The 72,089-nt window shown below is 39.8% G+C and overlaps 1 protein-coding gene across 1 annotated transcript; it reads right to left on the minus strand.

Moving 5' to 3' along the window:
- Window positions 1–5,408: 5,408 nt before the first annotated feature.
- LRIG3 (leucine rich repeats and immunoglobulin like domains 3) lies at window positions 5,409–54,368 on the minus strand. The gene is made up of 19 exons (XM_047067055.1): window positions 54,124–54,368; window positions 48,420–48,491; window positions 48,134–48,208; window positions 24,222–24,353; window positions 23,288–23,431; window positions 22,094–22,237; window positions 21,649–21,792; window positions 21,112–21,255; window positions 20,106–20,186; window positions 19,132–19,203; window positions 16,666–16,737; window positions 16,000–16,163; window positions 13,411–13,731; window positions 11,595–11,876; window positions 10,169–10,621; window positions 9,251–9,409; window positions 7,262–7,405; window positions 6,893–7,168; window positions 5,409–5,653 (listed from the first exon to the last, which is right to left on the minus strand). Exons 1-19 carry the CDS (start codon window positions 54,366–54,368, stop codon window positions 5,409–5,411), a joined length of 3,369 nt encoding a protein of 1,122 aa, XP_046923011.1.
- Between the last annotated feature and the right edge of the window lie 17,721 nt (window positions 54,369–72,089).

Raw genomic sequence — 72,089 nt, forward strand, 5'->3', positions numbered from 1 at the left:
AAGCACTTTTTCCTCACTTATGTTGCTAGTCTTCAAAGCAAATATCCCAGGTTGGTGGGGAGACCGTATTCCATTCAGCCATTCAGAGACCCAGTCTCTCCTACAGGTGAAGTCAAGGAAGAGCAGCTCTCGGCTATGGCTTTCCAATCAGACAGCTGCAGGAAAAGGACATGGATGGGTGCTTGTAAGTAAAGGTTATGTGTCCAGGCTTTCTACTTCTGTTCACATTCCACTGGGGGGAAAAGTCACACAGCGATAGACACACCTAAATGCAAGGTGACTGAGAAATATATAGTAGCTGGGCGGCTATATGTGCAGTTCCTACCCAAATAAAAATCTGTTGACACACCTGGCCACCTGTTTACTTTTAGTAAACTGAACAGGAAATTATTTTCCTGCTGACTGCTGGACCAAATCATCTGGTGATTGTTTGAAAAAGAAACAAAGATCTTTTGACCTCCTTTAGTTCTTTCTAGAAGGCATCCTACTGACACACAGGTTAACCGTTCTTAGTATTTTTCATACAATGACATCACAGCTGGCTTTGTAACTAACAGCTTCCTGTGCTACTCTCATGACAGTTCATATGAAGTTCTATGGGAAAACATTGCTACGTGTGGGGCAAAAAGGAAAAGCTTGCTTTTCAAGGAGCCTCTGGATTCTAACAGAAGAAAAATAAACATTTCAGGACAATAATTTTTTCGTATGTCTAGGAGTTTCTTTGGGGAAAAATATTTATGAGTATTTAAAATATTTAATTTTAATATTTAATAGCCCAAGCATCTAAGATAGCACCTAAGAGTACTCAAAAAAAAGTTTGCAAAAACAAAAATGAGAAAATACACACAAGGACAAGAGTGTTGTTGCCAAATTTCAACTTTAGGCTGTACATGTGTCAATATAAACCACAGAGGTGCAGAGGGGCTGGTCAGGGGTACTGTACTGTTCTCTGAAAAGCTGGGAGTAGGGGGTTGCAAAGCAGGTACGGTTTGAAGGGTGGGCTGGATCTATGAGTGAAAGATCTTATACACCATAAATGGGATTTAAAGCTCAGCCATCAATGGTTTTTAAACAGGAAAGTGACCGATTCAGATCTAGTTTAGGAAACTAATTTTGTGAAACAATGAATTGGGTAGGAGAGAGACAAAGGACAAAAGACAGATGAGGGTCTGAACTTGGCAGTGGCAATGGGCTAAGAGGGAAGGCATAAACCATCCTGAGGACATTCAGGTGCAAAATCAATAGGAGTGGTGATTACTGATGATTAAACATGGAAGGGAGTACCAGAAATGAAATTGTTCTGGGATGCAGGTGGGAAACCTGGATAATCAACTTGTTCTAGGACACGCTGAGTGAAGTGCATTTAACACTTGTACATAGTTCCATTAAAATTACAAAGTTAGTTCAAAAATAGCTACAGGGGCCAAAGCTATAGCATTTAATGCAAGGTATTATAAGTATTTATGAACCTGCTTCCTGTCCCTCTGATTAATTAGGACAAGGATTTTACTCATTTCTCTATCACTGATTGAAAATATACATACAACTAAGTATATAAGAAATGTCTGACAGCTGAGAGTGTGTTATCGAATTTCCACTCTGAGCTGTAGATAGATCAAAACCATATGCAGAAATATCACAATAACTACCAAAACAATGACAATAATCTCATGAAGGCATTAGGTGTTATGTTTAAACAGGATTAAAAAAAAAGTTTACTTGTTAAAAGCCAAAATCAACCATAAAACCCAACAGAGATACATGAAAATTATAGAAATCCAAGAGTGAAATTGTAACAATTGTGGATTGCTTTGCCTTATTAAGATGTATTCTTAAAAATTCTTTAACTAAAACATGTAATTCTAATAAAAGGCTACATGCAAACACTGATTATAATTTCTTATGCTCATGGATATCAATCATCATATGGGAGGATACAGAATTCGGACCCTAGACACTAAAACCGGTAGAAATGATAAATTATCTTGAAATTTTTACAATAGAGAGATTTGGGGAAACTGTATACATTTCAATCTATAATATAGATTTTCATGTTTTTTTAATCTCAGTAATAATCTCAAGTTAAATCAAACATCTTTATTAAAAGACACCAATTATCAGATTTCTCAAAAAAAAACAAAAACAAACCAAATGGTCCCAAATATTGGGATCAGTATTTCTCTGTTAAAAGACTTTCATTTTATACATTAGTTTAAAAAGTGCCTCATGGAAAAAGGTAAGTTCTGGTAACTGGATATTTCTCAAATATTGAAATAATTCAATTCATGAAGAAACCGTACCCCTCTTTGAAGACTCTAATAGTTTTTTTGGCAGGACGCTGAGCTATTCAATGTGTTCATGGAATGCCGTCTTAAAAAATAGTGAGTTCTAAATTATCCTATTACACAAGTCCAACCACTGCAGATTCCGAGAGTGGGAGGCACACAGCAGGCTCTCTGTGGTGACATTTGGTTCTCCTTCTTGAAAAATACCCCTGTAGCACATCTATTGTAATGTTGGTTATAAATTACTTCCTATCACATTAAATCAAAAGGACTAACACCCTTCAGGTGTGTACAAATAGCAATTCACTTTCCTTTTTGACATCAAGTTTTTAAAAATAGTACCATTGGCTTTATTCTGAGAAGTAATTTCTGGCTTCTGTTAAGAGGACTGTGAAAGTGAGTTGTAAACGTTCCACAGACTAGACATTACAAAATATTGCTGGGGCACCTGGGTGGCTGTCGGGTAAGTGTCCGACTTTGGCTCAGGTCATGATCTCACGGTTCCTGGGTTTGAGCCCCGAGTCAGGCTCTGTGCTGACAGCTCAGGGCCTGGAGCCTGCTTCGGATTCTGTGTCTCCCTCTTTCTCTGCTCCTCCCCTGCTCGTACTCGGTCTCTCACAAAAATAAACATTAAAAAAATTTTTTTAATGTTGCCTGCCACAATTATATAACCTGTATCTCCGAATATCTTAAAAAACAGGTTGAGATTACACACAGTAACGATGTTATCATTAGCACTGGTAATGAAGAAAACACTATGAAAGTGGCGTGAACATCTATTAAGATATGTTGTATGTGAATTAGTCTTTATCAGAAAGCACAGAAAGATTACATTGAAAAATTTTAGGCATTATTTTTCATAAACTAAATGATTTGGTATTTATCTTTTTCTGAAGTCTGTATTATTCTAGGATATATTAATACTTACTAGATTCATTTTGTGATTATATACGTTCTTTTCCTGCAAATGTCAAAGAGAAATTGAGCTCCTGTTTTTCCACACAGCTAAAATTATCTGTAATCCATATATACACACAGAGTAAAAGGGAAAAATCATATTAAAGTAGAATGAATATAATTTTTGAATTTCAAGTGTTAATGATTTAAACCTTTGTGGCTAAGTCCGGAAAAATGAAATCCTTTAAAAGAAGTTCTTAATCATTGAATAGGCCCCCATCAATGCTTGCAACACATCTGGCAATAATGAAGACAAGTTAATAAGATTTTGAAAGTCTGGCAATATGATAAAGCCAAAGCATACAAAATCACTTCTCTGCACGTAGTCACTGGTGGTCCAAGGAAGGATCAACTTCCTGTCCTAGACTCTGGTGTCTACATTAAAGGAAGAAAATCTTACTACAGTCTGGGGTCGTTTCTGGCTCACAGACGACAAAACTGGACATTCCCTAAGCAGGAAAACGTCACCCCCCCAATATATCCTCCGAGAAGAATCTGCTTTTCTAACAACTGCTTTCACTTTAGTTCAAAGGACTGAAAATGGCATAAATTCACACCTTCATCAGGTTGGATTTTAAAGCTTAATGTGCTATGCATTAACTCTTCCCATATATATTTAACTATTCTTGGGCAAGAGGATTGGTCTTTAAACTATAGACGTAAACAAGAATTGCCTTTAAAAAATCCAATTTCATCACCTGAATTAGTAGACTTAAGTTTATTTCAAGTAATTGAAATAATGTCACTTAATTTTAAAGATGACTATATTCATGTTTTGTGTGTATATACGCACCATGTAATGACATTTTCACTTAAATACTATTTAAAACAAATATTTTAAATAGTTTAAGTAACAGATTTGATACTCAGTTTTTACCAAAAGCAGGATAACCAAATTAGGAAAATATTTTAATTCTTTAGAATAGCTTAAAAGTACCTTTTTTATAAGAACTGCTCATCCAACACAAAATCAGTAAAAAATAGCCAAGATTTCTATCAGCATCCCACTATAACCTGGAACAGTAAATGAAAATCACCTCTGTTATAGCCACTTTAACTACAGAAATGTGCAGTAAACCATGCTCTTGTTATAATTAAAGGGATGGTAAATGTGAAACTATTTGGAAAAGCACAAGGCATCAGGCCACATAAGGCATTATTATAATTAAAGAAACATGGCTTGGGCAGTGATTTAAGTAATGGTGGTTGCACTACATTATACCAGACTATACCAACAAATCTTTGTTTGTAAAGTTAGAAATAAATTAATACACCTCAAATCTTTGTAGCTCTTTTTTGTTTACAATGTGCTTTTATATACACTAATCTGATTTGAGTTTGCATTACCTCAACTCTGTGTGATAGGCAGAATGGTCAGTTTTGGCTCATATTTTAATGTGCCAAGTAGAATTTCCTTCAATTTGGACATGATAATATGAAATTATTAAGCCTAGGGGCGCCTGGGTGGCGCAGTCGGTTGAGCGTCCGACTTCAGCCAGGTCACCATCTCGCGGTCCGTGAGTTCGAGCCCCGCGTCGGGCTCTGGGCTGATGGCTCAGAGCCTGGAGCCTGTTTCCGGTTCTGTGTCTCCCTCTCTCTCTGCCCCTCCCCCATTCATGCTCTGTCTCTCTCTGTCCCAAAAATAAATAAACGTTGAAAAAAAAAAATTAAAAAAAAAAAAAAAAAAGAAATTATTAAGCCTAAAATGTGTTGAGAACAACAAAAACTGTAATTGTATAGATGGGGCTTGGGATCAAAATGACACATTTTATTAAATGCAATGTGCAAAATAAAATGAAGTGACCTCTATTCAAAAAAGGTACAAGACAGGTATTAATTAAAATGTTTTAGTACTCATTTTCAATAAAAAGAAATCTGGCATTATAAAAATACATAAAATAGTCATGGATTCATACCATTAATTTACATTAAGATTTTTTTTCACATAAAACAAAGTTAAAATAGTTTAAAAAGGTATCCTTATATGAAAGTTACTCCCAGTATAAAATTTTTTATAACTTTTTGTAATTTTGGTCCATCTGTATAAATAAGACATTTTATCCTTTTAAAATTCATAACTCCATTTAAAAACATAGGATTCTCTCTCTTTTAAATAAAAGTCTGCTTGAGGTAGTATGTTAGAGCTCTTCTTTGCTCCTACTCAGTCTAGGTGTCCAAGTCATAAGACTGAAAATTTGGAGTCCTATGGTTTTCTAAGGTCTGTTGATAGGTACACGTGTGATTTTCTTGCTGAAAATCTGTCCTTTCTTTCCCATATTCCTCTGACTCAGAGTCCAAGTCTGGGGAAGAACGAGCTTTTAGGTGAAACGCTCTTGGCTGACAATCTGATGGCTGTCCAAAGCTTGAAAAAGCATCCAGGTGAGCTCTCTTCAGAGGCTTTCCAAATGTTCCTGAAGAAAACAAACTGAGTATCAAACAAATGTTCCAAACAAAACAAAAAACACCCCTTAACATACGGGTCCTTTGGCTAGTATGGATATCAAAACACATTTTAAATGAAGGAGCATCTTACCCAGTGAGCACAAATAAGTGTTTTGTACAAGTCACTTATGGTTTCAGGTATATGTATATCTGTGTTATGGAGAGAGAACTTACGGAACGGAGCTGAGGAATGAACACATATGTCCAATTGTTGCATTTCATAACCTACAGTAATATTAATCACTGTGCAATGAACTTCCCCAATATAAGTTCTTCCAAATCCTAGCTTTGTTACTGAAGGGTCCACAATTTTCCATGAAGGAGATGTGGATTGTTGGTTACAAGTAAATTGTGTCTAGATACAGAAACCTCTCAAAATCATCCTTATGCCTTGCCCTTTCTTCTTCACTAACAAAATATTATTTGACTCAAATTCTTGTTGCAGTCATATAAAAGATATTTTCATTGTTAAAAGAAGGAATATAAGTAGTTACACTGTGACAAAACAAAATTTCTTAAAAGCTGGTAAACGGTTTTAAAATCCCATTTTTTAAAAACAAGATAATCTGTGGTTCATTTTCCCATACCCTCACTCAGTGAAAAGATGGCCTCAGTTCTATCCGTTGCCTGTCTGAAGCACTAGACCAAAAAACTCACAAATGAGTCTTGGCACTAGCCAGTGTCTACCACCACCAACTTGGGCTTTAAGGCTCTGACGGGCTCCTCTGCCAAAGCAGTCCGGCTTGGCAGACGGGCAGATGTTGCCAGGCGGGACGCTGTCCACCCTCCGACCGTGGTCCAAGTGTGAGCGCCACCAGACAGCCCAAACCACAATCAGGCAGCGCGCACAACTCCACCCCAAAAGCTGCCATAGCCCAAAACCACTTTTTCCACATGGCTGACAAATGGAGCTCCTAAGTCACTCCCCAAATTCTTGTCTTCTAGATGATGCCACACACAGTGTTAACCAGAAAGCTCCTAGGGCTTACTTACGGATTACATATATAATCAAGGAAAATCCCCCGTGGCTGACTCCGCCTTTAGAAACACGTGTACTAACTCACAGGATGTCATGACAACACCATTTCAACAACAACAACGACAAAACACTCTTCACAAGTTTGGCATCTGAGGCGCTCACTGCTCTCCCACATACAACATGGAATGTGAGTCCTGAGTTAAGGGGTCTACTAAGTTAATAAACTCACCCATGAAAGAATTACTTGAAGCAACTGATGCTGGCTCTGGACTTAGACTGAAATCTAAAGAGGACTTGTTTAGACACAAACTTTTCATTCCGGGTCCTTCATTTTGAGAGTAAGTGGAGTTGATTAATTTCCTCACATGTGAAGGCCATCCTACATCACTGCCATTCTGTTCACAGGATTCTTCTGAAGGATAAGGACATGGGTAGCACTCCTTTTTCTTTATGTGACTGGGCTCACAGTGGTCCATTAAAGCTGTTCTCAGGTCAGGGCCACAGCCTTTCGAATTTGGGGACATTATCAGAAAGAGCCAGAGTTAGTGCTTCTGAAAATCTCTCCAGAAAACAGAACTCAGATAAGAAAACCACATACCTGTATGATAGGCTTCAAAAGGATCGGAGCCACATACATTCCCCTTCAAATACACAGGGCCTGAGGATCCCAAAAAGGGACAAAGGAATGGATCCGTGGAAACTTCCACATCGGCTTCACTGCTATTGTCGATATTGCACGTTCCTTTAAAACAGACATCTCGGTCACCAAATGAATTTGATTCAAGTATCCTGCAACACTGTCTCCACTTTTGGTGTTTTCCATTATTTAGAGATAAAAATTTTGGATAGAATGACATATAAAAGAAATAGATTGCAGAAATTTATAGCAGGAAATTTACTGAGGCCTATGGATTAGTAACTAACTAAATCCGTGCCATCTTACAGAAAGAGCACTTGATTAACCATCATACGGACGTGTTCACCTGGATGAGCCTCCCCTCCCGGCTTACGAGAGAAACTGATCTGTGTCTGCGTACAGCACCTAAAGCAGCCATGGTCTGAAACACATGATGGCATCAGCACTGCCCCCTTCCTCCATAATGTCACAGGTGAGCAGGATGAGGAAGGGGCCTTCAGCAAATGATCTCTGAATGCCCAGGTCAAAGATGAGCTCAGCCAAAAAAAAAAAAAAAAAAAAAAAAAAAAAAAAAAAAAGAAAAAAAGAAAAAAAGAAAAAAAGAAAAAAAAAAAATCCCTACTGTGAGTATCTGAGCCAAAAAACCCAGAAATGATATGCCAGTTAGCAGTGGCCACAGTAGAAGGAGGACAAGAGATGTGGTGCAGGTGAGAGATGCCATGATAGGCCATGTGCCTGAGAAGTAGGAACCGGGCAGTCTTCGAGAGAAGAGACTGTGCAGAATGTGATCAGTGATGCTGGTGGCCTCTGGAGCTGCTGACAGCACCGATCTCCAGCCCCAGCACCCACGTGACTGCATTATTGCATTCCAGTTCTGTTGCTTTAAACTTTCATAAATGTCTCCGGTAAACCCTGCTACATTTGAACAAGCTTGGGCTTCTGCCCTTTGCAACCAAATGAGCCCAACCAGAACACCCACTTGGGTGTGCAAATCTTCTATCTCTACACCGCTGCCTTGCCAAGCACTTTGTGATTATTTGTTGAAATTTTTGTCTCATCACTGACTACACTATGAGACTGAAAACAAGTATCTTCCCTCTTGACTACAGAGTCCACCACAGAGCAGATATTCCGTAAATGCTTGTGGGACAAGATGGTAAAATGTTTGAAAAGAATGTCAATAGCTTTCACTTTTTGAGCCCTTTAGTATGTGCCGAGCACTATGCAGTTTTCCAGTATCATTTTAATTTCACAACAACCTAATAAGTACTATAGAAATGCCCAAGGATACACAGGGAGTAAGTGTCAGAAGTGGGTCTTGAACCAAGCCTGCGTGCTTGTCTTATGCTGCCTCCATGGTTATTCTTAAAATCACACAGTTCTTTTTTTAATGCTTATTTTTGAAAGAAAGACAGAATGTGAGTGGGGAAGGGGCAGAGAGAGAGGAGACACAGAATCCAAAGCAGGTTCCAAGCTCTGAGCTGCCACCACAGAACCCAATGCAGGGCTCAAACCCAGGAACTGTGAGATCATGACCTGAGCTGAAGTTGGAAGCCAACTGAGCCACCCAGGTGCCCCAAAACCATACAGTTCTTAAAGAGTCAGAATTTGATTCCTCTCATTTGACTTTTAAGACCATACATGAAACCAGTTAACGTCATTTAAAAAAGGAGAACGTTCAGGGCCAAAGAGCATTTACGGTGTAAAGAAAATACCGCGTTGCATGGGGAAATTAAACTTTAGTTCTTCTATTGGTCTTCTATTATTATCAGAAACAAAGATTTTTCCAGTATTTAAGAGAACAGCATAAAAGTATTTAATTTAAAGCTTTGCTAGTGATGCTAGGCCAGTTCCTGAATATATGAGTGTATCGATTTCTTGAACTGTACTTCAGCCTTCCATCAAATTATTTCAAAACAACTACAGCCCGTGTTCATTTTAAACACTTACCGTTACTGTCGTGTTGCGGTAAGAAAAATCCGCCTCCTGAAGAAGTGACGAACTGGTGGTGGCTTCCACTTTCTGAGGAGATGTACCCATCCTGCCTGTCGGCTAAGGTTCCCTGAGATGACAAATAACTAGGGATATCTGCTGGCAAGTTGGTCTCATCTACAATCCAACAACAGCACTCTGTTAACCCAGGATGACCGTACATACCCCACAGCCTTCCTTGATGAACAGTAAATACTGTTTGGGTTTCTGTACAAATCAAGTAAACCTACTCCTGAAAACCCATCTTGATTGTATAGTATTTAGGTAAGGAAGATTAGGGCTTTCTGTCTGCTGCTCGGCGAGCACAAGCCCATTTTCTACTGATCTTTACCAGAATACCCCTCCCAAATTTCAAAAAATAAAGGCTTAGGAATTTTCATGGGATGTATCTAAGCTCTTGAATTAAGCTTGATTTCTGCCATTTTTCCAACTTAATATTTACCAGCAGAGGAGTCTGCACATATTAGTCAAGTGACAGCCCCCTCCCACTAACAGGATCCTCCCCAGATGGCTGCACGCACATGACAAGACAAAGAACTACGTCAGCGTGTAAAGCTCACAGCTGAAGGGCTGCTCCTGTTCTCCATCAACACCGTGTGAAAGAGTGAGTCTGTTTTACTCTGTGATTTGGGCTGTATCTCACAGCCAACAGGATATTCTGATGAGGTTTTAACAAAAAGGATTAATCTTTAAACGTCAGCTTTCTTTGGGGCTGAGGTGTTATTTTTAGCTAACCATATTTCTGCAGCTTGCAACAAGTGAGTCACCCCTCTGCCATGGCCTCAGGATGTGAGACACACATTCTAGACGAAAATTACCACGGGACCACAAACACACATGACGACGGCCCGCTGTGCCAAGCTTCTGTTTACACACCTGTGTTGGTAATGCTGCAATCTTCGTTCCTACGCCTTGTGTGGTATATGATGACCACCCACACGAGCGATGTGCCCACCACACAGCAAACCACTGCTATGATCACGACGCCCACGGTGGCCCATCCGTCGTCGTCTAACGACGAAGCGGTCATCTGAGGGGAGTCGCAGGTGGGAGTGGGGATCACACTGAGGCGCACGTTGCCTCTCTCAGTGCCAAGGGTATTAGACATTTCACACGTGTACTTCCCAGCATCGCTGACATCAGAGTCCACAATGATCAGCAGCTGATTGCCTGCTGCAAAAAAGTGCCTTTCGGTGACCACCAAGGGGCTGTCATCCTTGGTCCAGTTCAGTCTGGGAGGAGGGCTACCTCCAGCAATGCACTGCAGGACGGCCGTTTCTCCCTTGGTTACAGTTCGGTCCAACAGGGGCCGCAGAAAGGATGGTGTCTCTGAAATGACAAGTTATGCTTTTAATCTAAATGAAATTATGTTTTGCATATCATAAGACCCACTAGTTCAATTTACTAAAATTGGCACCTAACAATGTATTCTTCCACATCTTAATGTGTACACTTCTTTAAGAGCCTAAATGTGTATACAACATTTGGGATTTCATTTCATTATTTGGCTGTCATTTATTGTGACACCTGTTAAGGATAATATTTACTATTTTTCAAATCTCAGCCTCTCTCACTCTTGGCAAGATTGGGAATTGTGGAAGAGGGGCAATGTGAAACATTTTAGACATTTCTTAGAAACAGAAGATATATAAAAATAATTTTAAGCAGGGGGATGTGTTGATGGAGGAAAGATTTCAGAATGTTTAAATGTTTTAAAGGGAAACTTTGTAGTGCTAGATGTCCAAACCTATATTTAAATTATGAAAGTATTTTTATTTTCTGGTATTCATAGGTTACTTTGCTCAACTCTTTCAAAGATACACAGATGATTAACATATTCAAATGCTTAAAAAGCTCCCGTTTAGGCAAAAGGTAAAAGACAAACTCCTGATTTCCAGAATGGCAGGGCAGGCCACGAAAAGAGAACAGGTCCTTCCCAATCTGCTCACATGTTTTTTTTTTCCTTAAATATTTTTTATAGTGTTAGGATTATTGGTAGAGACTGGGCAATGGGAAGAGGAGGGCAGAGGAAAAGGTGACTCCAAAAAGGGGAAGCTTCAAAGCATTTACTTTTCTCCTGCCCTCGGAACAGAAGAAGCAGATTCATCTCACTGGCCTCAGGCTAGAAGATGTAACGCACTCCCCACGTCGAGCTCCCAAGAAGCCATCTGCCCTCTCCAAGGGAAGGCAGTGTCTTATGGATTACCTCTCACCCTCACAACTTGGGACACTTAGGGCCTCTGGGGGAGCTAGTTATCTTTAAGGTTAACTTACATCACGGAACCTGACAACAGCCACTTACCTAGGACAGTCAGAGTCGCATTTGCAGAAATGCTTCCTGCACTGTTCTGAGCTGTGCAGCTATAAACCCCGATGTCCTCTATCTTCACATCCACAATAAAGAACACATCGTCCTCAGGCATAACATGCATGCGTCTCTCCCTCGCAGCAGGGAAGTCTGTGCCCCCGTCCTTCTGCCAGGCTATCTGTGGGGCTGGATGCCCCAGGGCGGCACACTCCAGACGCGCCATTGCCCCGGCTCGGATGGTAAGGTCCATGGGGGTCTTGGTGAAGGAAGGAAGCACTGAAATCAGATAAAGAATATGGGCATTAGTGCTATGGAGTTTTAGGGGTTCATTTCCATTCTGGTTTTTTTTTTAAGTACATACCTACCAATGCCCCTGACATAGTTAAGGCTGGTGTTATTTCTGATTGCAAGATAAGGAATGTAAAGCTGAGATGAAGAGGTGCCCTCAAGGTTACACAGACACAGAAATGATGAAGTCAGGCTGAAACAACACAGGTCACCTGATGTTCAGAGTGAAGGTCTTTCTGCTATTTTCAAGATACTTCTCAGTTCCCTCAGTAATCATCTGTGAGATCTTGGGCAAATCAATTAATCTCTTTGTACGCTGACCACTCTCTCCTGGCTCCAACATTCTATGACTTTAGATATGTGTTTTGTCCTACAATTTTAAACTCAAAATTGTTGTATGTGTCAGGCCTCAGCAATCATTTGTAGAATGGATACATTAATGTATCATACAAGAAAATCTCCTACCACGGAAAGTACAAATGATTAAAGATAAAGTGGTAAGACTCCAGTCATAAAAATGTATACCAGCCACACAAAGTAATTACATATTTTTACTAACACTAGCTAATACTTACTGCCTTTAGTGAGCACTCACCATATGCTAGGTATTCTGCTAAGTTCTCTGTACCAATTATTTTATTTAATGAAGATCACACCTCTCTGTAAGGTAGGTACCATTATTCCTAATTGAAAGATGTGGGGCGGGGGAGGGGGGGAAGATGTGGAAATGGAGGCACAGAAAGGTTAAGTAACTTGCTAAGGGTTACACAGCTATAAGCACGAGTTGCAGGATTCCAACCCAGACCTCAGAATTAAAGGCGGTGTGCTCTAACAGCATACATCATGGCCTCCCCACATCAGACTAATACATCGTTGGGGTGTCTGAGTGGCTCAGGTGGTTGAGTGTCTGACTCTTGATTTTGGCTCAGGCCATGATCCCAGGGTCGTAGGATTGAGATCCACATCAGGGTCGGCATGGAGCCTGCTTGGGATTCTCTCTCTCCCTCTGCCCCTCCTCTGCTTTCACGCACACTCTCCAAAAATTAAAAATGAAAAAAAATGGGGTGCCTGGGTGGCTCAGTTAAGCATCGAACTTTGGCTCAGGCCATGATGTCATGGTTTGTGAGTTCAGGCCCTGTATTGGGCTCTGTGCTGACAGCTTAGAGCCTGGAGCCTGCTTCAGATTCTGTGTCTCCCTCTCTCCCTGCCCCTCCCCCACTCGCACTCTGTGTCTCTCTTTCAAAAATAAATAAACATTGCAAAAAATTAAAAAAAAAAAGACTAATACATTGTGAACTCCCAGGAGAGCAAAGAGTGTCTGATTCAGTCCTGTGTTACCCACCACGATGGGGTCCTCGACACAATAACTGCTTGCATAGATGCCAAGACTCTTAATTTTGCAGAGAGGCAGAGAAGGGAAGGGTTAGGTGGGAAACTCTGAGCAGAAGACAGGGTCAGGATTAAGAGAAAACCAAATCTAAAAGGTGTCTTTAAATGCAAAAGGAAAAGTCAGACCACATACTATTTACTGTGAGCTTGGCTTTGACAGAGTAGGATGAGCCAAAGTGATTGGAGATGACACACTGATATCTCCCCTCACTGGTGAATTCCACGCTGCGCAGCCGGAGAATGGTGGTGTACTCCATCACCTCGCCGCCTTGGGCCCGCAGGTGTGCGTAATTTTCCATTTCAGCATCATGCAGTAGTTCATTGTCTTTTTTCCAAGCAAAAGTCATCGGGGAATCACTGCTGCTGGCAGCCGAGCAGATAAAACTCAAATTGGAACCTTTTATTGCCGACTGTGTTTCTGGCTGAACCGTGATCTGGGGTTTAGGAAAATCATCTGTTCAAAATGGAGGGGAGAAAACAAAACAATTTTAAGGCTCGAGAGTCCAAAAGCTACTCACTTTTTAATACCAAGAAACCCAAAACAAATGAGGGCTCAGGTTTTACCCTTTGTGTATGTTTCACAGATGGACTAACAGTCTTAGTGTTGAAATGATGGCCTGGGAGAGTGTTTATCAACTAATTTGTTCACTTCAAAGAGAGACTGAAACTTATTTATCAGTCACTAACTGAGAGGAGACTGCTATTTTGGAAGATAGGTTATCCTAGGCCCCTTATGCTTTTTTCATACAGGTACAAGAAGAAATCAGTTATGGAACTTCCAGGCTCAGAGATCATACTTAAATGCTACTTGTTTTGGGGAAGTGCGATTTTTTTCCATGTTACCCATGAGTAAGCAGCAGGGAAATTAAGAAATCACTATCACTAAAGACAGCAATTAACACCCCATTTACCAAAGACAGAACCCATATTAAAAAGCAGTAATTTTTAGATACAGCGGAAAAAGATAATCCTGCAGTGAAAGAAAAAGCATCTTTCAAACTTCCTGTGAGACCCTGGCTTCAGCCTGGGGTTTCGGGTGGACAATCAATCAGGCCGCTGTGCTACACTGTTGGAGCTACATTATAATTAGAGCTAAGCAACTCTTTCATTCCAAACAGCTATTTTTAGTTCTCTGTTACTTTTTGGAAAAGTTACCTTCTTGAACTGCAGTTTCTTGGAGATGGTCTAAACCCAGAAGGAAAACAGCTTAGAAATACTGAAATGTATTATTTGGGTGCTCTAGAAAAACAACTCGTGAGTGTGTGTGAGTGTGTGTGTGTGTGTGTGTGTGTGTGTGTGAGAGAGAGAGAGAGAGAATGATTATGTATACCTCTGTGTCTGCACATGCGTGAATGGGGCATGGGAATGTTCTGATAACTCCAATGCTGCACACTTCCAATACCATGCTGTAATCAGGATGGTTTCTTCTTCCGTGGAATTATTCTAAAATTCTCATCTGGTATATCAATGTTTAGATCCACAATGGAAGGAGTGACAGAAAAATCTAAGGACACCATATGTACGTCTCAAAGTAATCGCGTTCCTATCTTGAGACTAGAGAACTGTGAAATAAGCACCATGGGAAAGGCATGGCTCAGGCCCTTCTAGATGAGTGCCAAAAGCTTATTTAGATCCAAAAGCTACATCAGACATTTTATTTCCAGAAACCGTTGGCACTGTTTAATGCTGCAACCTAAAAAAATATATTTTTCTTGTACTTGACTAAACAATCGCAGGCAAAGCAGTTTCAAATAAATTTTTAAAGGCCAATGTAAAATTAGGTTCTGTAATATCTTAACACACACGCTAAAATTTAAGCACAAGTCGATTTTGTGTTCTATGTGCACATTTATTTTTACAAAGGTCTCCATGGTGGTGAATAGTAAACAGCAGTGTGGTGTGGTAGACAGAAGCCTGCACCAGGGAGATGAGAACCTGGGTTTTGATCCGATCTGCTGACTAGCAATGTGAAGTGTGAGATTTCTGACACTGAGATTCTTAGATGCTATGACAATGGACCTTACATTTATTTATAATAAATTCAAACTTTCTACTCCTTATAGTGCTTTGCCCACCGGGAGCAAAATTGTTAGCGGCCCATCAATCATAAGCAGATAATTTTTCTCTTTCTACTCTTAATACACAGCATTTACACAGGGGTTAGTTCAGCCTCTCAACAACCCCACGGTTGGGAAGGGAAGTCCACAGAGTTCCCATTTCACAGACACAGAGATTGAGATTTAGGGAAGCAGGAGGGCTGCCCCTGTCCTTCAATTCTCCCAAGATCCAATGTCCTACTCTTTCCATCAAACCACCCTGATGTCAAAACAATGACATTTTGGAAAACTCTCATCTGTAACATTAAAATCTTCACGATAGATCCATTTACATCTACCTCAGCAGACACGGAAGCTTCATTAAGAGAACAGAAGCTTAGGGGGCGCCATTAGGGATGGCCCAGTCTGTTAAGCATCTGACTTCAGCTCAGGTCATGATCTCACAGTTCATGAGTTTGAGCCCTGCGTCGGGCTCTGTGCTGACAGCTCAGAGCCTAGAGTCTGCTTCAGATTCAGTGTCTCCCTCTTTCTCTCTGCCCCTCCCCCACTTGCACTCTTTCTTAAAATAAATAAACATTAAAAAAAAGAGACAGGGAACATAAGCTTATTCAAAACCATTAGCTGGAGGGAAAAAGAAGGAATGCAGAGGCAACAGGTACACTCACCACACACAAAGCCATCTGGGCTAACAGCAAAAATACTTCTTCCTTTTAGCAGCTGAGGATGGGCACAACTGGCATTTACAAAGCTCTGAAAGTTGTTTTCTGCCACCCACTGTGGGAGCCATTTTAGCTGGCAATCGCACAAAAGGCTTGATGTATTTAAATGCCTGAGGAGAGTAATTATGTTCAATTTGTTTTATATGAAATGCAGATTCTACAAGTAAACTAACTCAAGTAAATATTAACAAAGCAATGAACGTGGAAACCAAATACACACACCCTATGAAATAAATATTCTCTAGTCCACCTTAAAATGTAAGAAGTGTATTAGCACCACGTTGTTTGTTCTTACCGACCTGCTGAGGGAGAGGGACTGATGATATATCAAAAATCTCTCACTACTGAAGACCTGTTACTGGGATATTCATTGCCCTGCATTAGGTCCCAAAAATGTAAATTGCAAATTCCTAACAGAAACAAAAAGATACTCCTCTTTTTGACCAAAGGAACAAATAACCAATTCCCTTTGCTTTCTGGTATAAAAATTAAGTAATGCTAAGGACATGCTAGACACTTTTCAAAGACACGTGATCTAGGATGACATACCTCATAAGAGCTCCCCCCACCATGTTTTATTTGAAACCCTTGGAAAGAAAAAGAAAAGCTTACAATTGCTGAAGTTTCTTCATCTGTGAAAATGCATTGCCTTGTAATGACATGATTGCGTTGTCACTCAAATCTCTGAAAACAAAATACATTAGAGCGAATTATGGTCACTGCATGCCTCAGGGAAAGGCTGGGCCCACACTCCTCACCCCATTCACCGAACTACTCCATGCGCTAAAATATATAAACCATGCAACTCCAGAAGAACACAAGAAACTTAGATCAAAGAACAAGAATATCTATTTGTATCAGAGGTAGGTTCTGTTATAGTAAAAGAGATTTGCTTTGTATCATTATGTACAGGTTATTTGACTCCTAAGGGCCTAAGCTGTTCTGCTGTATTTTTTTAAATAGTTATATGGCTTGTTCTGCTGTGATACTTTATTGTTTCTCATTATTCAAGTTAGTAACTTGAGAAGTTAGAACTTCAGAAGTTACTGAGAGTAACTTTTAAATACACAACTAAAATTCTTCATAGTTATCCTTTTTAAAAAACCCATCATGCATCAAATCCTTTCTATGACATGCACTGGGTTAAATGACTTAACATTTACTCCTCACAGCAACCCAAAAGAAGATGGTTTTACTACCTTGTTCAGCATGACAGGCACAGCTAAGATGCAAACTCCATTAGTTTCAATTTCAAAACCTATGCTCTTAGTAGCCCATTCTGCAACACACATGTATGTCACTGCTAAAGACAGTACGGTGTTCAGACGAGATGTACTTGCCATAACACACTCTGGGAAGCGCATTAGTAAAACCAGAGAATATTCTAGGCTGACTTTATTTGTAACTAGTACCTACAAGCAGTTTGAATTAAAGCACTCTCCACAATGATTACTACTCTGGTTTTCTTTACAGGTCAGAGTGTACAAAAAGGATTTTGAATGAGATGAGGGGCAAGAGAGGACAGAGTGAAGGTACCAAACATGGGCAGAGAAAGAGGCTGGGAGAGTCAAGAAAGTTTAGAAAGCTAAAGCCGAGGTCAATACTCCACTGATCCACTAATTCCACTTTCCCAGAAATGGAATGGGTCAGATGACAAACCCTTTTGGCTAGTTTCCCTCTGAAAGCAATTTGTTTCAAGAAGTCCAGCAACACTGGCCCGCCCTTCCAAATTCTGCAATGCAGAATCACCCTCCTCCAGCCCGAACTGTTTTTGTCGGTGTGGCTAGCCATCCAAACCTCCCTCAAACTAACAAGTGAGTCAGAAGACAACAAGGTGGTCGTGGATAATGGTGAAATCTTCCCTCTTGATACGCAGTGCAAACACGGGTACAACCAAATGTGTATTGTAAATCAGAACATCTTTTGTCGAAGTTAATAGTTATTAAAACTTTTGGCTACAAACATTCCCTAACAGAGTGGAGACATTTAGTATCACTTTGTACTTTTGCTGGACAAGTATAAAACACAGATCCAGTTGGAAGAAGCTGGTCGGTTCAAGCTCATGCAGGTTTCGACTCCTACCAAGGTTGGCTAGCTTGCCTTCCTAGTGGCTGGAAATATCTGAGTCCCTGAATGTCATTTCAAAACTGTGTGCCAGGAGTTGCTAAGAGGGGGTGGTGCAGAGCTCGTGGAGGTGAGAGCTGCTCGGCACAGGGACGCCTACGGCAGAGGCAGCCCCGGTTTGAGTCCTACTTCTGTCAATTGCTAGCCGATGGACTGGTAGCAAAATGGAAAAAGAGAAAGAACAAAGGTGGAAAATGGACTGTCTGCTTTACAATTAATCACAACAACAAACTACTAAAAGCCTCCCAGTAGTGCTACTAGTCTCCTAATGTCATGCCTGACGACCGCGGGGAGTGGTCTTTGTATCTTTAAAATTCAAGTCACCATCTTAACTGTTCGATGGAATCAATGGACACTCTGGACTTCCATTTCTTCACTTCAAAATAAAGGTAGTAATAGCTATTGAATAGTTTTTCCTTTTTTAGACACGGAGTGCAAGCAAGGGAGAGGGGCAGAGGCAGAGACAGAATGTTAAAGCAGGCTCCACGCTCAGCGCTGAGCCCCATGTGGGGCTCGATCCCATGACCCAGGGATCACCTGAGCCAAAATCAAGAGTCAGACACTCAACCAACTGGGCCACCCAGGTGTCCCTGAATAGTTTTCTCATGAGGATTAAATGAGACTGTATATAAATACCTGGCATAATGCCTGACATGTATATACAATAAATGGTAGGTTTTTGAAAACTAAATATGTCACCGCTTGAGAAAAATAACTAAAAGAAAACCCAATAATGTGCAGCAATGTCCTCAAATGCAAAGGAAAATATATACCTATATATTGCCATGAAGATATAGATAGGTAGACAAATAGGTACAGGATAAGCAGATGTGTAAATATACTTTATGGTACAGAAAGGATGCCAACAAAATTACATTCTACTTTATCTTTCATGACACATAAGTAGATAACCATCTCAGATTCCTTTAGGGTAACTAAATTCCAGTCACTCACAGATGTTCTAATGCGTCCAAACCAGTAAAGGCTTTTTTGGTAATAGATCGAATCCGGTTCCCTTGGAGTATTCTGGGAAAAAAAAAAAATTACATTGGAACAGTTAAAGCCATTTGGGGATGGAATTCTCATGAAAAGAATTGCTTTTAAAATCATTTGTGAATAATTCTATTTTCTTCAATTAAATAATGTATCCTGTAAAAATGTTATCCATGCCATCTATTTCAGTAATACAGTTCAGCAGGGTCTCAAAGCATTCAGCAGAGAACTCAGCAAAAGTAGGTATTCAGTAAGTTACTCTGGCAGTTAAATTAAAGCAGTGATTTTGAAAGTCTTTTTAGGAAGTGGTAGAAACTTTCTTCCAAGTAAATGGTCTCAAAAACTATACTCAGTAAAGAAGATATAGTGGAGATCTTCTCTTTATCCTTCCTCCCCATGGACACTTTCACCATCCACAGAAGCTTAGGGCTATATGAAACCCAACCCGAAAACTTAAAACCCAGAATCTGGCCATCTACAAGGCCACTTTAAGGCTAAATAGAAGCAGGTTTTCCTCCTCTACTGCTTGGAACCTACTGCAGTACTATCAGTGGACACTGGGTCACTCCACTTAAAAACTCCTGTGAGCAGAATACAACTCTGAAAGGTTCAAAATGGCGGACTTAGTAAGCATATTAATTTTTATACAATGATAATCCCAAGAGCCTAAGCACTCAAAACAATTTAACACTCTTATCTAGATATTAAAATAAGTTACAACTCACCAAAGTGTTGAACAAAACCACCATCCCAAGGAAGAAAAGCTAATTAATACCCATCTTGTGTAACAATACTCATTTGGGAAAATGTCCAAGGGCAACAACCAGATATAAAGCCTCTAGTTCTAAACTCTTCCAAATGTGAACCTGTAGACTGGACCTTCAGTGAACGTGCAGGTCAGAGAGTGAGACAAACATGAAGCAAATCCCACTCACAGCCGCCTCAGTTTGTCAAGCCCAGAGAAAGCACCGTTCATGTCTTCAATAGTCCAGGAAATTTCATTGTTCTTCAGATCCCTAATTATTGAAAGAAACGTTACTGAAACCGGTACCAGATACTTAACACAAGATACAAACACTCCCCTTAGAGATATTCTCAAAAAGCTAAGATCACCGCCCAGGTGGCATATAATTTGTAACAAATTCTTCATGATCCCTCACATCATCTCTACCCCTTTCAAAACAATACAAAATTTTCTCTCTCCCTGCCCTCCTCCCTCAACAACATTTTAAGTATTGCTGCCCAAAAATCAAGACAGTTGAACCTGTCCTATTAATTCCTCTATCAAGATGACTCAATTCTGAAAGACCTGAACAGTCTGAAAAATACATTAAACTTTAAAACCACAGCTCCAACCACATTAGCAGGAGTTGGCCAAAGCACACAGCATGTCTTTCAATTATGTCATGCTTCAAATAGTGAATGGAGCAAAAATTTCTGACAGTGCAAAAACCAAAAACCCACTGCACAACATTAAAATGAACATTTCAGAGATATTTCAAAGGTCAATTAATCCAAAATTTTCTCTTCTCTTAGGAGATGGATTAAATCTGGATATAACTTGTATGATAAACAGGCATCTTCCTTTGCTGCCCTTTGTAGATCTTTTCGCTCTGGGTAATTTCTAATCTGCATTTTTATAAAGAAAAATCAGTGGATTTACAATCGTTTCCCCTTTGAGCAGTTACCAACTTCCTGGAGATCTTGAGAAGGCTAAGTGTAATCACCAAACCAATCTGATCATTGTCCTTTTTAATCCCTCTAAGAAACACATATGGATGAAATGGACCTATTTTAATCAAACTGATCTGGGAAAGATTAAGACACTACTTCTGAGGCTGTAGATATTTCCTTCACAACAAAGGAAATCTGCTTGGAGAAAAGTGGGCACATTTAGGAACCAATTAGGTTCATGTACGGAGAGCAAAATGTGTAACTTACAAAGTCTTTAAACTGGAAAGCCCCCGGAAGGCACAATCAGCAATGTAGCTGACTTTGTTATTCCCAATGTGCAGTGTATTTAGTAAGCTTAGGCCCAGGAAGCTTGAATCATCCAACCTCGATAAGTGATTGAAAGTTAGGTCCCTGTAAAAACAAAAAACAAACAACAGCTTTTATTTTCCAATTCAACACAACGATTTGTTTTCTAAACAACAGGTGATATATGTAACCACAATAATTCTTATTTTGACACTCTGCCTTCTTAATAATACTCAGGTAAACATTGTTTCTAATCCTAGTAATTAAAAAAATTCTCTTTATTTGAAAATAACCGTCACTGATTTAGCCCATGTGCCCCAGAAGTCAAATGGCAGAGTTGGCTTCAACTTATCACAACAAAAATATGACTAGGTTGCATGTGAAAAAAGCTGTCACCTTGGAAACTTTGTTATGAAAATTTCACAGATCAGTGGTAAGAAGCTCAAGCTCTGGCATGATCCCTGCTCTCAAACCTGGGGAGAATAAAAGGCAACTCACAGCTCACTGAGTTTCTGGCAGAACTCCCAGGCATCAGGGCTGATCCTGTTGATGGCATTTTGGCTGAGATGAAGTTCCTGCAGCATCAGCAAGCCGTAAAGCCAGCCTTTGGTAATCTCTGTTAGGTTGTTATGGTCCAGCTGCCTACATTTACAATAAGAATCAAAAGCAGGATCAAAAGTTCATTATCTAGTCTTTTCAAAGGAGACATATGATTACAACCTATTACATATTCCTATTGTTACAAGATGTTTAGCTTTTGTGATATAAAGGCATCAGCCAAAAGTACCATGTGCTTCTAAATTTCAGTCACATTACCTGAAACAAAACTGGGTATTAAATGAGGAGACTGTAACACAGGATTTCAAATAAAGCTACTGCATGTTCACTGCGTGGTCCATGGTCGTACTACCTAAGCAGGAACTGTAGGATAAGCCATACTTACAAGATTTCCATGTTGCTCAGCCCCCAAAAAGCTCCATCCATAAGTTTTGTTACTCCATTTCTTTGCATTTTCAGAGACTTCAGAGCACCAAGCCCTTGGAATGTGAGCCCATCTACATTTCTAATCTTGTTTCGGTTCAGTTCACTGCATTGGATATAACAGTTAAACGGTTAGCTTATATGACAAATTCTGGAGTTAGTAATAAAATGCAACATTACTATAATATAGTTAAACCAGCCGGTGTTAAATTACATGGAATGTTTTAAATTACTAAACATTTTTAGTGAGAAGAAGTTTGATTTATTAGCAGTGAGGGCATTTCCTTCTGAAACGTGTGATGTATTTTTAGAATGAAATACTGAAACTAGACTACACTTTAATTTCTAAATGGTCATCTACTCAGTATATTTGTCTCTAAATTATCCAGAGTGAGAATACCGAATATAATGTTAAAGCATGAGGTCTATTTCGGGGGAAGGGCCGTCAAGCTTAGCTTGCTTACAAAAGTTGGTTGGTTACTCTCTTTGACGATTCTTTTTATGTTTAATGCTTTCTCTTTAAGGCAGTCCTTTTCAACCTTGGTTGCACACTGGAATCACCCGGAGAGTTTTAAAAATTACCGAAGCCTGGATCTTACCCCCAGAGGTTCTAATATAATTGGTCTAGGGTGTGGCCTGGACATTGGGATTTTTAAAAGCTCCCCAGTGTCTATAATGTGCAGCCAAGGTTGAAAACCACTGTGTTGCAGGAGCCTGTTCACAGATCATTCCACTGCTATTAACGAGACAGTTCTCTGCAGCCACTTAAGCTATCAGAGCCTCCTGGAGTTGTCGGTATTATTCTCATAAACCACAGCTGTTGAGAGTCACCCACGATGTCTTCTGTGCCACAATGACGCCTTTGTGTGGAGATTGTTCAATGATTACACTGTGCATTCCTTCAGTAACAATCTAACCTGCCCTGTCAGGCAGGAGTCTGCACTAGGTGACTGTGAAGGCTCTTTCCAATTCAGAAATTCTACCACTCCAGCTCTCGATGGAAAGACAGCCACATCCTTGCTTCTCCAGCTCTCGATGGAAAGACAGCCACATCCTTGCTTCTAAACTCCTTTGGCCATGTTGTGGATTTTGGGCAACAGATGCCAAGGGTTAGGAGGAGCTGAGGAAACAATATCTAAGAGAACATTTTACTTACAGGTGTTGTAGTTGGGACAGTTTAAACATCTTGGGGGGGATAGCCGGGATTCGGTTCCTGTTCAGCTTCAACACCAGGAGCGTGTTGGCCAAGCTGTCAAAATACCCAGGTTCCATCGAAGTGACCCGGTTGCTGTTGATATACCTGTTAAAAGTTTGAAGATGAGCTGCTCTTTCCGGTTCTTTGGAAAGTTAAAGCACAAACATTCTCTGTGTTATAATGTCTAGAGAACCTAACTATCATCTGTAACAATGGACACTTTAAAAATTAAGTATTCAGGTCCTTGTGGACCAACGCTAAACTAGGGTTCACACGTACTGCTCAGGAAAGAGTGACTGGAATATATGAAGGTTATACAAGTTTGTTAGAGATGCTTATCCAATTTTTACAAAATTCACTTACTAATGAAACAAGCAAGTGGTTTACTTTTTTCAAAGGAGCACTTTTAACTCCACCTATTTTTTCTAACACTCAGAGGAGGTCTAATTTTTTTTGTTTACTTTTTTTAAAATGTTGATTTCTATGAGAGCGAGCGAGCATGGGGGCACACAAGTGGGGGAGGGGCAGAGAGAGCGGGAGACAGAATCCAAAGTAGACTCCAGGCTCCGAGCTGTCAGCACAGACCCTGCCGCGGGGCTCGAACTCACGAGCTGTGAGAGCATGACCTGAGCTGAAGTCAGACACCCCACCGACTGAGCCACCCAGGTGCCCTGGATGTCTAAATTTTTTGTAATCCAAAAGTACAACAACAAAATAAAGATTGTGGTTATTTGGGCTTACAGCAAATTACACATCAATAAAAGTTAAATGGCTGATACACCAGCAATTTAAAAAAAAGGCAGGTTTTATTATATCCTAAAGTTGATTTTTTGTTATTATTACAATGATATTTTCATCATAGGTGAATATTTTTGTTAAAGAAGAACTGACTTACAGATATTTGAGTTGTAGGGGTGGAAGGGGAATTTTAAGCTCTGAAATATTATTGCTGCTCAGGTCCAAAGTTTCGAGGGATTGAAACTGTTTCAGATGTTCAGGTAATACTTCAACAATCCTGTTTCCAGCTCTGGAATTTAAGGATAACACAGATGACAAGGTTAATAGTACAACAATCTGAAAGGCCATTCCTAATTTGTTCTTCAGAATTATGGAAAATTGATTGCTCTAAACTGTACTTTTAAAAGTTAAACAGCAACTCTTAAGTCACTTCAGTTTTGCCTTAAACAGTAAATCATAATATTAGAATGTATGAAAAACATTACTATGTAAATCTGAATGTATTTACCAGTTGTGGTTACCTAGGTGCTATGCACTTAAACTGATTTTTCTTTATGTTATTTTATTACCAGTCCTTCTTCCTTACCATTTTATTATATGTTATGTAAAATGACTAGCACCGAGTTGGCATTCTAGGTACCGGTGTGTTAGTTCCCTATTCTTTTTCTTGATTCCTAATCTATTTCTAATTCTTCTCCTGGAGAGTACCCACACTATAGGTACCAATAACCTTAAAATAATCATCAGGTTGGGGTTATTTTTTAAAGCCACGCTAGAGAGCTCTCTTTTTCTTTAAGAGACAGCAAGTTTCAATGTATTGCTATACAGTCTTCAAAAGCAGTGGATGTGCTCCAGGGCTTTGAATATTATAGAAGTATTACATAAAAAGCACACCAGTCTAAAGAATTCCTAGAGAACTAGATTAATAAAGTTTGACATTAACAGCCTTAAACACCTGACCATGATGACCAATATGGTAGGTAGCCATATGTAGCACTTTAAATTAAATTTAAATGTTAAAACTCAGTTCCTTAGTCACAGTAGCCACATTTCAGGTCCTCGACAGCCACATGTGCTTGGTGGCTGTCAAATGGGTCAGTGCACATACAGAATATTTCATCACTGAAAGTTCCACTGGTGCGCCCTACATAGATCACAAATGAAAAACAAAACAAAAAAAGAGGCCAACTCAATCTCTTAAAAGGTCATTAACACAACAGCTTTCAAGGGGAAAGTCAGCATTAAATGACAATCTTGCTAGAGAACAGGAATCAAACTGATGTGCGAGCCATCTTATTTGTCATATTAGATCAGGAAGTGTGGACTTCTTAAACCATCATTTGGCGGGGGAAAACAACATGTCAAGGTAGGAAGCTAGGAAGGCCAGGATGAAAACAGAGTCCACCTGCAAAAAAAGTCTCTTTACAATCCAAGGAACAGTGAAACAATCTGAAGGCTCTGGGCAGAACTCAGAAACAGGATGAAAACAGAGTCCACCTGTAAAAAAAAGTCTCTTTACAATCCAAGGAACAGGGAAACAATCTGAAGGCTCTGGGCAGAACTCTGTGAATGTCACATGCTGACGTTTTAATACATAGTCTACGGTTAAGCCTCATTTAATGAGAAAACTTAGGAAATACAGCTCATATGTGTATCTTTCTACCAATAACTTATTTCTAGAGTGCTTTCAGTTTATTCAGCTCTTTTGCATTATTATAACTCACAGGCCTCTCACCATCTCAGAAGGTCCCTGAGTTAGGAGCACCTCGTATGTATTTTCACAAGATCCTACACTGTGTTCTGACATTGCACTTTTACACTGCTGATCTTCTCTGCCAAACTGTAGCGAAAGTAGGGATAGGTCTCTACCCATGTCTTGGATTGTATATGAAATCTAATAATGTTGAGAACGTCTCACATGTCAAGCCGAGGCTAAGCATTTTTCATATGTCGTGCCATTTAATCCTAATAGCATTTCTCTAGTGTAGATATTATAGATAACTGCAAAATTAAGAAACTAGAGCTTTTAACCTAACAAAGCCATATTGGTCCCAAAGCAAGGCTTATTTCATAAAACACAGTGTCAGATTTATTTTGGCAATTCAATTCTTACATGGAGATGCACGTCCAGAAAGGGCCACTACTTCCCACTCTTGCAGACATGTTTAACTTCTGGTTTCAAACTAATGTGGGAATCAACACCGGCTCACAGAGCCATCACCATGCCAACAATAAGGATGCCCTGGAAACAGGGTCTCCCCAGTCTTGCTTGTACCCCAGGAAGATAACCCAGGGGTTTGCACGTATTTGCCATACGCCAGAGCTTCTAGAAGACCGACACTCTGAATAGGCGCCAATGTCGTGTGCTGATTTCCCTGCCAGAAAGGACAATAAGGGGAGAAAACAGGTTGGATGCTTTCTATTTAAATGACAAACTAGGGGCGCCTGGGTGGCTCAGTCGGCTGGGAGTCCGACTTCGGCTCAGGTCATGATCTCACGGTTAGTGAGTTCGAGCCTGCAATGGGCTCTGTGCTGACAGCTCGGAGCCTGGAGCCAGCTTGGGATTCTGTGTCTCCCTCTCTCTCTGCCCCTCCCCCACTCACGTTCTGTCTCTTTCTCTCTCTCTCAAGAATAAACAGTAAGAAAATTTAAAAATAAATAAAAATAAAAATAAACAAACTAACAAAACTTGTCAAAATACTGTTAAAACCCTCCATATGTTACTTTTAAGGACTGCAGGGATTCATGTCTTGATCCAAGTCATCTGGGAATCTATGTTTTGAAATAATCCTATACAAGGTAACAGGCATAGGTGATGTGTATCTTAAGAACTGAATTTGTCTGAGATAATAGTAAGGTTAAAAAAAAATAAAGGATTAACAGTTCTATTTACAAGTAACAAATATCAAGCCCCTTAGACTCCCATAAAGTCTTACAGACTTTGTTTAGAGTCAAGTCAGCCATGACCTCTGATTTTGACCATTTCCCACATCTGGATTTGCCAGTGTTTAAACTCCTTGATCTAGTTGTGAGGTATAGGGTAATGCAACAGAGACAATTAGTCAATTTCTAGGTCCCGGAGATGGATTTAGTCCAAGAGAAAAGCCACAGGGCCTTAGGGTCAGGGTGTGTGGGTTAAACAAAACCACACTTTAGGGGACAAAAATGTTCTCTTAAACACATAACCCAAATGTTTGCATTACCAGGATGTCCTCCCACAAACAGTAGAGTAACCCTGAAATGCCCCTCTGTCTCCACCCCCCTCCCTGTCCCTAGTCGCTACCTCCCATCAAATTCTGCATCTGGTTTTGGCCCCCAGGCTGTCTGACGCTGGTACAGCTACACTTAACATTTAACAACACAAAGAAAACGCTCAGCTATAGATTTTTGCAATAAACGGAACAACCTGGTTTTTTGTGGGAAGGAGAGGGAGACCTACAGGTGTCTATCACGTTGGTCAAATAAGGCTACAGGTTAGATAACAGGCCATACAATCTTTGGTTTATATGTTCGTTTGTTTATTAAGTAATTATGAACAAGGTATTAAAACTGCCAATTACTTGAGTGACGAATAAAATTTTCCTTGCAGTTAAAGTATGCTCCAGCCAAAGCCAGCAATTTCCTGAACTGCACACTTCCTAAATTGCAGTGTGAAAGTGCTCAGTTACAGACGGAGTGTGCACAGTGCCCTCTTTGTCAGCCCTGCTTCCTCGCACAAAAATCCCTTACAACTGCCAGGATAATAGTCCCTGTATCACAGAATTTTAACTCTGTTCTAATGGAACTGAATTAAATCCAAATACCAGTTTCGTATTAGCTCTCAGACTAACTGACAAATAACCACCTGATATGTACCAGTTTAAACAAAACAAACTTGCTTTATATCATGCAAGAGTTTTTAAAAAAGGAGACAGCTCCATTAAAAACCAGATTGAAAAACCTTTCTAATCACCTAAAACCCTCAAAATAAACATAATTCTAATAGAGTTGGTCACAAATAGCCGCTTCTAAAAGACAAAGATTCAATTCAACTCCAGCTTTAATTTTTCTCCAAATATGGATAAATGCCAAAATTGATGAACACACTGAAAGCACTGCAGTTAATATTTTTGGCAGGATATGTGCAATGCTTTAACGAAAACAAAACAGTGTGAATGCCTTTTTCCACGACTTGATGTGGAAATGCCATCTCTGCATTGTTCAAAATAGACAACATGTATGTCGTGTAAGTACTAGAAGGCATTTTAACCTTGTGCAAATCCACCTAAAAAGGACCGTGAACATTTTGGTCATCTGTGTCTGTTGACAGTACAAGGTGTTCCATGGTCAAATCACTGCTGAGGTCAAGTATAATTAGTCCCTTGTGGACACACACAGATCTGGGGGCTTGGGCTGTCGGAACGCAGATGGTTCCCTGAGGCTTCCAAGAAGCCACAGGAAAAACAGGAGTCCTAGGTATAGCCTTGGCTTCTCAGGACCAACCATGCTGGTTTCACTTTGTTGCTAATTTCCCACTTCCGGCCCACTTTACCCAATACCTTTAGAATGCCGAGGCAAATAAAGCTCACCATTTTCTTATGGGATATTTGTCTGTGAGTGCTGAAGATCTAACAAGGAACAAGATGGATATGGTCCCTGACCTCACGGAGCTTATGTTCTGGTGGGGCAAAGACGCAGGCAGATGAAACCAGTCACCAGAGTGATAACTGCTGTGATAAGACTGCAGTGGGAGAAGAACGACCAGCTTTTTACTTTTTAGGAGTAAAAGGTGGGGGGGGCAATGGTCAGCAGAACTTCCCAGAGCAAGGAGATGGGGCTAGCACTCCAAGCAGAACCAAGTATGAGTAAGGCAGGGCTTCCCTTGGAAGAAATGAAAGAAAGCAAGCCTTGATGGCTGGAGTAGGGAGTTCCTGGGTCAAGACTGGGGAGAGATGAATCCAAGAGTGAGGTAGCTGGGAGAAGAGGAGTGCAAGCCAAGTGGGACCCTGTAAACCACTGTAGGCACTGGACCTTTGTCTCAATCAGCTGGGGGAGGAGGGCAGAGGACTTCGAACGTGGGGTGGCAGTATCAGGTGTGCATTCTAGAAAGGCTGCTCTGGCAGTGGTGGGTAGAAACACTGGTGAGGGCAGGTAAGACCAGGTGCAGGAGCACCAGCGGGTGCAGAGGACCAATGGCGGTGTGTTGGGATAACAATGACCTCTGCCTAGCGATCAACTTTGGGGGTGAAGCACCATTCTTCATCTGGTTCCCCAGGACACAGGCTGTGCTTTTCTCCTCCCCTGACATACAGGCTCAGGTTTCCAGTTCTGCAGCCTCTGAACACTGGAACCCAATTCAGCACCACTCGCCACTACCACTCGTGTGTTGTGCCACTGACATGGAAGGCCTTGTAAAGCATGGGACACAGACTAGGATTGCGTCTCGTTCAGGTCTGAGATGCTACTGAGCAGAACAGTCCTGTACTGGCATTTTAATGTCTGTAACCGCTTGGAAAATGGACAAATGTGTTATTCCCATCTATAAGAATGTCCGAATTTGTTCCGATACTCTCAACACCTGCACTGAATGTAAACCCAGACTAAATTATTAACAGTAAAATATAACTTTCGAGGCTAGTGACATGATCACTTGGTATGATGATTTACCTTCTGACTCACTACTATCTCCACAAAGTGTAAGAGTCTCAAAAGAATTTCATGGACTCTTAAGTGGATATAAATGGTATCTGTTTATTTCCAGAGTCTGAGAGTGGAATATTCTTTGTGAGGAACCAGAGTATCAGTTTTTTTTTCACACTGGAATTCCTGAACTAATTAAACTGTAGCGTCTTGATGAATAAGAAATATCTGTCAATAGTTTCAACTGTCTCCTACATACTGCACAAGGTAACAGGCAGCTTAAAGTTTCTCAACTGTGATGTGTAAAGACGTGCAATCTTGGCTATTCAGAGAACGTTACATGCATGTGGCATTTACCTTTTAGAGAAGGTGTGAGCAGTAAAGTTCACTCTGAACCATATATGTTGCAATGCCCCCTTTTCTTAGAATGCATTACCCTAACTACATCACTTATGTCCAATTCAGTGACAGCAGCTAACAAATTGCCGAATCTGTGGTCCTTCTATACAACCACAGGACAAGCGTATTAACTGTATTGATGGGGACCAATACAGTGGGGGTCGGCCTGGCCCCAAGGAAATACTGATTTCTATATATAATTTGCAAACAACCAGTTTAGCACCCATTTATGAAAGAATTACAAGTTGTTAAAGAAAACGTTACATTTTGCAAATACATTAAAGGTCACTTACACTTCCAATGATGACCTTCTCTCCTCAAGAAAATGCTTCCTTGAAAACTACCTTGGCTGAAATAACTAACACCCCATAATATTAGGCTTCTTTTAACAGAGAGACTTGGCAAGCAGAGAGCCTCTCCCAAGCAGATAAAAATAAACTGTCTCTGCTCATCTTTTTTTCTAAAAAGATAATTAAGAAGTTTCATTAAAAGAACACATGTTCAGACTGGTCCGCTGGTACTGTGGCATCAAAGAATACAGCCAATTGAAGAAACTTTTGCAAGGAGAAAGATTCTTGATTAAGAACTAATGATACTAAGCAGCAAATGAACTACTGTAAGGAGCAAAGAGTTCTTTCAGCTAAAAGCCAGATCAACATAAAATATAATTGTCTTTTGGATCAAAACATGAATGAAGATGGCCATATTTTAATATAGAGGTTCTACAATAATCAGGGCCTTCTTCATGTGCCAATATAATACATGTTATTTGCCAATATAAATACATGTATTTATAATACATGTTAAAAATGAAAAAAAGAAATAGGGGTCAAAAACCCATTTTCACTACATATGAAACCACCTGTTTTGATCCCCAAGTGTGAATTCAACTTAAGAATCTTTTTTAAGTTTATTTATTTTGAGAGAGACAGAGACAGCGTGAGTGGGGGAGGGGCAGAGAGTGGGGGTGGGGGGGAGAGAATCCCAAGCAGGCTCCACACTGCAAGAACAGAGCCCGATGCAGGGCTCGAACTCAAAAACCGTGAGACCATGACCTGACCTGAAACCAAGAGACAGACGCTTAACCAACTGAGCGACCTGGGTGACCGATGTGTGAATTCCATTTAGTCCTTTATGTAAACAGAGATTTCAGGGTGAACCCGCTAATGTTAAATGTCAAAGATACTTACTGAACAATTATCTGAATCTCAAACAATTTAATTACGTACAAAAAAATTTAATTTCTAAAATTTAACAATTTTCTCTACCTCTCTTGTGAGGCAGAGGCTTTCCATAAGAGAGTTTCATATGCCAGACCACTGTTAGAGTTCAGCTGTGAGTTTGAGTTTCCCCTTACCTTGGGACTTACTTGTGAGTAGAGAGGCTAACTCATCTTTGGTTCCCCAGAACTTAGGATTAAATGAATGGGTTTGAGACCAAGAGTGACCAGTGCTTCACCTAGAAATTCTAGATCAAGCTTCAGATTGGTTGGTAAGGATTTATCTCAACTATGGTTCAAGACGCATATGTACATCAGAAAATACTATGACCATTACAGCTACCAGCCAAAAAAAGTAAAACTGCCATTCCATATGCTAACCAACCTGTTAAAAGTAAGATCTCCTTGACACAGTAATTGAAATCACAGTTCCCTAGCAAGATTTTGATTCTCTTCCTGGCTCTGTTTTGATTTACTACACTTTGTGGACCTTGATTTTCTCACCTGTTAATCAAGAGGACATTGAATGGACCGATTTCATCCATGTCTAAGAGGCTGTGATTCTGGATTTGGATGATGAACTCTGCAGAAGATCAGATTTGCCACAAAGTCTTCACAGAACCATTATTAGAAAATGAAGCCTGGCTCTGGAGGGATTTCACCTCCTTCCTCTGCGGGGGAATCTCACTGCCTGGCTGCCCAGTCTTCATCCTCAGTTTATTTGTTCATTTTCCTGGGGCATATCCTCCACCAGCTTTACAAGAAACCATGCACAGAGGTGCTTTCCTCAGCCCCCATGTTTGGAGATGACTTAACAGGATTAATAGTTTAGGTGTTCACAGAATTTAGAAGTCATTCTCCCTTGGGATTTTGAAGACATTGTTTTACTCTATATCCACAGCACTCATGCAAGTACTCAGAGGAGCTGGAGGCCATTCTGATTCTCTATCCCAGGGTTTCTCAAACTTTGGCAGGCATCAGAACTGGGGGGTGGGGGTGGGGGCATGGCTTCTCCTCCAGCAGGTCTAGGTGGGACCTGAGAATCTGCATTTCTACCAAGTTCCCAGGTGATGCTGATGCTGCTGGCAGCACACTAGAAGAGCCACTGTCAACCCTTATAGGTGACCTGTTCTGTGTTTCCTCCCCTCCTCTCAGAGCTTCTTTACTCCTGGCATATGGAAACTGCACAGTAATGTCTCTAGCATAGGTCTTTTTTCAATTGCTGGCGCTCAGTAGGGCCTTTCAACCTAGAAATGTGTGTTTCTCAGTTCTGGGAAATGTTTTTGTATCTCTGATAATTTCACCCCTTCTATGTCCACAGATGTCTCTGTGGAATTCTGATTAGACAGGTTTTAGATTTCGGTCTGATATTCCTATTTTCTCATTTTTTCCTCTCCTATTTTCCATCCCTTGTCTTTTGGTTCTTCCTTTTGAGAGAGTTTTCAGCTTACTTCCAATACTTCTATTGCCTTTTTAAAGTGTCTGTTATCTTTTTAATTTCTAAGACTTCTTCCTTATTGTCCCAATATTCTCTATTGTCATGTACTGATTATTTACCATTCTTTACTTATTTTGTGGATGCAACACCTCTTTTCTTTCCACACATATTAGGTTGTTTTGAGATTCCCTTTTCCTTCCACTGTCTCTGGCTCTCTTTTTCCATTTATTTCAGTCAAACACTGATTTTATTATTAGAAACTTCTACAAAAGTCTGGCAACCACTGGGCTATCCATTTATATTTAACAAAAAACAAAAGTCTGGCAACCACTGGGCTATCCATTTATATTTAACAAAAAACACTCAAAAGCTTACTGAGGGTGGGGCACCCGAGTGGCTCAATCGGTTAAGCGAAGGACTCTTGATTTCAGTTCAGGTCATGATCTCATGATTTGTGAGATTGAGCCCCACACTGGGCTACGTGCTGACAGTGTGCACAGCCTGCTTCTGATTTTCTTTCTCCTTCCCTCTCTCTCTCTGCTTGCTCTCCCTCAAAACAAACAAACAAAAAACCAAACCAAAACAAAACAACAAAAACAACTTACTGAGGGCTGTGGGTGGAACAGACTTGTTGCCTGGTGAGTCCCAGCCACAGGTGGCAGGCAGAGTGGCGACCTATTTCATGATGGGATCTCTTACATGTCTTACTGCTCTGATCCTCCAACCTCCAGTCTGGTAAGTCTAAGCATGATTGCTAGCCTCTGGAAGGGCTAACAGGTACATAAGCTGAGGTGAGGCAGTGTCCTCCTCAGTGTTCAGATTAGATTTAACTGCCCTGATGCTGCCCTGAATCCCCACTCCTTCTCTGCCCAGTAGGTCTTGCCTCCTAAATTCTAGAGACTCACTGTTTCAACTCTCCAGAGGGTAACTTCCGGTCTTCTGTCCATGTCAATCACCAGGCTTTGAGTTTGGAGGCGGAAGCTGGAGGTCTCACTCCTTCTTATAAAAGAGTTTTAGCCTTTCCCCCATTTTCAGTCCTCCTCTGCACCCGAACCCTTATAGTCTTTGAATTTCTGAACTCAGAATGGTTCTGCAGAAAAGAAGTCTGCTGCTTTTGGACTCCACTACATTTTCTCTAAGTCAGTTACAATTTGTCCATTTGCGTGCAAAATTTTTATGACATCTCTCATGTGGATGGTTTCCTTTCCTGTTTTATCTTTGTTCCTATCTGTGTGCATTTTCTTTTTAGACCTTTACTTCCCTTTTAAGGGAGTTTTAAGGTGCAGGGTGAAATGAATTCAGTTAGTCCACCATGCTTGATAGGAAGTCTTCAACAGAACTCTAATGAAGAAAAATGGATTTTCTCTAAAAACCCCAAAATAAATCACAAAACCTTCCCTCAAAAAAGCTACTGTAATTTTTTGCTGGAAAAAAATCATCCAACTTAGATTTGTATATTTTAATGAAAAGTTAGCCTATATAAAGGATTTTCATTTAAGATGATGCTACAAAGCAGAAAACACATTATTTTGAACCTCAAATTAAACAGTTCTCATATAGAAAATTAATTCCGTACAAAAACATCAGGCTAAATTAATGTTATTTTATTTACTGATATGGTTCACAGACGAACGGACTAAGAACATCTCAGACACCAAATATCTTGATTTAACCAAGTATTTAAACTGTCCTTGTGGGGCACGGCACCTGATTGGCTTGGTCGGCAGAGCATGTGACTCTTGATCTTGGGGTCATGAGTTTGAGCCCCATGTTCAGTCTAGAGTTTACTTAAATAATTTAAAAATAAACAAACTGTCCTTGTGAATAAGACACAGAAAATGTGGTGATGATGATCATACAGGCAATTGAGCTCACATCCCTTAACTTTTGTTCACAGACTGACATGAACCTTTAAAGGAAGCTGCTAGATACAAAATCAATGTACCTAAATCTGGTGGATTTCTATACACTAATAATGAAGGAGCAGAAAGAGAAATTCAGAGAACAATCCCATTTACAAATGCACCAAAAATAATAAAATAGTTAGGAATAAACTTAACCAAAGAGGTGAAAGAGCTATACTCTGAAAACAATAGAACACTGATGAAAGCAACTGGAGACAACTCAAAGAAATGTAAAAACATTCCATGCTCATGGACTGGAAAAACAAATATTGTTAAAATATCTATACTACTGAAAGCAATCCATAGGTTTAATACAAACCCTATCAAAACACCAACAGCATATTTCATAGAACTAGAACAAACAATCCTAAAATTTGTATGGAACCCCAAACTGCCAAAGCAATCTTAAAAAAGAAAAACAAAACTGGGGGATCACAAGCCCAGAATTCAAAATATACTACAAAGCTGTAGTAATAAAAACAATATAGTACTGGCTGCAAAAAACACACAAAGATCAAAGAAAAGAAAGCCCAGAAATAAAATCCCAATTATATGGTCAACTGATCTTTAACAAGTATATGCAATGGGGAAAAGACAGTCTCTTCAACAAATGGTGTTGGGAAAACTGGACAGCTACATGCAAAACAAGGAAACTGGACCACATTCTTACACCATACAAAAAATAAGTTCAAAATGTAATTAAGACCTAAATGTGACATCTGAAACCATAAAAATTCTAGAAGAGAGCACAGGAAGTTATTTCTCTGACACTGCCTGTAACAACACCTTCTAGATATGCCTTCTGAGGCATGGGAAGCAATAGCAAAAATAAACTTATTGGATCTACATCAAAGTAAAAACCTTCTACACAGGGAAGGAAACAATCAACAAAACTAAAAGACAACCTACCAAATGAGAGAAGATATTTGCGAATGACATATCTTATAAAGGGTTAGTATCTAAAATACATTAACAACTTCTACAGTTCAACGCCTAAAACCTAAATAATCCAATTAAAAATGGGCAGAAGGCATGAACAGACATTTCTTGAAGGAGACATCCAGATGGCCAGCACACATGAAAAGATGCCCAACATCACTCATTATCAGGGAAATGCAAATCAAAACCACAAGGGAGATATCACCTCACACCTGGCTAAAAGCAAAAACACGAGAAACGAAAAGTGTTGGCGAGGATGTGGAGAAAAAGAAACCCTCTTATACTGTTGGTGGGAATGCAAACCAGTGCAGTTACTCTGGAAAACTGTATGGAAGTTCTTAAAAAGTTAAAAATAGAACTACCCTACAATCCAATAATTAATTATGCTACTGAACGTTTACCCAAAGAATATGAAAACACCCCTATGTTTATTGCAGTAGTATTTACAATAGCCAAATTAAGGAAGCAGTTCAGGGTCCATTGATAGATGAATGGATAAAAAGAGCTGACACACATATACACACAATGGAATATTACCCCGCTATAAATAAGAATGAAATATTGCCATTTGCAATGAATGACATGGATGGAGCTAGAGAGTGTAATGCTAAGCAATATAAGCCAATCAGAGAAAGAAAAATACCTCATGATTTCACTCATATATAGTATTTAAGAAGTGAAACAAATAGGGGAAAAAAGAGAGACAAACCAAGGACTCTTTAGAGTACAAATTGATGGTCACCAGAGGGGAGATGGGTGGGGGGTTGGGTGAAATAGGTCACGGGAATTATGAGTACAGTTAACTTGATGAGAACTGCGGAATACATGGAACTGCTGAATCACTGTATTATACACCTGAAGCTAATATAACACTGTACTTAACTACAATGGAATCAAAATTAACAACGAAACAGGGAAGCTGCCAGTGGCTGCAATTGGGTCTGTGGCCCTTGTGCTCTCAACATTCGTATGAGCATGGACAGAGGTAGGAATGATCAAATGCGAATGTCCTAGAATTAAACGTATACGTCATCTATTAGATGAATCATGATGCCACAACTCTCAATGTACTAAAATGATGGTCTAGAAGCAATTAGAGAAATTAAGTTGGGGTAAGTGTTTTGAATTTTTAATTAATCATTTTTAAAAGGCCTATGTGAAAGAAATTCTCATGAAAATGACAATAGACCTGGGGAGCTTGGATGACCACAACTCAATATGAGCCAAAAATACAACACTGTCCTTAAAAAGTCAACACAATTTTAAGCTTCATTAATGTCCAGTAATCTGGTCAATGGGCATGATCCCACCGTATTTTGTGGTGGACTTACCTCAAATATCTTGTCTGGGCACATTTTACACTGTCACAGTTAATGACGTATGAATAGGGCAACTTTAAGAATCTAGACCTGTACTGTCCTGGACAACAGCCACCGGCCATGTGTAGCTATTTAATTTTAAATTAAATAAAATTAAAAATGGAACTTTTCAGTATACTAGCCACATTTCAAGTGTTCAATATGCATGTGTCTAGTAGCTACCACAGGCAACAGCACAGATACAGAGCATTTCCATCAATGCAGAAAGGGCCACTGAATACCACTGGTCTAGACTCCATGTCATATAGGAAAGGATAATTGGAATTTGAGCCAGCAAAAGAGAAGGCTTTAAGAAAACCTCATGTTTTATGACCTGTAGGTATTATTATGCAGAAAATAGAACAAAGTTGTTTTTCCCAATACAGAGAACTAAGGCTATAGGTAAAGGCAGGGGAAGAGCTCAGCTTAACAAATAAAACATCCTAGTAACTACGACTATTCACAGTGGAATGGCTTGTCACCAAGAAGTGAGGCTTTGTCCCTAGAAGTGCTCAAAGGGAGGCTGGATAACCTCTTTTTCCAGAGATCTCTCCATAGAGAGAAATGTGTCTTCCCATTCTAAGTTACTAGGATTGCACGCAGATAGTCAAAACCAAGAAAAAATGGGTTGTGACCAGTTATACAATCTACCGAACTGTTTTTAATTCCCCTCATCCTTTAGTGGACACTTAAATGGGCATGATGGTGAGGAACTGAAAGCAAAAAAGACAGGAGGAAGAGAAAAAAAGAAGGATTTATACATTTGACTACTTTCCTGATTCTGCAAACATCTATTCATCTTTAAAGAGTACTGCCTCGGGGCGCCTGGGTGGCGCAGTCGGTTAAGCGTCCGACTTCAGCCAGGTCACGATCTCGCGGTCCGGGAGTTCGAGCCCCGCGTCGGGCTCTGGGCTGATGGCTCGGAGCCTGGAGCCTGTTTCCGATTCTGTGTCTCCCTCTCTCTCTGCCCCTCCCCCGTTCATGCTCTGTCTCTCTCTGTCCCAAAATAAATAAAAAACGTTGAAAAAAAATTTAAAAGAGTACTGCCTCTATTCCTAGGCCAGTACCTTGTTCAGGATTACATGGCAATTAGTGACTAACTTCAAAAAGCGTCTTTTTTTTTTTTCTAAAAAAAAATGTTCATTTTGATTCCATTCCAATGTTTGTTTTGGAATAAAAACATTTAAAATCGCTCATGCACAGTAAAACTGACCAAGAATATACACCATGTTTATCCTGTGTTGTAGGGTACCTGCAGCATGAATGTTACCTTGATATTTCATTTTGCCTTCAATCTCATTCTAGAGACTGGTCTATCTACTGGCTAAAGCTTCAGAGGGAGGAAGGGAGACTCTCAGGCAGGTGATTTTACATTTATAATTGCCTCTCCTTTCATGTTTCGAATTTAGTACTTATGCAACTTTCAGCCAAGGGAAGAAGCAGTGGTACAGGTTAGAGGCCTGTTTCACTGTTTTGGTCTCTCTATCCAACTAGAGCCTTGAGCCTCTCATCTGTGGAAGATGGCAGCGATACTGAAATGAGGATGAGAAGGAGGAAAAGCAACTAGGCCAGGAGAGAGACATGTTCACTCTTGCCACCCCATCATGAAAAGCAACTGGCTGTGACTTTATTGTCTTGTCTGTCTTGGCAGCACAAGCCTCATTCAGCACAGAAACATCTCTGGCAGAAGTCGCACTTGATACTTCAAAGCAGCAATCGAAATGGCTAGCATGAAGTTGAGGGGAGATGAGAAAATGCTGCAGGTTCAGGTAAACATCAGTAATACACGAGCTTTGGGGGCAAGCTATGCTGGAAGGACAAGTTCAAGGGAGTGGGGAGTCATTTCTATGGGGTCCGAGTACCACCACTCAAGAAAGATGTCCACTGGGTCACTACATCAAATCTGAGACTGTTGTTACCTTGGAAAAAGCAAGTGTTAATAGTGAAAACAGCTCTAAGTGTATATGGAGAGGCATGAACAGAAAGGTTAACTGAACAGTGTCCTCTATAATTAACTGTATACGATATTAATTAGGGCTATCCATTTGGTCGTTCATTCAACAACCATGCACTGTCTACCAGGGGCCAGGCACTCACGCTAGAGTTATAATTGGGATGAAAACACACACACTCTCAGCTTTTATGAAGTTCCATTCTGGTGGGGAAAATGGACATTAAAAAAATCACACATACAGGGTGCCTGAGTGACTCAGTGGGTTGAGCGTCTGACTTAGGCTCAGGTCATGATCTCACGGTCTGTGAGTTCAAGCCCTGCGTCGGGCTCTGTGCTGATGGCTCAGAGCCTGGAGCCTGCTTTGGATTCTGTGTCTCCCTCTCTCTCTCTGCCCCTCCCCTGCTCGTGCTCTGTCTCTGTCTCTCAAAAATAAATAAATGTAAAAAAAAATCACAAATACACAACTGACAAATGTGACTGCAGGTATGACAGCATCATAGACACTGTAAATAAAGGTGATAGGAAAATGTGTCACGTGAAACCTAAGTCTGACTTAGCAAGAGTTAGGAAAAGGGTGAGTACTGTGGGCAGAAAGTGTGCAAAGGGAAGTGACGCAGAACAAACTGGCACGCTCCTAAAAGCAAGAGCTGAGTCTGGAGAGGGCTCAGCAGGGGAAGATTCAGATCGGGCAAGCGCCTTGTAGGTCTTGTGAAAGATTCTGCTCTTGACCTAAGAGGAGTGGGGAATTCCTGAAGGGTTTAAAGAGCCACGGCATGATCACAAATGTTTCATATCTAAATTGAGAATTCAAACACCTAGCAAACCTGTATTGTGGGGACTGGTTTATGATTAATTGTAAAGATAAATGTAGAGTGTAACAAACACATCTTTGTGTACAATAAACTCTTTTATGTGCAAATCACATATAAACATTTAAAAATCCAATAAAAGAATACAACTTATCATATTAAGATGTTTATGTGTTTATTTTGTAAGACTTCAGCTTTATGAGCTTATTTCCATTAAACACAATAACGTCTGGGTTATTTACACTGGTAAAGGCTATAGCCTTCAGATGCAATGTCCTTTAAATACAAAGACAGTAGTCCATTCATCCACATCACTAGAGCAGACATTTAAGGATGAGTTCTTCAGTTAAGGTGGTCAAATTCTATGAGCTCATCTACACCCACAAACGGGTAAAGATGATATGGTTTATGTCCACTTAATCAGAACAAAGCTCCCAGATTCCCCAGAAACTTAAGATTCTAATTTTGGCTAAAGCTTCTTCCCATTTCCCTAATTAACATGACACATTGGTAACCTTCTTTCAGACGCTGACTTATATAGGTTTGGTTTAAAAACAAACTATTTGAGCTTTACCACAGTTACACAGTTGCTTAGTTACATCATCACTTGAAATTACATCAATCATCGTATGTGAAAATGTATGTAATGCTTGCCTTCCTTTTATGCAGCTTTATCTGAGTTATAAACTATTCAAATATCAACATGCTTTAAAATCACAAACTGAGTTTGAGGAATTATTTAAATCAACTCTGTGCCATACAACCAAGCAATGGTCTCTTGAGTCACCATCTCCCAAAGATGATTTTATTAGTCTGTAACAAAAAATGCATGCTTATGGATGAAATTCCCACTCAGTATGGTGTTGGCTTCTAGATCTATCTATATATTCTGATATATATATATATATATATGTATTCTGATATGTGTATATACATATCGTGATATATATATTCTGATATGTATGTATATATATTGGTACATATATTCTGATATGTATATATATATAGTATGTGTATATATATTCTGATATGTATATATATATTTTGATATGTATATACATATACACATATCAGAATACTGCAAATCTGATTTTTAATTTTTTTTATTTTTGAGAAAGAGAGAGAGAGAGAGCGTGCACGGGGGAAGGGCAGAAAGAGAAGGTGACACAATCCAAAGTAGACTCCAGACTCTGAGCTGTCAGCACAGAGCCCGATGTGGGGCTCGAACTCACGGAGCATGAGATCATGACCTGAGCTGAAGTCAAGCTTAACTGACTGAGCCACCCAGGCGCCCCTGCAGACCTGATTTCTAATCACTAGTTCAACTCCACCCTTTTCATCATACAGAAGTCAATGTTTATATGATGCCCACCCTGTGGTCAATTTCCTTTTGTGGGAAAGAGAGATGTGGCCCTAACAGACAGCAAGGGCCAGAGCACAGGATAGTTCTAAGGATGGATGGATAGCAGGTATTTGGCAAATCGTAACTGTTAATGATCAACAGCACATTATTTATCTTCATGGCATTTGATTTTGAAAATGAACATGGTTTAGTGACTTGAAAAAAAGGAAAGAAGATTCTGTGCTTCAATGAAATGTAGTCATTCTCCTGATTAACAAAAACGTCATTTCCTCCTCCAAACCTGTAAAACACTTAGGTGCATCACTACCAACTTACCCATGTCTCCTTTCCTTCTGTGGACCTCACTCACGCTCACGTTCCACACACACTGAAACTACAGCTCTCTTCCGCACTGGGACAGCCCTAGGCATCTCTCCATCATTCAGGGCATCACCCTACTCGCAGCATGCCCTTATTGTCTGTCTTCCCCCGTTATTCCTTATTTAAAGTCCCTTGAGGGCAGAGGCCAAGTCCCATTTTTCTTTGTTCCCTAGCACTGAGCACATAGGTGGTGTTGCTGGGCACCCCGAGCAGCTCAAAATCCACCTACAGACACACAAGTCCTCAGGGTAGAAATGCTGTTCAGTCATTACAACTGAGTTTTCACCAATTCTTTGAACTACTGGAAGAGAGCAAAAGTTTTCCACATAAACCACTCCAAATGCAAACGCAAAGTTCTACCTCCCTCCCTCAACTATGTGGCCAGGATGTTTCTCAATCCTGCCTTCCCCCTGTGACCCTCTGGCTCCAGAATCCACTCTGGCCCTGCTGCAAGTGCTGCTGCTCACACCTTTCAGAGCCGTCTCCTTCTGTTCACTCTGCCATTTGATCCTGCACCGGAACCACAGGAGATGGAGGGGCAGACATCTCACACCGTGTTTACAGATAAAGAAGAGGTGACGAAGTCGGCCTGAGGTTCGGCAAGTCACTGGTGTGAGATAAGACAACAACGTGTGCGCCCCATTCCCAGTTCAGGTCTTTCCACTGTTGTACAACGGCCCCACAGTCTCTCTCCTGACTCAGATATTTAACGAGCACCTCCTGCGTGCCAGATTCTGGGCTGGGCTGCTGAGGGACTAACAGCTCAGTAGGACATGAGTCCTACCCTGGAATGAGACATGTGACAAATGCCATTGGAGAATCTGAGGGAGTTTCAAAACCGAAGGGAAAAAGCCACCTTTCATCTCAGAATTCCATAATATCATGCAGGCCACACAAGCTGCCAGCATCCCCAGATGCCCAGGACTGTTCCTTGCAGCGGGTAAATCACATTAGACCTCAGGAAAGGGCGTAACCCCCGTACTTCCCCACATCCCAGAGCATCCCCGGTACAGGAGGGCACGTGATGCGATGGGCACCACATCACACCACATCAGGCTCTAATGTCAGCACACGAGGGGAAAACATCTATCAATAACACACCCTTGAAGAACCCTTTAAGACAACAGCGAAGTGTTCATATGCAGGCATATTCTCCCTCCGAGTCCTATACGACCAGTTTTGCCTTAAGTGTTGGAACAGATCGATTATGTATTTTGTTATTGTTTCTTATTTCGAATTTTCAGTTCAGGACCTGATGAAGTAGTTCACATGTATGCTGGGCCCAAAACCTGAAGACCAAAGTCATCCCAGGTGGGCTGAGATATTCAAACTAATAAAGGCAAATAATGAAGGGGGGCTTTTATTTCCCACACACTTCCATCTCAAACACAATGCAGGGCGTGCACTCACTGGCTAGAGCGGGGAGCTGAATCCTTTCACTACTTAAATTACTTCTCTTGTTGTTTCTTTTACTTATTACTATTGCTGTTGTTATAATTTATTATTATTTACCAAGCACGCAGAGTTGAAGACACATTAAGTAAAACATACATATGCTTGGTCTTCACTGTAAGTTTTTAGGTACTGGTATAGACTAAGTAACAGGCAATCTGCCTGAATAATGCTAAGTGCATGTGGCTTTCCATATATACTCCTTAATTTGTATACCTAATTAAGCACCGACTACATGCTATTCATCTGCCAAGTGCTGGGGAAACTAAGAGCAGGCCCACAGGCCCCAAAGTATACTACGGGAGAAAAGTATGAAAAAAATCATTTCATTACCATGTAGGAGTTGGACATACAAGGCGGGAGGGCCTGGATAGATTAGGGGAGGCTTAAGGAGATGACCCTGACCCCCAGGATGCTGCACATGACCCTTCCCTCACCTTCAGGCCATGATTCAAGTGTCATCTTCTCAGCAGACCTCTCCCTTCATCCCCATTTAAAGTGTTTGGGGTGGCTTTGGGCTCCTGGGTGGCTCAGTTGGTTGAGCATTCGACTTTGGCTCAGGTTCCCCGAGTTCTCATGTTCCCTGAGTTCAAGCCCCATGTCAGGCTCTATGCTGACAGCTCAGAGCCTGGAGCCTGCTTCAGATTCTCTCTCTCTCTCTCTCTCTCTCTGCCCCTCCCCCGCTTGCACTCTCTCAAAAATAATAAACATTAAAGTAAAAAAATAAAAAATAAAACTGTAAACCCCCTCTTGCCACAAACCCCTATTACCTCAGCTCTTTTTTCTTCCTAGCCCTCACTACCTTCTGAGCACATTTTTTATTTTACTTTTTTGTCTTCTTCCATGAGAAGGTCGGCTCTGTGAGGGCAGGAATTTTGTCTGTTTGGTCAAAACAGTAATCTCAACCTGAGACGGTACCCAGCACATAGCAGGATTTGGCAAATACTCAGAAGCCTTCCTTGAACATATTAAAGGGCATCCGCCAGGGCTCTTCTCTGTTCTTACTTTCCCAAGAGATAAATGCCAGAACAGCATTTATCAAGAAACTGAAGTAATCTTTAAACAAAAAAAATTGTTAGTGTCCTCTTACTCCTCACTAGAAATGGAAACTTCACAGCAGTGACTTGTCTGTTTTGTTCACTGCTGTGTCCCCAGCACTTAAAACAGAGTCTGGCACTATGTATTTATTCCACGAATTTCACTTGGGTGAATGATCATCATCATCATGATCACAGCCCATATTCACTGAGCACTCAGCATATGCCAGATGGTTCTATCTGTATTCTCTTTTCAGATCCTCACAACCCTAGGAAGTGGGCACTGTTATGATTCTCATTTTGTAGATGAGGAAACATAGACAGAGACTTGCCCAAGATCTCAAACCTAGTAGATGGAAGAACCAGCAAATAATTCCAACTTAAGCTTTGCTTTAATCACTGTTCTGCTGCTGTGACGTAGTACTGGCATCACTCTTGGGCTACCATAGTGGTTCCCCCATCATCTGTCCCCTCTACACCACCCTCCGGCCACCTTCAGGACATCCTCCACGCTAAAGACAAAATGACACCTTCAGATAGCAAAACTCATCACCTCACTCTGCCTTAAATCTCTCCATTGGCTGTCCATTGGTAGAGTACACATTTTGAGGTCCCACCAGCAATGTCTGTAATAACCACCCTCGAAGGATGACATTATCATTTCTAGAAAAATTACAGGCTATAAAGAACATGATGGGCTTGGGAGAAATGCTCTACCCTTGAGATAAGAAATAACGAGAAAAGGCTTATTTGATTATAACTGGATTCCATCAGCGGTTCCAGAAATACTTACTGAATATCTAATCAGAACCAACTAGGTAGATGTGTTAAAATGGATATTCCTGGGCCCCACCCAATCCCATTAATTCAGAATCTCTAGGGAGAGGGTCAGGAAATCGACATTTTTTAACAAGTACTCTGGGTATTCCTTTGACATTCAGGGACCTAAGTCTTTTCAACTCTAACACATAGGCAAGTACTTACATGTTGAGCAATGCTATATAAAACCACCAGTGTCAAGGCCAAGATCTAACCAACTTTATTTAATGACCAGTAAGAACTCTTTTGTTCAATAATAATGTTATGTAACAATAATGTTATATAATTCAACAAAAATGCTCTAACTCAAAACTGCCCGAACTCAAGCCATAATTTTTACAGATGTCCAATGTTTGAGTGGCTCATGCTGCCTCACAGGAGGTCAGAACTACCATGCCTGGTGAAATTAACTTATTTATGCCAGGTCAACAGTTTTATTCTTTTAAGTTTGTTTATTTTGAAAGGGAGAGGGAGAGGAGAGAAGAGGAGAGAGCGAGCATAAGCAGAGGAGGCGCAGAGAGAGAAAGAGGGAGAGAATCCCAAGCAGGCTTCGCGCTATCAGCACAAAGCTGACGTGGGACTCCATCTCATGAACTATGAGATCATGACCTGAGCTGAAACCAAGAGTCGGGCGCTTAACTGAGCCACCAAGGTGCCTTATCAGGGCAACAGTTTTAATGTATGTTCATTCCAAACATTATTGCATTTCTTCCCTTAACATATAGCATCCTGCCACGGCTACAAAATAGAAAAAAAGAAAAAAAAAAATCACACAAACCATGTGCTGCCTCTAGCATGTCAAATGTGCTCTGGGTGGGATTCAAAGAAAAGCAAGTCTATTCAGGTCTTTTACATTCTGACAGACCCCTAAAAAGGTTAGAGATGAACTTTGTTAAGGGAAAGTTCAATGCTCATCCAACCACCATCCCAAAGACCCTGGTATTTTACCAGGCTTCCCTGACATTATCAGAAGTGGTCCCTAAACGAATTTATCTCTGGACCTGGGATGCCGTTTGCTCCTGGCTCCTGAAGATGAGAGAAGGTGAAGGTCTCACCAGGTGCTCTTCTCTGCCTCCAGGTAGGAAGGGTCCCCACTGCACAGAGCAGCAAAGATATGGAGAACCAACCTTAAATCTTTTTGCTCAAGACTCCCAACTGATTTTTCCTTTCCTTTAATATGTTTCCAAATGATTTAACTTGCACAAATGACCCCCAAAAACCTACTTTCCTCCACAAATGGTATGAAAAAACAAAAACAAAAACCAAACACCTTGATCAAAAAGAAGTCAAACAGTCCTGAGACCTACTTTGAGAGACATGGTGCTTAACTGTGGTGCCATGGCAAGTTTCTAATCTAAGCCATGGGATGTGGTTGAACAATCTCTTTTGAAATTTCAGAAATTTAAGTACTGATCTACTGTTCAAGTACTTCTATATAAAAGAAAATGCTCTGTCCTATACAACACAAGACAGAAATTAACAGTGCTTCAGAAACAATGACCGTGTACTGCAATATCGAAAGAGGACTACAGGAGAAAACAACACATTTGTAAAAGAAAACAGCCAGAGAAATACATTTTTCAACATATTTTATAGGCATGAAAACAATTCACTACCTATATTGAATTAGCAGTCCCATCACATAATCCTTTGCGGATGCTGTGTAATCTAGGTAATAAATAGGATCTCTCATTACATAAAAATGAACAAAAATAATCCCCGGTCAGACATGCTGCAACACATTAACGGGAAAGAAAGTGAGAGTCTTCAAGTTCAGTAAAAGATTATTCAGCGCTCACTAAAGTAAAACACAAATGAAAACAGGGAGGATGGTTCAAATTTCGAAGGCTTCTGTCTTTCCAGAGTTCTTTTTCAGTTTTCAAATTATAAAGGAAAGTTTGAAGTGTAATTAAAATCACCTAGGTTGTTTATTTCCAATAGAAGTTTCTAATTTCCTTACAAGTTCTTACGATTTCAACTCTATACCAAGTCAAAGAGAAGACTGTTTTCCCCACCCCACCCAGATTCTAAAACTCCACGGTGGACCCTCTCAACCATGAAGCACCCAATGACCCTCAACTCAAGACTCTCTTGAACATGCTGACAGAATCTGCCAATACACAGGACGAGAACAGCAGGGGGAAGAGGCATTCCCTGGGATTTAGAAAGGCCCCACTGGTCCAATGCGAATAGCTAAAGTTGTTTAAGATACCAAAACCAGTACTCCATTTCGACACCAAATTCTTAAGCAATTATGAAAGACAAAGAAAACAGGTATTAATACTAGCATAAAAATGTTTCTTAAATTCAGTGTTTATTTGTCAAATACCAACTCCTTTTTCTTTCATTCCTTTCTGTTTCTGATCTTTGGAAAAACCACATCAGTATCAAATGTCACTTAGTTTTTATTCAAACAGAGGAAAGCAGACACAGCGGCTGCACTCGTGACTTAGGTGACCTGGGCCCTCAGTAAAACCCAACCTCTATAAATCACCAGATGTAAGCAATTGGGTAGTGATCACTTTAATTAATTGAACAGGTTTCCTGAAATTTACTGTATAATTTCAACCCTCACAACACCTTTCCTAGAAGCAAGCAACAATGGTTTTTTCTTAAGTTGTATTAGGAAGGAAAACATTTTAAGCTCAATGGCTTAAATATATTTTAAATTATTCAAGATCATGGTGGCAAGCTACTTAAATTTTAGAAATTAAATGTTGCACATCCTACATGCTACCCTTAAGTGCCGAAAGTAAAAATTATGCCAGAACCTCTCCAAAGCATGAGTATAAACATGTTATTTGTCCTAAAAATACAGGAAATTTAGCACAATTTTAATTTTATTTGAAAACTCATCTTCGTAAAGTAACATGCAGTGGTGTTTATAACTTCAATCACGTACTTAATTTTAACTGTATAAAGCTGATATTTTGATTTATTGTCTCTGAACCTCGATTTCTGCTACAGGTACCACACTTAAAAGAGAATACTTCAGTGTCTTATTACCAACTCCCACTTCTCACAAAACAACTCCAATCACCCTCCACCAGGAACTATGTAATACCTAACCCACAGATCCCATGCCGACCACTGAACAATAACCAGAATTAGTCCTAGTCTACAGGACATCATCCAACACCTGTCTCTATGAGGTGAAAGCAGCTCTTCTGAATCTTGGAGACCAGTTCAGCAATGAGAGCAACACATAAAGTGTGTTGTTACAATGGTACTTCAAATTTGGGAGAAAATGGCTGGAAAACAAGTCAACCAATTTAAAAAATGCTTCTACGTTATCTATAGAAACATTCATATTTTGCTTGTTAAGACCTTTACTCTAGCAGAACTGCTACTACCCGTGGTCCTTGCAAACATACACACAAAATCCTAAGGTTCACTTACAAGGAGAGAAGTGTAATATTTGCTGAGACTGGTCCTAGATTTGGAATGGTCTCCAATTCATTGTTGTTCAGTTTCCTTTAGGTGCCAAAAAAAAGGGGGGGGGGCAGAAAAAAAGACAAAAAGAATGCTGATTAGATAATCTGTAATTCACAGAGGTAAAAACTTTATAAAATTAAAGATACCTCCCAAATTAAAAGTTTTTAATAATTTACTGTTATCTAAATGTTCTTTACAGTTAAGTGGTATATTTTATTCAACCTCAAATAGAAAGTAAAATAAGACTCACACTTCTCGAAGGCTCTGAAGGTGGCTCATGGAATTTGCCTTGATTAAAGACAATCTGTTGTGACTCAAGTCCCTATGAGAAAACAAAAATAAAGTTATAGGTGGTTTCAAAAACAAATCACTAACGGTCTTTAACAAAGTGCAAGACAGTTATGAAATATCTCTATCAACACTAGTGACAACATAAGAAATAACTGGTTCATCCTTTCCCCAAACTAGATGGTAACCAAACTGCCAAAATCAAAAATACAAATTCTGAGGACAAAATTAGTTCAGGAGGCTGGCAGATTCAAGTGCTTTGAGCCTACAAATTTTTAGGAGATGTTTTTTGGCACAAGGTGAACAGATCTTTTGTGAACTGGTTGTTTTGCTTCACCCTCCCCATCCCCTACCATCTCCTCGCTTCCAACCTGATATGATGAAGTCATGGCCTATGAAAAGTGGCTAATTAGGCAGGCTGCTGAAACTCAAATCTCTAAAGAAACCTTTTTATTATTATCATAAAATTAAGCATCGGTGTCTTTATTACAGTCAAACAAAATAGAAATTGCTTTTTATACATATTTCTCTGGGTTTAGGCACCAAATTATTTCAAGTACCATTTTGTGTGTGTGTGTGTGTGTGTGTGAGAGAGAGAGAGAGAGAGAGAGAGAGAGAGAGAGAGAGAGAGAGAGAGAGAGAAGGAAGCCACCTGAATTCTACTTTCCTGAATTTCCCAAATCTCAGTATCTGATAATGTAATGTATAATTTAAACCACATAAACCACCTACAAAGTAGGCTGTATAGAAACCTATGATCAGATTTTTTTTCAATCATTAAATACATCTGCTTCTTACTCAAAGACTTAACCTGAGTAACAATTTCCATAAGACAGCATTATTTTTAAGAAATCAAAACAAAACTTCTACTTATACAATATTCTAGGCCAGGCCATCATCTGAGCATTTAAGATTCAAGAATTTTAAAGAAACCCAGTAAATATTTGATGGCATTCCCTTTATGTGTTAATAAACTGAATGTGCGCCTTCCACGTGGTATAATGAAAACGAAATGGTTGGAACAGCCATCGAAAATCAGGCTTACAAGCAGTATGGCTTAAAGCTCTCCCAGTGAAGGAAGCTTACCAACCCTTACCAAATTAATTCTTTCAGTGTTTAAAAATGAAGACTTGTAACTAACCCAAGTTTTAGGTAACCAAACTTGACTGGAGAAAAGCATGAACCAAAAATAAAGGGCCGAAGAATCACATCCAGAGAAACACAGTGTAACTTGGTGCACATCTATTAAGCTAACAATTAGAAACCAGCAATCCTTTCAAGTCTTTGAATTTTTATTTTGAGAATAAACCTGGATTTCTCTATTTCACCTAAATAGAAAAAAAAAATCTGCAAAGGTTTTATTTGAAACATGTTTGCTTAAAGACCTACCAGACAGTAACAGACATGAGTAGATTTGTTCTGGTAGAGTTATAACATGAAAAAAAATCTGGCACAGTCTTTAAACTATAAAAATCCTGCAATTACAACCACTGCTGTGCATGCTCACCACGCTGGAGCCAGACACTTTCCCTCACGGCCCAGCTCACGTCCGTCTGGAGTTCATCAAGGAACCCGTGGGCCCAACAACTCACGTTAGGATTCAAACAAAACCTGTGTGCTTTTAGCACCACAGACAGTCACGGATTTCCCACAGGGTTTCAAAAACAACCAGCGAAAAGAGTCCTTCACCTGGGAGGTAGCCTGAATCAACAGAGAGTCTCATTTGGATCCACTTAACTAAAGAACATTGAACCAGCATAAAACTGCGTCCCTGATTGTTTCAATTTTTAAAAGGAAAAGGGGAGCCAATCTGGCATTGCCATTTAATACAGGTGGTTTTCTTTTTAATTAGAAAAAACTAAAACCACACTCTTCGCTTCGTTTTAAACATTATTTCATAGGGCAATCCTGTGAGAAAAGAGAGCGAGTGTTGAGCTTTTTTTCAACCAGTAATGGGATGAGATCTCCAACAAAAGACCTTTAAAATGAGAAACTGCCTTCCAAGAACTATGCACATGCTGGGGACCACTCATTTCTGATCCAGAAGCGGGAACTGGCAACCTTAAATATTTCAGTTATTGCAACACACTTCCATTCCTGAATTTTGTGTACTATTAAAACCACATTATATGTGGGAGGAAAAAAAAAATCACCTCTTAAGTGACTTTTACTACTAAATACTTAAAGCCATGAATCTTTGAATGCATCTAAATTTAGATTTAATACAGTTTATGTTTCAGAAATGATTACTTTCCAGTTAAAGGATGTCACATTTTCCTCAGTCTTCCCTATATTGTTTTTATGGCTAAACCACATTAAAAACAAACACAAGTCATACAATGTCGATATTTTCTTAAACCCGCAAGAACATTCAGGGAGAAAAGCAGATTCTTCATTTTTAGGGTTCCATTAATGAACACCTTCCCCAGGAAACCTTACTAAAAAACTCTGTAGAGTGAGGTTAATAAATGTGAAAAGTGGTGAGGCAAGGAGGTGTGAACTATTTACCTAGAACTCAGCCGGCCAAATGCTTGAAAATTAAACGCTACATGGTAGAGAAAAGTCTTCCTGCACGTTAGCAAGCAAAAAAATACACATGAAAATAATTCATTTACAACATTTGGTTCCGGCCATCATTTTGTTCCTTTTAGCATTTGGAAATCTGACTTCCAAGTCAAATTTTAAAATGCAAATCCAGCTCAGCTTCTTAATCAATCCCACTGGGGCCTGCAGAGCTGCAAATTCAGCAGAAATCTGGAAAGCTGAAAAACAAAAAGCCAGGCTGTAGCTGTTTTAAGACACTGATCCAAAGTGACTCATAAATCAGCCTGCTATGTTCAAGTTTTAGTCTGGAAAATACAGAAAAACAGCTGTGAAAACCATAAGGCCCATTGCCCCCACTCCAGCCCCAATTCTGGTACCAAGCAGACGATTTCTAACAGGAGAACACTAAAGCCACACCAGCAGAAAGTACCTTTCGGACTTTCGCCTCAGCCCAGCTAACTCAAACATCTCTGTGTGATAAGATAATTCTCAAACTCCATTGAGATTTTAATACGTTTAGCTCTCACTGGCAATTGAGCAACTTCTCTCTCTTTTGGCTAAAGTAACATATTCCAACAAGCACTCCTCTTTGGGTTCAGAACTCTGTAAGTGCAAACTCAAAAGATGTAAACTCAAGTCTGCCTTTAAAGGCAGTTTGTAAGCAAAGACTTCCAGTAGTTACTGTTTTAAAAGCCACTTTCAGTAAAGTACTACAAGTTACTTTTGGAAAAGAGAACTACGGTATTATTATTTTACAGCTCAAACTATTCAATTTTTCACACACGAGATTCTTAAGGCAATACATTACAACTGAATAAAGTGAACAAAGTACATACGCACGTACATTAGATTTTTAACTCGCAAATTCAACAAAAGACACAAAACACAAAGTTGTCCTGAATGTGCTCTCATCAATTAGTCCTAAGGCAAATGTTTACTATCTTAATTACCCGAGAAAGAGTTAAGATACGGGAAAGAATGATACGTACTCTTCTGTTTAGTTCTCAACTCTGAAACAGTCTACTTAAACGCTTTTATAATTGTGTAAAATTTAAGAAACGGTGATCTTATGCCTCCTGTTCCAAACACCAAGTAACAGAGAAGTAAAGCCCAATTCCACGTGTTTTTCTGCTCCTTTCAAAGGTGGAGCTAGGAGACCTCTAGAGCTTTAGGAACAAAAGAAACATTTATAATAAAGAATTTAGACCGCATGGCTTGGTGACAACTACAAAGTTGGTTAAAAGTCACACAAGTACAAGGATGACAGAACTGTCCAATGAGTGATCACAGTGGGGCTTCTGACAACAGACCTGGTGCTTATTTATACAAGTGGAACTTATTTTCACATATATTTAAGGAATGTGTACTTGTACTGAGACAATTTACTGCTGGCGGAAATGTAATTAAAGATTGTGCTAACCAAATAAACTGTAATTTGTTTTTAGTGTGCCACCAAATTATCTGCAAAACAATATCCTAATTAGGTCAGCTACTTTTAAGACAACGTTTCAATAGATATCAACCCCCTTTTGGTTTAACTCAACTTCTAATCAAGACCAGTACAGTTATTTTTTTTTTAAGGCACCCAAATTCACACCAAAAATATATATTGCACACTGGCATGACCCAATAGACTACTTGGCAATGAGAAACTACTAATATAAGTTTGGCTAATGATTCAAGCATTTCTAAACACACCCCAGGAAGGACTATTCATTTTCTTTTTCTCATCTCTCTATTATTTATACATGTTCACCTCCAGTCATTCAAATGTTCAGTTCCATATGTTGTCAATAGAGCCATTCACATTTCATGAATAAGGCAGCATGACCTCCACAAGAAGCAATTGAACAGAATTAGCCACAACTAATTGAAAGTCTTCCTGCTTCGGGTTAAAGCCCTTATCTCCTTTCAATTGTAAAAAAAAAAAAAAAAAAAAAAAGACTATTAAAACATCATAAGAGATTAAATCATCTAAACCTTTAATTCTACTTTTCTGTTAAAGTAAGGTTTATTAACACAAATAATGTGCTTTTGGGGCCAACAGTCCCACAATTCACAAATAAAGATTTTGATTAGCGCAATGATCCAAAAACACAATTTCTTAAACTACCAGACTAAACTTTCTACTACTATTACCAGAATGAAGGCAGAATTTGCGTTGCAATTCTGCTAGGCCCAAACCTAAGGATTAAGGATGGACTGTATTTCAACTTTTTTAGACAAGATAACTTTTTAATTTTTTTTTTTTTTTGAGAAACACAAGTTTTGATTATTTACATTTTACACAAGTCCGCCAATCTTAACAAAAGACTGGGGCCTGGAGAGCCTAAGGAGAGGACATTTGGAAAGAATCAGCCTTTCCAACTAAACTACATTTTCTTCCTTGTTCTTCCACGCAGTTGGCAGTGATTTCAAGTTTTCAGACTTCACAGCTAGCTTCCAACAACTTGCATAACAGCGTCCAGTCCTCTGTCCTAAACTGTTTGCTGAGAAGCTACAGAAATCACGCCCTTCGTTCTGAAAACTAGTTCCTTCCTTTCCGTATCTACTCATCAGTCTCGCCGACTTCTTACCGGAACCAGGATGCGTTACAATTTGGTGGAGGCTTTACGGAATTTCTTATACGCGAAATTAAGCACAGGGGAAGAACAACAAAAGGATGTCTACTACAGCTTGGACGGAACTCTGGCGAGGGGGACTTCTCAAAGGCTCACTCAGTTACTGGTTAGGAACAGTAAAGGGGGCCAGAACCAGTTAGAAACTGTAGTTGAGCCACAGGATCACACTCAGGGAGAACTGCGAACGCCGGTAACACGTAGGTTGCCACCTCTCCTGTCCCGCCCTCGCAGGGGAGCGCAGTGGAATCCCCTTGGCAGGCTCAAGGCTCAGGACCCAGGCTCTACCCTTTGGAGTTGTCAGCAGCTCCCTTCCCCCGCCCACCTGCAGCCAGGCACCGGGGTAGAGAGACTGAGGCCTCGACGGCTCCTTTTCCATCCCCACGGAGCGCCGCTCGAGGCCTGGGCCAAGAGCAACTGCTCCAGAAGGGCCAACTGAGCGCCGAGCCCCAGGCCCCTTGCGAATCTCGAGCGGCTCCCCCCAGTGCCCTCGAAAATACTTACAGCCGAGCGACCCACGGCGGGAGCGACTCGGGAAGGCGCGCCAGCCGCTGGCGACTGCAGTCCAGGAGGTCCCCGAGGCAGCGGCAGGGAGCGGGACACAGGCGCTCGGCGGCGACCCCAGAAGGCTGCCCGAGTGTCCCCGAGCCGCCGCGACCGCTGCCCTCGGCCGGGCCCAGCCGCCCCAGCACCGCGCACAGCAGCAGTCCCAGCGCCACCGCCGGCGCGCAGAGCCTCGGCGCGCCCATCGCACTCTTGCGGCCTCTAGCTCGGCCCGGCGCTCCGCAGCCGGCGCGCGCTCGGGGCTCGGCACAAACTTGCAGCTGAGAGAGGCCGCCCGCGCTCGGGGCCGCGTGTGCGCGCCCTGTCCGGCGCTCCGCGGCAAACTCCTTTATTTTACGCCCCGCAGCGAATCCCTTTCATGCCCCGGAGCAGCGAGAGGAAAACCGGAGAGGACGGCCAGCTGCGACGGCGTTGCAGCCCCAGCAGCGTCGGCGTGCCGAAGCCCCTCTTGCCCGCAAAGAAACTTTTTGCCTCCTCCCCGCCGCGGTGCGTGAAGTCCCGGCGCGGTGGAGTCGGGAGGCGGGGCGTGCGGAGCCGTCGAGCGCCTATTGGCCGGCCAGGCCCTGTCGCCCCGAGTCCACGTGACAACAACAGGGCTCCAGCCCCGGGCGGGAGCGCGGGAGAAAGTGGAGCTGAGATTGTAGGAAATTTGGAGTTAGAGTTTCCAGCCTCTCCGGCCAGCAGTCTCCACTACGTCCTGGGAAACATATATCAAATGGAGTTGAAGAGAAAAAGGGAGTGTGCAAACAACTGAACACATCATTAGGCCAGCTCTCGGAGTTGGAGGTATTTTGGCAAACTTGAGAGGAGTAAAGTTAGTCCTGTTATCAGGAAAGTTTTCAATTCCAAATTAAAAAAAAAAAAATTAGAAATTATCCACAGATGTAACGATGGTTTCAGTAAAAATACGGTTCCTTTAACATTAATAATGGCTGATTTTTTCACACATATGTCAGCTCTAAAGATAAAAATAATAAAATGTAAAAGTCATGGCATTGGAAACGGTATATGGCATGGAAATAGCCAGCCTTAGTGCATTGGGTCGAGCTGGGGGGAAATTCTGGGAAATGACCTTCCAGTAAACTGTGATGGCAATCGTAGAGCGTATGCAATAGCTAGGAATAATAAAAATAGTCAACAGTCATTTCAAGGCAAAATGAAAACTAGGACCTTGGAGGAGGAGGTTAATATAGGCCCCATAGTCTGCCTGGGCTTTGAGTGATGACAAATTCTGATTGAGAATGGGATCAGGCTAAAAGTACTGGTATACCTGCTTAGCTAGGGGGTGTGGGGACGGGGGTTGGGGAGTGGGGTGGATTCAGGCATATAGGACTTCCCCAGTGAAGTCTGTGTCCTGACTTACTCCTGCAGGTGGTTGGGGCCACAGGATGTTGGAAACCTCTGAGATAATCTGTGAACATCCTTCTCCTCTAGGTGAGGATATATACCCAGAGAAGGTAACTAATCTGTTTGTGGTGAAAAAAGGAAGCTTATTTGAAACTTCAACTTCTGCGGTCATTGTTTCTTGCAGGCCATCTGCCAAAGCATTCCTTAGGGACTGCTTAAACTGTTCATTATTGAGGAGTGGACGTAGTTTGTCCAGTGGAGACTTTAACTCCAATTCCAGTGCTCTTTGATTTCTACTGCAGCAAACCACCTGTTAATAAGCACTCCCATTCTTGGGGGAGAGTAAAGACTCACTTTGAAGTTGAAGAACACTTTAGATATGATATCCCATCCTCTTCCTTTCACTACTGTTAGTGTCAACTCCACCACTTTTTTGGATGATGTACAATTAAGAAATATTTATAACGATGTCATCTCGGTTTTGAATGATCGCTCTGCCTGCTTGGAGTGGTCAAGAAGCACCCCAGTCGTGCTGTGTTCAGCTCAGTCTCCCCCATCTATTTCATGTAAGGAAAATCAAGCTTAGTGCTTTGGAGTTTTTAGAAAGAAGTATGCCATTATACATGTGCCTTTATGTATAAGTGTAGTGGCTTGCTGATTGACCTATCACCCATGTGATGGAAGCAGTCAGAAATTGGCTACCATTTGGGGGAAGTTTGGCTCATTTTCTTTCTCTGTTTTCTACTCTCCTTATTTCATTTTCTGTTCATTTCACTTACACCTATGTGCTGACATTTACCATATCCATATTTCCAGCCCACATCTTTCTCTTAAACTCGAGACTTACATATTCAACCACTCTTAGGTATTCTCAAACTGGACGTTCAAATGTAACATGTTTAAGATTAAATTTCATCACCCCTGAACCTTACTCCTTTTCTTCATGAGTTGGACATCTCAAGGAATGATGAAACCTCCCTCTTTCCAGATGGCTACAACTCCAGAAACCTCATTCACCCTTAATAGTCCTCATTCTCACCACCACCTCTGCATTTGATCAATTAGCAAGTCCTGATGAAGCTAGCAACTAAATGTATATCTCCTCTCCATCTCCAGAGGTGTTATGCAAACTCAGACCACCATCAGCTCTTGCTTGGATTACCGCTATAGCCTCCTTCCTATCTGGCATTCCAGTCCTTTCTCCACAGTGCACTCAAGTGATAAGCCGAAAGATCATATCTGAGCCTGTGATTCCAATGCCTAATTCCTACTGTCCTCAGAGTAAAGTTTAAATTCTCTAGCATAATATAGTCTCTTTTTGTATTTGGCCTCTACTCACCTCTTTAACTCATTTCATTTAATCGTGTTCATTTTACTCCAGGAACTACTGGCAATTCTCTTCCCATGCTGTGCTCTTTGCCTTGTCCCTCCTTCGTACCCTGGGGCCTCTGTCCCTCTTCTGTCTGGTTGGTTTGCACTTCAACTTAAGCACCCTTCTTTTGGAGAAGGCTTCCTTGAGTCCTATCCCTCCACTTCCAGCATATCCTTCCACTTCCAGCATATCCTTCCAGCATATCCACTCTTCACTGGAGTGTAATTGGCCATTTTTACTCTGCTATTTCCTAGGTAATGCTTAGAATTTTCCATATAATCATTTTTCCTGTACATTCTTCAAGGGTTTTACCAGATATATATTAATTAAATTACTTAAAATTTCTCCATCTGTGAGTTGGGAATACAATATATATATATTTTTAAATTTGACTTCTAGTATCAGTTCACTGTATTGGCTGTCATCCTCTATTCCCTCTGTATTATTTAAGGACTAATAGCCATGACTAGCTGAAATCTAGAGGCTACCAGCCCCTCCCTACTACACCCTTTGCATGTTTGCTCCTACCAGTAGGATCCATAGTAGTTCCAGACTTGTTTATATCTATAATTACCAAGCGAATTAAATATTATGTTAACCAAATAAATTTGAGTGCAATCAAAAAATAACTTTATTCCTTATAATGAATAATGATTTGGATATCTAATGAAGAATTTGAAACTGGAGAAGATTCTTAAAAGGTAATCGCTAAAACACAATGCCATCAGATTAGATATGGGCAAGACAATTGAATAACTGGGGAGAAATTATAGATTAGAAGATTTCTTCACACAGATTGCTTTGTAAGCATCTTTAAGTTCTTATTTCACTTCAAAGTAATTGTAATTGGGAATCAATCAGCAGAGGATGTTTTATGGATGTGGCTTATGCTTGCTCAGAACTTCACATGGTCTTTGAGCAAACTGTGAAGACATGGAAAGGTTTTAGCATACATTAAATATGGCTATTCTCCATCTCAATATGACCTCAACTATTCAGTCAATAAAAGAGGAACTAGTTCTACATGGGAACTTTAAATCACCGTCATATTTTCAGAGACTTCTCAAACCCTTTATGAACCACAGGACGGAACTTCCATGGGGTTTCTGCTGAATGAGAATGTTCCTCACAGCCCTGTGCAGCTTCTTTTGTAAGTATGCAGACAATAGGAATGGAGGCAGAGTGCCAGGAAACATGGTCTGTAATAGAGGAGGAAAAGGAACGTAAAACTTTGTTTAATCTTCCCAAATTTATCAGTGAATAGCAGTGATTCAGAAACCATCTTAATGTGTCATTGAATTCTCTGATCGTCTTATGACATAGTTTATCTGTACACATACACATACAAATACAGTAGTATCACATGTTGATTCTCCATTCTTGTGGCTAATCTCTCATAAAAACAGATCTAGGGGCGCCTGGGTGGCGCAGTCGGTTAAGCGTCCGACTTCAGCCAGGTCACGATCTCGCGGTCCGTGAGTTCGAGCCCCGCGTCAGGCTCTGGGCTGATGGCTCGGAGCCTGGAGTCTGTTTCCGATTCTGTGTCTCCCTCTCTCTCTGCCCCTCCCCTGTTCATGCTCTGTCTCTCTCTGTCCCAAAAATAAATAAACGTTGAAAAAAAAAAAAAAAACAGATCTAGTATGAAGTAGCCAGATTCATTTTGAATGGAGGTCTTTTAACATTTGAATTAAGATGAGATCAAGTGTTGGATTTCTGTACTCCTTCAGAGGTTTACACTGGTTAACTGGGTAGTTGAAAATTGACTCTATTGGAAATGACCTAAATCACACCAGACAGTTTCTCATTTATAACTTTGTCCTGGTGAATGGCAATTCCCATCGTTTTTAAAAGCCTCCAGCTGCCCATTTTGTGGTTAGTATAACCCGGCCCCAGTTCTCTTTTCAGTTTTCCTGTTTTTTTTCTTTCTTTCTTTTCTCCTTCTGGCAAGTGTGAGACTTTCTTATCTTGAGTGTTGGCAAGGGCAATGACTCACCGATAAAAAGTAATAGAGGTGCTAAGCTGTCAGTTTTAACATCCCAGGGCAAGAATGAAAGCTAAACACTCAGTACTTGCTTTATCATGACAATGAATGGCACAGTTTGTGTAAGTGTGAACTGTGAAAAGGAAAAAGAGATAAGGCAAAGGAGGAAGAAAAGCACAAAAATCCCCAGATAATGATGCCAAAAGCAAATGTTGCTGTACTCTGTAACCTAACCATATCTTTTCCCATTCATTAAGGCATTTTAGAAGAAATAGATAACCCCCCTTTCTCACAAAAAAGTGCAATGTTTTACTTAGAGAACAGGAGACTAGAGTCTTAACTTTATAAAAGCTCTGCTATGAACATGTCTTAACTCTTCAGGAAATATTTAGAAAAATGAAGATAGCCACCCATCTGTTTCTCTCAAGTTGGCCAACCATGCAATATTACTGTAATTGAAAACAAACAATGTTATCTGAACATTCTATTCGTCCAACCCCAGATTACACATATGCTGTCTTTTATTTTACCCATTTCTCTGGTCACCCACTAGGAATAATATGTGCTCTGAGGAAAATTCATATCGTGGACAGAACTGGATACCCTGGAAATCACCTAGGTGTAGCCTGGAGCCTTTGGGAGCTGGGAACCTTGAGGTAGGGGTGGGGAATGCATGAAGGCTCAGGGCTGTGATCTCCCCTAGATTCTCCTCAGTGGTGTGTCCTTTCCCAGCAACAGACCCTTTCAGTGGTCTCCAGTTTCTCCATTTTTTAAGGGACTTCCAGATAGGTTCTCTTCTTTCAATGTCTGTTCTCTTCTTTTTCTGTAGCCGGCAGTAATACTAACTCCATGGGGAATCTCGATGCATAAAAAATAACCCACCCTGTCAGAAATGCAGAATTCCAAACGCTTGAGAAATTGTTATAGAGGATGCAAGGTAGAAGTCTGATAGGGAGGTCATATACGCGGAAGCTTCGGCGTACCCTACCTCGTCACATTGGCCTGTAAAACAGGTGAAGAATGTCACATTTGCTGTACGGTAGTATTGTGTTACTACAAAGTCCTTCATAGATTCTAGTTCCTGCGACTTAACTCCCAAGTTGCTATTTTCTAATGATATTTCAGGGAAATAAAGTGAATTCACTATAGAAACATTCTCCTGCTGGGGTTTTTGACAATGGACTGTTGGAATTAAGGAAACCCTCAACTATTTGTCCTGAGAAAAGTAATATTTAACTTTAAGATGGAGAACAATGACAAAAACATTTTATAACCGTAATAGAAGATCCTTAATCTACGTGTATGACAGCATACTATACATATCCTGAGATTTTTAATAGGTCTTTTATTATGGCATATCAAAAAGTTACTGCATGACTCAATTTGTTATGATTTATCTTGTGAGATCAAAAAGAATCATTAGGAATATTTACTGAAAAGATTCATATATACCCCCTGGAAACTTTTCCATAGAATATTTTTCTTCTACTTCTTGCGTGAACAGTTGGCGTATACACTATTCTAAGAATTAATATGCATTTCCAAAACATGAGAGCACTCATAAATGAGTTACTTATTGCTTTTATTTATGGTTTCATCCTCTTACACATTCGATGTTTACTCAAGTCTATCAAATTATTAACGTGAGTGTGCCATGAACATTCTCAAAAATCAAGTCCCCTACATTATTAAAAACTCGGTTTCTATTCTTTAAGGATCCCTATCAAGCTACAGTGTTTACTGTATCATCACTCATAAGTATTTCAAATAGAGAATGAAGAAGAATTTTGGTTGTATGGGGTCGGTTTCAACACGGCATCATGCTCCTGACATAGTAAAGACAGAACAAGTACTTTCCTGCTAAAATCTTAAGTTTTTAGCCCAAAGCTTTACACATTTCTGTTGTTTATACATACATAAAGAAAGATTCCCTCAGAAACATTGACATGGAGCTTGAAGATGCTTTCAAGGGCACCTTGCTTATTGGCTTGCCCCGGGCACAACCGTGTCTGCGGCAGGCAGCCTCCTCCACTCCCATGGCAATTATTTCAGACTTGAACACCTTTTTCAGTCAGAGCCTTCATCTTTAAAGCCCACACAAATAAATTCCTCCTGGTCTCTTGCTGTCATTTGAGCTTTTCTGTTTCTTCTGGGCAAAATAGAAGCTATTCCCAGAAATATTCCTTAGTTTTCCTCTTTGCACATTAAATAATTACAATTCTTTCTAACTCTTTCTCACAAGCAGTACCCTTCCTCTATCTAACACCCTCATGAGGATCAAAAATGTCTGTTTTTTGGTTGCCTTGCGTAGGTGAGTATGGCAAAATAGAAGTAGGAGACTCCTGGGACTCCACAAGTGAGGCTATTCAACCTTTGTCAAGCTTTCGCTATTCTTACAATTTTCTAAACATTTACTGTGTATTAACTCATTTATTACTTACCACCACCATGTATGATGTCATCCCCATGTGGCAGATAAGGAAACTGAGGTATGGAGATGCTAAGGAATTTGCCTACGTCGGAATTGGGATTCCAACCCAGTTAATCTTAACTCCACAGTGTACTCTCCTAACCACTATGCTACACTGCTTTCCACTAGAGTCAGAAGAAGCAAGTTTCCGAAATGCTCCAGAGAAGGGGTTTCCAATTGGTAGATTGGGATCAAGACGGGAAGCATGCCTGGAATTTGCCTGGTAATTCTTGAGGATGCTTGACTGCAGTCATTGTTTCTCCTTTCCTTCCCTCCTTCTTCCTTGCTTTCTTCACTGATCCAAGTTTAGGGGGAAAATTGTCTTATGCAGATGTATGAATAAGTCACCTCATATTCTGATCATAAAGGTTAATATCCCTACCCTAGTTTCAGAGTACTCCTTCAAATGTAACCATTACAGATTAACCATATGTGCTCAGGCAGGACTGTCCCCCTAAAGTTCTCCTCTGCAATGTCACTACCCCCTCACCAATGCATCAGGTGTCATTGGCATTTTAGAGTCAGTGTTGTAGGAAAGTACTTATGACTTGCAGGAGAACCTAGGTGGTTGGTAATCAGAAGAAAGAAAAAATGTGGAAGGGGAGACAGGTTTGGCTTTCTTTACAATTTTGTCTAGGGCTGCACCTAATTAGGGGAACCATGAATGGGATACATTTGTCCAAGAAGCCCAGAGAAAGGAAATATTAATACTAGAGATTATATTTCAGCTGTTGAGATGGTTTTCATGTGGTAGCAGAATTTTCTTTTAGCTTTTGGTTTATTAGCTAATGCTCATTTTTATGCTTTTCTACCTCTTATACAGGAGAATTGTTCTTAATGTGTCCCCCAAATTGGCTGATTTTGAATTCTAGTTTCCCAAGCAGTTTTGTTTTAAAGGCTGCCCTTTAAGTCCATTGTCCCAGGAACATCTCAGAGGCTATAGGGGACACAGTCTTTCTCACATTCAGAGATACAACTCAAGTTATGAGATAGTAATTCTTATTATCTTCATTTACACTTATTAAGCCATCTATCACCATGACGAATAGTTTCTATTATGAGTAATAGAGTAGACAACGTGAAAATGAACTTACTGGAGTTTTGATTAAAAATCTATATTTTTCTAATATTGTAAGCAAGAGTGCTAGCGACACAAGTTCCCCTGGGTTAAACATTGTGATTTCATTTTTTAATTTTTATTATCATCTAATATTAAGAGCTCTCATCTGCAATTTTATGAGTTTGTACACAAAACTAATTCATATAAAAGTATATTGATTTTTTCCAGGTATTTCTTAAATATGTTAGGAAAATAAAACTTATTTCAACAGTTTTTCCGAGAACATTAAATCATTTAATGCAGTGGTAAAATTTGGAAAAGCCAAGACCTATCTTAAAAACAGGAATTTGGATATAATCTTTATTTCAGCTAATGAGAGTATACCATAGGAAGTTAATGAAAGCATGAATAATTAATTACAGTAAATGCCGATGGATCTGTCCCAAAAGGATTCATAGCATTAGAAGTTGATGAGCATTTTCCTGAAGTTTGTGATTATTCATTGAAATTGATATGCTTGTAAAGGGAACAATAAAATGTACTATATTTTTTTCCTTGTAACTTTGGATCTTTTCCTATAGTTTTAATGAGAATACATGCTAAATTTCTCAAGGTGAGGGTAGAATTCTCCATCTTGTTAGTAATTATACTTGACTTCTTGTGATCCAATACGAGAATGTTGGAAACAAAATTATGCATAATTTGAACATACTGATTGCAGTCACAAAAGCTCTTTCTAAAATTTTTGCCATAGGCAAAAAAAAATTTTAAATCAGCTTTTATAAAATCACTCAAATGTAGCATGCTTGCTTCCATTAAAAATAACTAAATTATCCTAAGGCAATCCATATTTGGTAACTACAGTTACTTCTTTAAGATGTGTTTTATGTGTGACTAGATCTGAAATTAAGAGCAATCTGTTTCTTAAAACTGATATGTAAAAAAAATAAAGGGTTTAGGTCAGAGAATCTTTAAAATATCTCGTATTTTTGTCATCCTTTGTTCTAAAACTTTATACTGAATATGATTCCTCTGTGTACTATTAGAAGGCACAGGATAAAACAAAAGTACTGATAGATGGTAGTGTTTCTCCAAGGGTGATCATTATAACTTTAGCATCAGATCCAGGGAAGGAGGCTCAATAAACAAAAAGACTATTTGGCCCTTTTCTCAACTTAACTGAATCAGAAATTCTATCGATGGGTTCTGGGGATCTACATTTTAACACACCCTCCAAAGTTTGGGAATCTGCAAGTTGCTACTCTGGAATTGTGGGGGACCAATTCTCCTATTACCATGTAGCCTTTTTAGAGTTTCATTACATGGGTGATGAAACCCTTACCATGAATTCATGAAACTCCTCTCTCTTTCTACCCTGTTCTGTCAAATACATAATTGAAACTTACGGAGTATGGAAAAGGATACCATGATTCTATCTTGAATAATCATGGTTGCCTAGGACCACTATGGAAATTTGGCAAAAAAGAGGCATACTTTCCCATACGTTTACATGGACAAGGATACATTCTATGGTGCCAAGCAATAGATCTTTGTATGCTATGTAATGATACATAATATGCTGCTGTACAGACCAATTTGTACAGTCAGCTAACACTGAAATATCATGTATCTCAACAGGCCACACTATTCAGTGATCTATTTATGCTAAAGGCTAAAGAAGAAGGACTTAAATAAAAGTTATGGAAAATCTAGAGATCAGAAAGTTCCTGGGTATATTTCTGTAACAACACTTGTTAGGTGTGTGTGTGTGTGTGTGTGTGTGTGTGTGTGTGTGTTCCTTATGATGTGAGCTCCTTGCATCTTGGAAGCCAGAAACTGTCTTACTGATTTGATTTGTGATTTGATCTGCCATTTCAGCTAGTGGCACCTGGTTCTTCTCCGCTCTTGTCTTTCTCTCACAGTTTACAACTCCCCTCCCACATCAGCGAGTCCTGTCAATTCTATTTTCAAAATATATGACGATTCTCACCAGTTTCCACACCTCTATTCCCATGACCCAGTTCTAGCTATCATTGTCTTCCTCCTTGATTAGTAGGAAAACCTCTTACCCAATCTCTGATGCCACTCTTGAATTCCTATAATCAGTTCTCCACAAAACAGTTCAGACCTTCTTAAACATAAACCAGACTCCTCTACAGACCCCTCTACTCTGCCCAATTCATAGATTCTCTCACACTTGAAATTAAATCCGAAGTTTTCACCTTGGTGTGGTCTGCAAGGCCCCATAGGAGCTGCTTTCTTCCCCAACCTTATCTCCCACTCCTCTGCTCTGATTTGTACCACTCTCCCTCTGGCAACACCATACTTGGTCTCACTCTTATTTCTGGAACATACCAAGGTTATTCTCACCTGAGGACAGTTTCAATTGCTGTTAATTCAGTCAGGCCTAGACTGTGCTTCCTTGATCACCCCCTAGTTCATTCTCTCCTCATTAAGGTCTCTGCTCAAATTTCACCTCCCAGAGAAAATTCCTTCCACAGCTTCAAAATAACCTCCCTCTCCTCCCTCCCTGGCCCTAGACAAGCTCTAGTTCTTGGCCTGTTATTTTATTTCCTTGTATTATCACTACATGAAATTACATTATATGTGTTTTTTTCTTTTCTTTCTTTCTTCCTGTCTCCTTCCTCCTTCCCTCTCTTTCTTTTTTCTTCCCTCCTTTCCTTTCTTCCCTCCTTTCCTTTCTTCCCTCCTTTTCTTTCTTTCTTTCTTTCTTTCTTTCTTTCTTTCTTTCTTTCTTTCTTTCTTTCTTTCTTTCTTTCATGTTTTTCATCAGAAGGTAAGCCCCTTGGCCAAGTGGGAACTTGGTTCTGTTTACCACTGAAACTCCATACCTAGAATATGTCTGGCATGGCATAGTAATCAGTGAAACATCATTAAATGTCTGTATCCCCAGAGCAATTACATAATCAGAGGTTTATATATGGGGCTAAATGTCTCAGAATGGCTATTAGAAGCTTTGTGTTTCCAGTTACAAATATTCACCTTAAACAGAATGTGCCCCTTGCAGGTAAGTGCTTTTACCTGGTCCTACCTCTGCTTCCCTGATCATATTTTTCATCAGAACAGATTTGTTTTCTCATGTTTGGATGAATGAAAGTCAAGTAGAATCAAGTTCTTATTAAATAAAAAGCAATTTGGAGCGCCTGGGTGGCGCAGTCGGTTAAGCGTCCGACTTCAGCCAGGTCACGATCTCGCGGTCCGTGAGTTCGAGCCCCGCAGTCAGGCTCTGGGCTGATGGCTCAGAGCCTGGAGCCTGTTTCCGATTCTGTGTCTCCCTCTCTCTCTGCCCCTCCCCCGTTCATGCTCTGTCTCTCTCTGTCCCAAAAATAAACGTTGAAAAAAAAATTTAAATAAAAAGCAATTTGGGCTTGTTTGAAGCCTATAAAATAATCATAAAATTAATTTTGCCCAACAGAAGGATATAGGGTGGCATCCAAATTATCATGAAGCGAGACAGTATCAGAAATAAGACAATAGAGACTTAGTAATAGGCCTTTTTCACTTGTTTCTCTCTCTCTATGTCACTGAGAACCTAAATACCCTGTATAATAACCCACCTGTTATTGGTATCCTTTCCGTTACAATTTCAGATTCCTCCTCAGATTCTCAGGGGATACCAATTTAGGTTTTAGGCACTAATTGCCTCACTGTCACATTTCTTTATGGAAATGTGTCTTTATGGGACATTTTAAAACCTGCATAAATGAAAAGCTGAAGAATCCCAGCCAGTACAGTGGTCTTGTAGAAAGGTGTCTACCTAGTCATACCTTAAAAAAATACCTTAAAAATATCATCTGCTATTATAGGAGCAGAAGTATGGCTTCTGACAACATTATCCAGAGTGGGAAATAATGGTAATGATTAATGCAAGTGAAATAATAAAATGGCTCCATGTTACAGTCCCCCTCCCCCTTAGAATTCAGGTAGAGGATAATTTCACACTGGTAGACAACTGCTTCCCACATGTGAATTACAGTTCAACTAGACCAATGATGTCATTGACATGGAATAAAGAGTGCTGTGATTTTTAGTGATAGCTATTTCACCACAGCTGTGAGCAATGTGTTCCATAAAGACTGGTATAATTCTCCCAGGAGCCATGTTAAAACCTCACTCTTGCCACTCTTTAGTAAAATATAATGATTAAAAATGGATGCTAAAGACATTTACCCACAAGGTCAGTATTTTATGTATTTCCTAGTTAAAAAAAAGTTTCTGATATTATTATATATATGATACATTAGGCTGGTGTCCAGTACGTGCTTTATTATTAAGCAAGTCTGCAAATTCAAATAAGAAGGTGATCAAATACAATAAGGGTGATTTTCTGGTTTGAAATAAAAGTATAAGCACATGGTGCCTTTGAACTTTAAATATTTGAAGAAAAATAGCCTGGGTCAAAGGTAGAGCCAGATTTTTTTTTTCTTTAAAAGCTTTAAGATTGCCTACTCTTATTTTGGTTGGATTAAAGCAAATCGTTAGCATTACTATAACCCGGGTCAGAGCTGGCCTTGGGGGGATGGCTGTGTGCCCAGCAGACCCGTTCTGAGGGAAAACGGCCATGGTGGCCTCTCCACAGGTGTCCTCCATGGGGCACAGTTTTCTCCTTGTGGGGTCTCAAGGATTCACCATTGAATTTTCATTGAAGAGAGAGATTTCCCAAAATGGGAAAAGGAAAACAACACCCAGCAACTGAATATATATTAAGTAGCTGTATTTAGCATAAAGAAAGTGAAGTCATTCCGTGTGTTTAGTCCTTCACCTGTACACGCCATATCTGATGTGATGCGACTGAGCAGATTGCAGACTTTGCCGGAGACATCTGTCTGTCCAGGTCCTAGTTGGCCACATTTTGCAGAAAGACCATTTATTCAGGTCATTGCAAAAATAAAGCCTCCTGGGTTGAGTTTATTATAGAGGGAACGATGGTTATCCAGGAAGGTTGAAGGCTGAATAGTGAATGTGGAAAATGCCTTTGCTGTGTTCTGAGCTTATATATTCATGAGCTCTGAGAATGCGTAAATTATTTCTAAAGTATTTATCATGATATCCCCTGAATTTAGACAAGTGCCTAGCACCTAGCATGTTTTCTATGCTGAAAAGGGTTGTGTGTATGTGTGTGGGTTGAGATGGATAAAAGGAAAAAGGAAGAGAGGAAGTGGGAAAATGAAAACGATGCTGAGTATCAGTTCTAAAAAGTGGTATGTGGCCATTTTCAGAGAACTACGTGGATCCCTGAACTGGAAGAATAGGCTGGTGAACAGAGGATAGATCGATGTGAGTTTTCAAGACTAGGACGGTGCACTCTGCAAGGTAAGGATATTGAATGCTCCTCCCAGTTTGGAAAGAGGGCTGGCCTGACAGTTGACAGAAACCGTCCGTGACAGGGACAATGGACGCAACAGACACCTTTGCTCCTGTGGTAAGTCCTGCTCAGTAACACCTGCCTCACTGCCCAGTGCATTTTTCCCTTGTGGTATCCCCTCCTACTTTCCCCACTAGAGTGCACATAAATCTTAAGAACACCATGGATTGGCCTCTAGGACTGGGATATGTAGAGTGGTTTCCAAAGACACTTAATTTGCAATCAGGAAGTAACTCAGACATCAAGCTATTTTGGCTTAATTAAGAAAAAAAAGATCTCTGACAGCTACAAGTGGAAAGTTCTTGGGATGGGACAGCTTTTAATAGCTCCAGACTTGGCAACCTTCAAAAGAAGTGCTGCCAGGTCTTAATTTTAAAACTAAGCCTATATTTATGCAACATTTAAACAACTGGTTAATTTAGTGAACTATCGTCACAATTTGATTTGACGACTTGTAGATGAACAGACCTTAGATTAACTATTTCACCTTCCAATCACTTGTCAAGATGTTGCAAAAGGAAGCTGATTTCTGTTTCACACAACTGAGATTTATGATATCATTAAAGAGCCAAGGTTCAATGACTTTAAACTGTGCTTGAATAATGACATAAAACACTGTGTTACATTAATAATGGTGGGGATATGAAGATTTGCTTTTAAACTTAGTGTGACTTTTTGGCTTTTACTTTAGTGACATATTTATCAAAGATAAGTCTGTGCTGAGTGTTCAAATGTGCTTTTAACCAAGCTTTTATCTTAGAAAACTACAGCAGTCTTTTTATTTTGCATTTTATGATGTTAATCTCTTTCCTCCGATTTACCCTATACTGTTAAGGAAATCTTAAATATTATTTCATAGTGTAATTTTCCTCCTTAAAAACTTTAATGCTGTATATATGTACAGATATTATCATACATATATCTAATTGGACATATGAAAAATAATAAAATTATGGATAGATATACACAAAGGTAATGAATATGGAAGATTTGATTGCATTTTAAAATTCTTGTTTCTTATCTGTGTTGTCCTATTTTCTGCAAGGGGCACATCTTGCCTATGTAAAAATGTTTTTAATTTCTTTTTATTTTTAAAAATTTCCATACGGCCCACTGCCTTGGTTAAAAAAGAAACAGGAAAAGTAAAAAAAGTAGAAAAAGTAGAAAGCACATAAGAGTACAGAAAAAATCCAAACATGGTAGTAATCATATCATAATCAATGTAAACAAGTTAAATTCTTCAGTTAAAAACAATCTCAAATTGAATTTTAAAACAAATACAAAAATCAGCCATATTCAGTTCATGGGAGATACACTTAAAACATTCAGATAAAGGTTTAAAGTCAAGGGACAGAAAAAGTTCGTTTACCTCTCAGTGGTAAACTAAACAAATTGATGTAGTTATTTTATTGTCAGAAAAAGGAAACTTAAAGTCAAGAAGCATTCCTAGAGATGAATACTTCAAATCACCTCTCAGATATGAGTTCTATATTTTTTGAAGTTTATTTATTTTGAGAGAGAGACAGAACATATGAGCAGGAGAGAGGCAGAGAGAGAGGGAGAGAGAAAGAATCCCAACCAGGCTTTGCACTGCCAGTGCAGAGCCCAATATGGGGCTCGGACCCATGAAATGTGAGATCATGACCTGAGCCAAAGAGCTCGACCCTTAACTGACTGAGCCACCCAGGTGCCCCAAGAGTTCTATTCCTTTTAAAGTAGTCTTCATGCCCAATGTGGGGCTCAAACTCACGACCTCAAGATCAAGAGTTGCATGCTCTACCAGCTAAGTTAGCCAGGTGCCCCTAAGTTTTATTTTTATATGCACCTAATAATATAGTCTCCATTTGCACTAGAAGTTTTTATAATATGTATCTCAGTAGTAGATCAAAGCAGACAAAAACCATCAGCAAAGCTATGTAAGATTGAAGCGTACAGTTAACAAGTTTGATCTGTTTAACATTCAGGGAACATTACACTTTACAGTTGGAAAATAAACATTGATATCATACAACTCATATTTCCTAAATCCAATGAAGTTGGAAATTGGTAGCAATTATGAATCTAGGGAGAAAAAAAAACATACTGAAACACTTAATACTTTTTCAAAGAACCAATAGATTTTTAAAATTCATAATCAAAATTACAAATATTTAGAACTAATTGGTAACAAAAGTATTATATAATAAAAATTTGGGGTAGAAACTAAAGTAACTTTTGGTATAGGTTTTATAGCCGTAAGTACTTACATTAGAGGTAGGCTCAAAATTAACGATCTAGTAATACAAGATGGTTTAATATTAGAAAATAAATCAATGTAATTTACTACGTTAGTAGATTAAAAGAGAAAGTGTTTAATTATATGAATAAAGACAGTAAAAAAAAATTTGACAAAATTCAACATTCATTCATGATCATAGGTCTTAGCAAACTAGGAGTTTGGAGCTTCCTTAACCTGAAAAATGTCATATACAGAAGTGTACAGAAAATGTCATACTCCATGTCAACTATAAGAAACATTATTTTTATAATTCAGAACAAGCCAAAGATGCCTACTCTCATTGCTTCTAACCAATGTTAAACCATTAAGAGTTTTTAAGTTTATTTGGTACAAAAATTAAAAGACAAAACTCAATTCTATATCCGTGCACCTATAAAAACCAGGAAAGGTAGTTAAAATAAAATGGAAAAACACGTTCTTTCTAATGTCTCCTAAATCAATAACAACAAGTAGCCACCGTTACCCACAACAGAAAACCTACCAAAATATGATGCCTTTTATGGAGAAAATCGTAATATTTTATTGTAAGATATTAAATAAGACCTAAGTGGGAACATATATACTACGTTCTCAGGTCCTATATTACGAAGAAGAGAATTCTCTTGAATTTTAGCTAAAATTCAAAGTAATTCCAACTTGATTTTTCATGGACTTGAATAAACTAATTTTAAAATGTATGTGGGAGAGCAGAGATGAACAATGTGGTGTTACTTGCACAAGATGTTGCGATAGTGTATATTGTCACAGAGAAAAACCAGTGGACCAGCGGGACCAAATAAAGGATCTAGACACAGATCCTTCCTGATTTAAAGTGTGACCTTTGGAAATAAGTGGGAAAAGAAAGAACAATGTTATAAATGATGCTGGGAAACATTATAATTCCTGTGGAAAAAATAAAATTGAGGCCTTGTCTCCTCCCATACACAAAAATTAATTCTGGGGGGCTAAAGACTTAAATGTGAAATGCAATCTTTGAAACAAATGCTTTGAGAAGACAATAGAATAGAATGTCTTTATTTTTTTTATTTAATTTTTTTTACTTTTTAATTTTATTTTTGAGAGAGACAGAGTGGGAGCCGGGGAGAGGCAGAGACAGGGAGACACAGAATCTGAAGCAGTCTCCAGGCTCTGAGCTGTTGGCACAGAGCCTGAAGTAGGGAAGTAGGGCTCAAATTCATGGACTGTGAGATCAGGACCTGAGCCGAGGTCAGATGCTTAACCCACTGAGCCACCCAGGTGCCCTAACAGAATATCTTTATATTCTGATATTGGGGTATGGAAGCATCTCTTAGGATACTTAATATGCATTTGAATTAAATATTTTAGTTTAGCAGAGACACCATAAATAAAAAGAGTAAAAAATAAGCCAGGGACTAGGGTGAAATATTTCCAATATATGTCACTGAGAAATGATTGCGAACTAGTGTGTGTAAAGAATTCCTTCAGCTCAGAAAGTTGGGAAGAAAACCCAACAAAACCTAATAGAAAAATTGGCAAAAGACATGAATAAACATTTCACACAGGAAGAAACAGCAAAAGCTCATAAGCATATGAAAAGATGATAAACATCATTAGTAATTAAATCAAATTCAATTTAGTATATTTATATGTCAAACCACAATGAAACATTTCATATGCACCAAATTAGCAAAGATTTTAAAAGTCAGAAAATACCAAGTGTTTACAAGGATATAGAATAGGGGTGGCAAACTTTTTCTGTAAAGAGCCAGATAGTAAATATCTTAGTCTTTGCAATTTATAAGGTCTCTTCTCTGAGTAACAACTCAATTCTGCTGTTGATTCACAAATGCCACCACAGATCATGCATAACCAGTTGGTGGCTATATTTCAATCAATCTTTATATATAAAAACAGGTGGTAGGCTTGATTTGGCTCATGGGCTGTAGTTTCCTGACCCTTGATGTGAATGAAAGAGAAATCACATGAGAGTATACGTTGATATAAATCTTTTGAAATTATAAACAGAAGAGTCTATGCACAATCTACGCCTA

Source organism: Lynx rufus, unplaced genomic scaffold (assembly GCF_022079265.1).
Source record: "Lynx rufus isolate CCGP_SWC_20201006 ecotype Redwood Valley unplaced genomic scaffold, mLynRuf1.p SCAF_7, whole genome shotgun sequence".
In the NCBI taxonomy this organism is placed as follows: domain Eukaryota; kingdom Metazoa; phylum Chordata; class Mammalia; order Carnivora; family Felidae; genus Lynx; species Lynx rufus.

What these genes read in the sequence shown, in the direction of transcription:
- LRIG3 (XM_047067055.1), bottom strand. Translation starts at nt 54,368, where the DNA reads ATGGGCGCGCCGAGGCTCTGCGCGCCGGCGGTGGCGCTGGGACTGCTG. An exon ending in CCGCCGTGGGTCGCTCGGCT is followed by an intron (nt 48,492 to 54,123) that starts GTAAGTATTTTC and finishes GTTTTCTCATAG; the next exon opens with GGACTTGAGTCACAACAGAT. An exon ending in TTGGACGCATTAGAACATCT is followed by an intron (nt 16,738 to 19,131) that starts GTGAGTGACTGG and finishes TTTTGTTTTCAG; the next exon opens with AGATTTGAGTGACAACGCAA.